The following is a 69,783-nucleotide window of genomic DNA, read 5'->3' on the forward strand; positions in this document are numbered from 1 at the left end:
TGGTTGTCCCACCCGTAAACTCATGGAGCTGTTCACGGCCTAGTCATCAAAGTAAGTAGGGAGGGACGGATTTAAATGAGGATTTGCTCGCCTCTTCGCCATCTACTACGATGCGGTACGTCAACTTGACGGTGTCTACGCGCCAACGTTAACAATTACGGTGCCTTCAAAAGTTCAACTTACCACCGCGTCTTGAAGTCTGAAGTGAGCTTCGTGAGCGAGGGCTGAAGCGCGGAATGATGCAAACCCCACCTTTTCCTTTACGGATCCCTTTTTAAGCCAAGTGACGGCCTCAGGTTGGTCATAGAATGGGAGGGGCACATCCATGGATTGTCGATTAAAGGAACTCCTTGATATAGCATTTTGTGTTGCGTCGATAATGCGACGTAATACCGGCGCACGTTGCTTGCTCGCTTGTGGCGAAGAACGAGACCACAAGGGGGCATGGGTGGCGAGGGGGAGTGGCAAAGTACTCAGTAGCCATAAGTTTTGATTCATATACTCTGAGTGGCATGATAACGCTAAATCCTAATTCAATAGAATGTTCGTTATAATCAATTATTTTATGCCGGAACGTCCCACATAGCCATGACAAAAATGATGGAAAGTCAACTGTCTGAGAAGGCCCGCTGTGGCCAGTAGGTTGAAGTGTACGGCTCGCAGTCAGACACCACTCTCAAGCTATCCGTATGTGTGGAATCGATTGAACACAGCGAAGTAGTATGACCCATGCGGAGTTTGGCGGGAGCCCTGCATCCAGAAGTGCTCGCTCTCCTACAGTCGCCACTGCAGCGGCCCAGCACGTTTCCTGGGTCTGGAACAGTTGCCTCGTCTTATTCCTCATTAAAGTGGGTGGGAAAATCGATCTGCAGGGCGTCAAGGAGGCATTTTCGTCGGCGAAATTTGAAAATACGAAAAAGACAAGATTGAGCGGTCATACAATCGCCGCACACGGGTTAAGGGGGCAGTGATAGACCCTCTTCAATGGATTTTTTTGATGAATGGCTAGTGATGCAAAGCTCAGTGGCTCGTTCAGTAATTGTGTGAAAACGCATGTAGGATTTGATGGAAACCAGAAAGGTTGTCGGGGTCGACTTCACCAGTCGAAGCCATACCATCGTCAAAGAGGATTTCAAAGTTGGAATATCGACCTGGCCTGTATTTCAACTTGCACCGGGTTCTTGGGCAGTGGCGTGTAGAAAAACATCTCACGCTCTTCATTTGGAAGGTCCGGTTGTTACTTGGGTTCCCATTCAGATAGCGGATTAATTTCTAAGAAGCCCAAGAATGTGTCCGTGTATTGATGGGCGGGGAATAGAGATGAATACTTCCATGCACATCGTGAGTTTCTGGAGACCCTTAGCAAGGACTGCGAACAAGTAGGGGTACGTAATGCGAGAATGTATTCATAGTTTTTAGGTCCACAGTTGACATGCAGAAACTTAGGAAAAGTCTAATCAGTCCACTTGTTGACAAGACATTGCAACTAATATTTGAGCTGTAGATACGCGATTGACCTGGATAGTGACAGGAGACAGATTGGAGTGCTAAGACATTGCATGCATCGTAATAAGCGATCCTGTGTACCACCGTTTGTGCACGCGATCGTCTCCGAAGAACGTGAGTGCTGTAGCTTGCGCGAACTAGTCAGTTGGAAGGGTATATAAGGCGATCAATTCTTTTTTGGAGACCGACGCAATCACGGCAATTTGGTTAAGAATTGGGTGGTGACCAGGAAGGTTGAAGAACGCGCCTAGGGTACGCCGCTCGTAGAATAGATCCATCCTGCTTGAGCCAAGGTTGACTATTTTAGGGCAGTCGAACGATCCTAACCAAGTGCATTCCAGGGAGTAACAGAAATACCCAAGCTGTTAGCACGCAAACTCGCCATCATGAGCAGTCTTCGAGTGTACCCGAAGAGCCGCAGATAATGGACCGACTGCCGTATGTCCCGAAGTTACATTGATCGCAATGTGGACGAGAATTCGGGGCTTATGTACGAGTCGTTGACAAACACAGTCCAAGGGAGCGGAATCGAAGTAGGGTTGGGCCTTACCATTGAACTGTGCCACCTGGCAAAGAAACCACGTACTAATGGCGATTAGTATGACCTGAGCAGCGCAAGACGAGGACCAAAGAAACAGGGCGAAAACGGAAGATGGATGCGTAGTCCTGAATTGGGAAGGCGGCATCGTTTATTGCGGGAGAACTCGGTGTCGGTGCGGGTGGACATCAAAACCTGGCTAGATTGTTCATGTCACAGCCTTGTTTCCACCTGAGTTCTGTTGTGAGAGAATCAATGCAACTTTCGAAAAAATGGCAATAACAATGAAGGTAGGCCCATGAAATTGCTTTCCACGACCGCAACGCCTTGGCTTCCGGATGGGTGCTTTATGTCGGAAGCGTGGATGTACACGAACCTTGTCAACTTTCTCAAGTCAGCGGTGGTGGGGGTCTTACTCCACAACAGCTATGCCACTGAAACTTGGATAGGAGTAGATGGAGGAAAAGATTTATCGTGCTCACCGTTACTTGGACTGCCAGGAGGGATCACGAGCGTCCACGGATGTGTCTGAACTTGGTGTGGGCAACCCGGGATTGTTCTGTCCATTGGAAGGACAACAGGGCAATCGTTCGATCGCGGAACAGGCACTCCCTTTATTGGAAGGCGAGGACACCACTCTCCACACAGAGTCACTCGCAGACCGACGTTACTGAATTGCCAGTCTACTGAATTGTGGTAAAAGGCGTAAGCACAGTTCTGTTTATGCTTGTTTCGTAGTTTTTGGTCGAAACATTTTCAAGCATTGTAGGCGCCTTGTAGCGTAATTACAGAAGTTAAGTTTAGTAGTATGACGCTAGTCGAGCTGTTCCAAGACCGAACCAAATCGCGACATCACTGCGAGGATCTGCACACTGACATGCAGGTGTTTGCAACTGTTTCCCCCTATGTGCACATGCATCGCTTCCGCGGTACAACGGTGCTGTGAGGTATATTAGTTAGCAACAGCACGGGCGCCGAAGGACAGGAGCAAGGTTTCAGTGCAGGCATCCCAGGAAAGGGATTGGGGGAGTGGCGGACAAAAATGCGCGTCGAGCTGAGGGGTTGAAGAATGATCAATCTCGCGTGCACAACACTTTTCCGATGGTGAGGGCACTGATCGAACCAACAATTAGTTGATGACCCAGTTGCTCTTGTTAATCGCCACGCGATCCAGCTGGCCCCAATAGGGAACTGTGGGACGAAAAAAGACAAATAATTCATCAGCATCGCATCTGTGTTCAGTGAGATGCAGTCAAAAAGAAAACTTGTACACTTACTGGTACAATGACCTACCAACCGTTCAACCGATGGAATATGAACACTCCAATCAGTCCACCACCCACTTAGCCAAATGTTCAGCTCGTTCCACAATCTCTCCCATAGCGAAAGAAGAGTAGACGTGCTATTCATAGGTCATATGGCAGCCTGAAAGGTCTGAGCTGTGGAACAAGGTCCAGAATCGCTAGATATCAATTGTTAGCGACAGAGTAAGCCATTTCCCAAAGCGGGGGCAAAGAAACGCAATCTCAACTGAGACAGACAAGTAGTCACTATGACGTAAGATCAGGTCCCCTGGGCATCCTTCACGATCCAAGAGATGGGTGTGAACATACCAGCGTCCCCACTCGAAAACCTTGTCCGGAGTCCTCATCATTTTCCGGTTAAACACTGGAAAAGCGGCCAAAAAAACACTCATCAGTCATTTCCATCCAATCCGACAGAATACCAGTCATACTGACTCGCCACGCTGCCCCGCAGTTCCAGGTCGCCCATTGCGCACAAGCATTGCGCATTGCGTAAAAGAGCTATTATTTTTGCGCGTCCATGGAGCTCCTCAGACTGGGTACGAGTCTGGTTGTACTGTCAAGAGGAATTGTTTTCACATAAGGATGGCGGCCATTTTTGGTTACAATATTACCTCAGACGTCTCCCTTCATTTGCTGACCCAGACTCGGAGTCGTTCTGACAAGATAAACAAAACCAATACCCGACAAGAATCATATGGGATCTGTATTCCTGGGACATGAAGGCCATGTACAAGCCAATCAATCACGTTCCAACTGCTCTGACCATCCCGCGAATTCTCGGAGGCCATCAAAAACGGTTTCAGGTTCTCAAAGCCTTCCAAACTTTTGCCCTTTGTCGCCCGAGGAAAGTCCTCAACAATAGTAGGAACTGCGAGAATAGACTGGTAATGTGGCTTAACAGCTGGTGAAACCGCTGCGAAAGTCTTCGAAGTGCAGCCATAAGCGACAATTTCATAGTGGTGGTCTTCTGGGTGCACTTTGTTTTCAGAGCCGCGAGTCTCGCGATGTGTCTCGTGAGTAATGGTCACAACCCCCTCCCCTCCCATCTCCCTGTCTCCGAGCTCGAAAATGATTGATATTACTGGCATCGTGTTATCCGGAACGGTGATCCCGCGAGAAACGCGACAATATTCAGCCTCCTTGCGGTTCTTGAATCGCAAGTTGATGCCTGACGTCGATTTCGGTGAGATGGGCTCGGCTGCGTGACGCATATGAATAGGAATAACAGCATCAATCGACTTCTGATTATCTTTGGCTTGGAGGGCCATGCCACCCAGCAGAGCTACTGCCAGGTTTGGAGCAGACAGCATTTCAGAGTTTTTGGCCAGAGCGAAATGGGAAAAAAAGACATAAGCATTTGAAAATGCTGTTTGCAAATCAGGGATGTCCGCCTTGGCCGTCACCGACTGAGCTTCCAACACCATAGCATCGAATGGCTTCGCAAATAGAGCCTTAAGAAAGTCAACGACAGGGACAGGCCGATGGGAATATGGGTCAGGTGAATGTTTCTTTGGCACAGAGTGGCTTTGTTTGAGGGCGATATCGTGAGCAATGGTCACAAGAAGTCGACCGCAGAGTTTCCCGCGCTCTCCCTTCGCAAGAAGTCCCTTCTCACAAGCCTGAGCTAGGATTTCTGGACCTTGCATTTCTATTCCACGGCCATCCAAAGGGTCGTTCAGACACCTTGCCGCTGCCTCAGCCAGTATAGGTTCAGAGGGCGATCCGGTATGCATGAACTCGCGATGCTCGGGGATGGCATAAACAACACGCATGTGAGACTCAACAAGTTCTGATTCCGTAATCCTCGAGGCTTGAGTTGTTATCCCGATGCGAACCCCCAGAGCAGCAATGCGAGAATGGAATACTTTCGCTTTGTTCCCTTGCGCCATCAGTTTGTCTCCGGCGAACGGTATAACAGATAATCCTCCCCGCTCCAACCAGTTTTTGTGGTGGACATACCATCTATTGCGAATTTAGTATTTTGCCGCAAATGTAGCAGTCGCTTACAGGCTACGTCCGAACCCTACCATTACATCCGTTCGGCCCACGTTTTCAAGGCTGCATTTTTTGTTCTTGCCCTTCAAAGATTGAAATACCTTTTTGGCAAATATGTCGAATGGCAGCTCGGTGAAAGGAGGGAAAAGGCGGAAGCCCTGAGAAATGCGAACTGATGGATGGCTAGCGGGTGAGGGTGTGAATTTCTGGAGATGAGAACTCGTAGATAAAAAAATGAAAAAAAAAAAAAAAAAAAAAAAAAAAAAACAGGGAATTCTGTCAGCTCAGACAGCAATGTGCCAAGATTATGATAGGGCGAGCGACTCCGGGCCGTGTCCTTTTCCTGTGGGACGAGTTCGGTAAGCTGAGTTCGGTAAGCTGGTGAGCTTCATCATATAGAGAGAACCAAGTTGAGGGCGGCTGGACGAGAATATAGTGGACTCTTAATTAGGAACAGACTCGGACCCAGTCGTTCCAGGGGAACGACTGGTGGAAAACATTGCATCCGGGATGATGTAAGCGCTACATGTGACTATACCGACGTCGGTTCAATGTGTATCACTATTTAGACCTACTTCGATGTAAACTCCCGAACGGCATGGCCACCGACTCCATCCCTATCCTATCCGCACCCATATGCTGAGCCAATGGAAGATACAATAAGGAGAAATGTCGCTGACGTCTTTGGGAAGACTCCAATTGAGAGCAGTCGTTGCCCAGATCCATCGGAGGGATTTGCTCTTGACAGCTCTGGCAAAACTTGATATACTGCCATTGCTGTATAATGGCGGAAGGATTCTAGTAGTCATAACACTACTTACTGTCCTTGGCTCTCAGCAAGCAACTGGACTCGGTGCACTTGGTGTAAGATCAGACTGTAATCCTTACTGCCGCTTCTCACTACGGGATCGGCTCCTTTGAGACGAAGGTGGGAGGCCACTAGAATCTAACCAGCAATCATCGTCGTCATTATTTTCGTTTTCCAAATCGTTGATGTCCTCCCATTTATCCATTTCAACAATTTCCCCAGGGGTAAATGTCGCTGAAAGGAGACAGCCAATAAAATGCCACAAAGTAGGAGCTTTATGGGAGAATTTCTTCGCTATCCGCTGGACAGATGGAAATTTAACTTCCTTGTGTGTCATTGATGAAGCTGAGAAATGGAAGCCAGAGGCTATGTCTGTTAGGCAATCGAGCTCATTCGTGAGTTGTTGGCGAGTGTAAAGGAGCACTGAAGCGAGAAACAGGGTAGGATCCAGCGAGTAGAGCATTTAGAGACACTTTTGGAGGCTTTCCCTTTCAATAATGAGACCAACAAGCGTAGGGAGAGACCCCTTGATTTTATGGAGATTTGTGGGGTTGTGACGCAGATCATCGCTAAGGCAAGCATCGAGAAATTCATACAATATCAGACCATTTGCTTCGAAGGAGTTAAGCACAGCCTCTACACGCGCTCTCTTCGGCACTTGAAAGGGTAAAGGAAGTGGGGACTGGTGGACGTTCATCATATCGGACAGTGAGATCAGTTGCGCAATAATATTCTTGTTGAGTGTTGTTTGTTCGATTCAATATGCACAAATAACAGTATACGGCTGTCGTGGGAAAATGTTTTCCACCAGCCGTTCTGACAAGATAAACAAGCATAAACAGAACGGCTGGGTACGAGCCTGAATTAGGAAGGTATTACCACTAAACAATAGTAAATACATGCTTCGAGGTTGTTCCTCCAACACATCAAAGTAAATGATGCATTTGACTTCTGCTCCCCCATCATTACTAGCCATGGCCTTAACAAACATGTCACACGACTTCTGCATTCCGGTGTTGAGCACCTCCAGTTTCGTTTGGGTTTCTCTTTCATCTGGTCGTAGCTCCATCAATTTGAGCTTCCCAAGGAAATTTAGCATGAGGTAGCAACTATTAATGCCTCTAGACATCACCTTACATGCCCCATCCACCACAGAATCCAGGAACACTTTCCTATTCATACCAACTTCGGTATCGGTCCGTCCTTCGTCGAGATATTCAGCCCATTCATATGCTAGCTCTGCTCCTGTTTTATATTTGAACCTGGGTTTCTTGAGAAGTGTGGCGGCCTTTGTGAATAGCACACTCAAAATAATTGCATACTCTGCCTGCAGCCGAAGATCGCTTTTTGCATGATGTCCTTGAAAATAATGGCGAAACTCTGTGTCTGGAGGAGGATAGGCTGGCAGTAAAATTAACATCGATGAGCGCAAATATGGGATTCGCGATGATATATTGCGCACTTTCGAGACCATGGCCAAGCTCCTCACGAATATTGATTGGAATCGCAAATACGGAGAGAGAGGCTTCGGCGACCATTCTGGATTTTCCCATACCCGAAGACTGGATTACTGATAGCGACAAATTATATGGTCTCAGAGATCGTGCCATCTCGGCACTTGATAAGCAGCTTGTGTGTTGCTCCTTGGTAGGGTTCTTCAAATGCTTCTTGAAGACCTGATGCAACCCGTCAGGTGGATGAGGGGCTCAAGATAAACAGGTGCTTACCATGAATACTACGACTGGTTGGAAGCCCGCCACCCACCTGACTAGTAGTGCCTGTTAAGGGCTGCACATCGACTAGTAATGGCATCATATACACTATAATACTGCCACAGAGCGAACATAATTTACCATAATTCAACAACTCGAAGAAAGACTTGTCGTGGTCAGACTCGTACCCAGTCGGAGGAGCTCCGTGGACGCGCAAAATAATAGCTTTTTTACACAATGTAAATAAACGTTCTCACACTGGTACTCGACTGCTTCTGATGCTAGTCACATTCTGTACTCAATACAAAAGATCACATGGTACGGAGTTAAACAAATATCCGATCACCTACTCCGAAACTTAGCCCACGACACTTCACTCCTCTGACTGGGGCAAAATGTAGGTGGCGATGCATCGGAAACACCCAACTCTCACGCTAAGCCTGAATGAGTTGTACATAGAGGTTGCGCAATGTAATTGTTAGTGTTGACACATGCGGTCATTATACCCAACCCAACCCATAGAGACTTGGAAGCACCTTGAGGGTTGTGAAATCAACAACCTGGGCATGTGCGAAAATTAACACTTCATATAATACTTCTATAGCATTCTGTAGTTGGTGCTTTGTAGTGAAGCGGTATGAGCGTGAGCTGAGGCTATGCAGCATTTTTTGGCTGCGGGTGTTTGATTCCCACTCAATGAACCTTTTTTTATGGTCTCAGGAATAATTGTAACAACCTCCCATTTACACTAAGGAGTAAAGAAGGAGAAAAAAAGGTTCACTGAGTGGGAATCGAACACCCACAGCCAAAAAATGCTGCATAGCCTCAGCTCACACTCATACCACTTCACTACAAAGCACCAACTACAGAATGCTATAGAAGTATTATATGGAGTGTTAATTTTTGCACATGCCCAGGTTGTCGATTTCACAACCCTCAAGGTGCTTCCAAGTCTCTATGGGTTGGGTTGGGTATAATGACCACATGTGTCAACACTAACAATTACATTGCACAACCTCTATGTACAACTCATTCAGGCTTAGCGTGAGAGTCGGGTGTTTCCGATGCATTGCCACCTACATTTTGCCCCAGTCGGAGGAGCGAAGTGTCGCAGGCTAAGTTTCGGAGTAGGTGATCGGATATTTGTTTAACTCCGTACCATGTGATCTTTTGTATTGAGTACAGAACATGACTAGCATCGGAAGCAGTCGAGTACCAGTGTGAGAATGTGTCATGGCCGTGCATTCCGGCCCGTTCCCGGCCTGTCCCGATGCCGCCCGAGCCCGTTCCCGCTATGCGAGCGTGAGCGTGAGCCCTGACCCCAGCCCTATCCTCCATGAGGACTCCCTGCTCACTCCCCTGATTGCCCCTAGGCTCCCCTGCACCTGGCCGACTTCCCCACAGCCACACCAACCTTCCCACCCTGAGTCCGCCTCCAGCACCATGCCCATCGCCGACTCCTCTACCCCGCCCACTTGGCCCCTACAGGGCCGCTACCATTCCCGCACCTGACTCTGGCCCAACTCCGAGTCCAGTGCCGCTACAACACCATCACCGCTATCGCGGCCCTACGCTCCTTCTCTTATTTATCTGTTATTGTTTGTTTTGACCCTCGGTCATTGCCGGCCGCTATGCGGCCAACCCCGCTCCTTATTCTTGTTTGCTTCCGGACCCTTCGGCCTTCGGCCCGGGTCCGCTTCCATTCATTCTTTCCTCCTATATATATCCTGTATGATACTTTATTTTACCTTAGCTCTAATATCGATGTGACCACGACCCCTAAGCCCTGACCCCAACAAGGCAACCCCAGTGAGTCTGAAATGAGGGCCAAGAGACAGCTAGGGGGCACAGCACTCCCTTTAGAGTTGCTGAGGCCGAATGCCCTACCCTCGGGCCTTGTTTGAGGCATCGCGGCCATCACGGCCTATAGCGGCCCGCAACGGCGACCCTCGGTGCCGACCCTGGACCAGTGTCTAACACAACGCTAATTTAGCATTGCAGAAGCTTCTCTATTTATTTGTGCTGAGAATGCATTAGATTGTATATAAACCCTCGGGGTAGCTGTAAAAGGCAGATCAGCCTTTACTTCTACCCCGTTAATATACAGCAAATTCAAGCGTATACTTAGACGGACATCTGAGGCCTGAGGCGAATGGGGGAATGGAACGTTACCATCCCCAAACTAGTAAGATAACCTTTCAATGCCCTACCCTCGGGCCTTGTTCGAGGCATCGTGGCCATCGCGGCCAACAGCGGCCCGCATCGGCAACCTTCGGTGCCGACCCCAGACCAGTGTCTAACAGAATGTTTATTTACATTGCGTAAAAAAGCTATTATTTTGCGCATCCATGGAGCTCCTCCGACTGGGTACGAGTCTGTGTTGCGGTATGCTTTAGAAAGCTTGGACAGTAAATTTGTTGTGGCAAAGATAATCACATGTCTCCTTGTCGGGAGCAGTACCAGTGGGTGAATGGGTTGAGAGCAATATATGTAGCAATTTTGGTGCTGTGTGAGTACTGAGTTTTTCTCTGAAAACTTCAGGATTTGCAGCAGGCTAGTCACCTAAATCTCACCCCCCTAAGTAGCCGTGTGAGAGCATGGTACTTTGGGGTGCCTAACAGGTCTCTAGACCATAAAACATTCTAAAACGTTTTCAGAAGCGTCCTAAATGTCCAAAAAAATGTTCTAGAAACGTTTTGAAAACATTAACTGAATTGCACTATCTGAATGTCAACGGAAACATCTGAAATGTCCAAAAACTGTTCTAGAAATGGGGGTGGGCAATCCAGGTTAGTTCCATGCTCTGCTTATGTAAGCCCAAGGCCGTAGTCGAGTGTCACAAAAATGTCTCATGTACTTTCTTGCCACACACAACAAATGGAGAGAAACTGCATTAGTAAACATTGATCAGAATGACCTAAAATATAAATCGGACAGAGGAATTTTTGAGAAAATCAAAAATGGCTTTGTTGTGACCGAGAAAATGAGTGTATTTTGTCCATATCTTCATTTGTAGGAACTTACATGGAAATTCCTCTGTCCATTTTTGTATAAATACACTATCTGCACCATATCCCCGATTTATAGGCTCTAAAGACAATCCTGGAGAGAGAAAGTACAAATGGCGATTTTTATTATGGTTTGTTCCCTGATGTGTCGAGGTAAACACCACCCAGCTGGTCCCTCAACACTTGATCTTGACTCATACTTCTAGAATCTGGCCTATATTTAGCACTGACACAAGTACTAGCTTCCCTACTTGACATATATCTGCTTTCTCATAAGGCTTAGTACATTAGATGGGAATAAAGACTCAGGCACAGTCTGATGCACTCTACCGTGCCCATCTTGCTCACTGGGGTCATCATACATACCCTTCTCCTTGCTCCACCACCTCATAGTGATGGTCGTCATCATTCTCACGCAAGTTCACCATATGCTAGAACTGTCAGGGCCCGGCCTTGGACTCGGAGGCTCCCTGACCTCAACCCCCATCTGACCTGTCCTCACACTATGTGGGGCATGAGATGTATAGTAAAAGGAAGGGAATATATACACTTGCCTATGCGGGGCATGAGATGAGAAGAAGGGTAAAGGTCTCATCTCCCCGCATGGTTGCTATATAAAGGAATGGGTCACATGCCCACAACTATACAGCTCCTAGAGTTGTGTAGTGTGACCCGGAGGGAACATCCAGGTGGCAGTGCCCAGTAAGCGTGGGAACGTTCTGGGCAAGTTGCTCGCCCAGAACTGTGGCTGTGACCCGTGGGAACATTCTGGGCAAGCTGCTTGCTCAGAAAGTTCCCATGCTATCCCATGTGTGCAGATACACAACACAGAAAGGCAACAACAAGGCAACAATGAAGGAATGGAAGGAAGGGATTGGTTGGGGAGTCTGGGGCACCCTAGGGCAGGGTGCTGAACTGTCAGAGATGGGATTATTGTCGGAGTTGGGCAGACTGTCAGAGTTGAACACTGTCAGGAGGCAGATGGAAGACGGATTGGGTTCTGTCTGAGTTGAGGTCGGAGGTGATGCAGAGGTCTGTTGGAGTGTGCGCGCGGATATGCGGGCGGAAATATGCGGCGCATCCGGAAGTGCTGTTCAAGGTTAGCAGAGTGGGATCGCAGCCTCAGCGACTCAGGTGGAGCGCTGTGCCCTGAGCTTGACGTTTGGGGGAGATCCCATATTTACGGATTGACACTCACAGCGGACTTCAAACAAGACTTGCAGGCGGAGCGGACCTGTAGGAGGAGCGCGGACTCTGCAAGCATGGACTCAGAGGGGGGAAGCCCCCTTTGCAGAAGGAGGGACTCAGACCAGACAGGGGGGGGTACTCTAGTTGATTTCAGACTAAGGTCCCTGAAAGTATTTACAGGATATAAATAGGCAGGAGGGAAACACAGAAGGACCGGTCAGTCCGGCACGGTCCGGCGCGGTCCAGTGCGGAAATAAGCGGGGATTGTCAAACTGAATGAAGGACAAGAGCCCGGGAAATGGGAGGCAATGAACTAAACAAAAGCGGATCAAGTGCCAATATTGACAGGTAATAAGAAGTGCATCAGCACATGGATCAAGTGCCAATATTGGCAAGTTAAGCAAATGAATGGATGAACAATATAGGCACTCGGCAAGGAATGAATGGTATGCTGCTGAGTGACAAGATGGCCAGAGAAAAGCGGAGGTCAGTGCACGGCGCCGATACAAGTCCGCAAATAAGCGGGGTTGGTGCGGTGCCGACACAAGTCCGTGAAGGGACATGGAAATTAGCGCAGTGCTGACAAGTCCACAACAGAGGGTGGTCCGTCAGTGCCATCACAAACAAGGGCAGCATGATGGCCAGCAAGGTCGGAGGGGAGTGTTGGCCTGACCACAGGGTGTGGAGGGCAACCAGGAGTGGCAGAGGTCCAGAGGGTGTGGAGGTGGGCAGAGGTACAGATGCGGGTGGAGGTCCGGATGCGGGCAGAAGTCCGGATGCAGGTGGAGGTCTGGATGCAGTGCATGGTTGATAGGGCAGGGGGCCAGACATTGGATTGGGGGCTGGTTAGATTGGGTTTCGGGTCGGCGGATTCGCCTATCGGCATTGATTCACCGCTGACAGAGCCCCAGGATTTGTCGGTCGTGACATGAACCCTGACAAGAACACCATCCCAATCCTCCTGTTCTCCTTCCCCCCAGCCTTCCATTGAATCAAGGATCCCAAATCCCCAGTGACAGATTGGTGGACTAAGGCGTCGAGTCAATGAGCTGCTTATCAAGCTCAAATCACTTTCAGAAAAACGTACCAGGTTTACACAAACCATCAATACCTTTCAGCAACATTGCATTTGGTCCGAAAAGGCCAAAATCATCACCAATGGAAAGCTCAGTGATTCATTGGCTCTACTTTCTATAAAGGATACCCAAATCAATGAAGCAAAGACTAAAAACATGATTTTGGAATCACAGACCAGCATGCTTGAGAAGCAGGTAGTGGGGTACTGTCAGGGCAATAGCCCCGAACCCCGAGTCATATGTAAATTAGATACTGTCAGGGCTCGGTCCTCGATCAGGGACAGCCTGACCTCAGTCCTAGGTGTGTGCGGTGTCCCGGGTGGTTGGGCGCTAGACCCTGTCCTCAGCTCCTCAAACTCACTGAAGGGACTAAGCGGGGATTGAGTTGTCATGTATTACAGAGGGTAACTACAACTTGCCTAAGCGGGGATTGAGTTGAGAAGAAGGGTAAGTTTCCCTATTCCCCGCTTGGCTACTATAAAAAGGAAGTGTACTGTACAGTTCATAACGTGACTCCGGGTAGAAGCCGAGCATGTTCCCGCGACTCGGAAAAGGTGTCACATGGGTTAAGGCGAGTTGCTCGCCTTAACCCACGTGATTTTTCCTGCGGGCTCACATGCGGGCTGAAGTTGTGAGAGGTATGTAGGGATGGGGAGGTCTGGGAAGTGGGGGAAGTCTGGGAAGGTGGTTCTGGGGTGTGGTTGGGTGCCCTGACAGCGGGGTCAGGGGTCGATCCCTGACAGATACATATAGTCACGTGGGTAAGCGGGAACCTCTGGGTAACTGCTTACACACCACCGTAAAATACACATACTTGTATCACCTATGGCTTTGTGTGCTGAGCTACCCAAAGACCTCACACTTTTTTAAGTGTATGAGGTGTGTTTTACAACACAACCCACAACAACTACATAATCTTAACATCTGACTCGGAAGCGCCTATGGCGCCTAAACACGCCCGCAAGGGCAAAGTTGCATCTGCAGCGACACTAAAAAGAAACGAGCGGTTTATTAAGAAACCGCAATCTCCCATCATGGGAGATTCAAACCAAAAGCCATCGTCAGACGACGATGAGGATCAACATGATCCGGCATTAGCAACCACCTCAGGGCTGGTCCCTGAAGGTTTTAGAAACTTATGTGGAGTAAGTGCGGGGCCAAATACCCCCAGAACTCCACGACATACTGATCTAACCCAAGCTGGGGAAGATCCCTCACCTCCTCATGAGGTGATCGACTTGCGTGAAAAACGTGTAAGTGCCGAACGATCAGCCCAAAAAGCTGATCGGATAGAGTCGCAGGAAACTCCAGGGCCCCACTATCCCCTGGAGTCCCCCCTCACGTCCCCAAGTCAAGCCCCAAAGGCAGACAAAGGGAAACAAAGGGAAGAGCCCCCGCATCGGCTATCCGAAAAACTACTGGATTTGTTCCAGGTTCCATCTGAATGGAGGACGGAAAGTGAAGACCAACTTCTTCTCAGGCTAAAAGCCCGAGAAGGTGCAAAGATACACCCTGAGAGCAGGATCTCCCAGAGCGCGGAAGCTCCAAAAGAACTTCCGCTGTTTACACTCCCACACACCATGCCAGACAAGGCAAGGTTGCCAACCTCGGAGGAGGTCTCCAAGATAATGAAGAGGAGGTGAACTGAAATGAGGGAGTTCGCTGAGGAAGCCTTACGCAAAAGTAAGGAAAAACCAGCGAACAGACCCCTCTATGAAAGGGAAGCACCCTCCGCAATGGCCTCGCCTAAACAAAGCGAGCGTGGAGTGTTCACTCCAAGAACCCATTCTGGAACCCCCAGAAGCGGAAATGTCAACTGGGGAGAGTCTCTGCTCGCCCAACCAAACTTCCTCCTGGAAAACCAGGAATCGTGCATAATAAACGCGATAAACTCGATCCAAAAAAAGATTGAGGAAACAAACCATAATAGTACGGCTCGTCTAGAGATAACTCTAGAAAGAATGGCCAACGCAATCGATGCATTGACTGAAAAAATCAGCAAACAAACAAACTTGCTGAAGGAAATAAATTTCTCACAGAAAAGTGAGGAAACAAATAAACACCCCTGGACCACGGTCCAGGACATAAATAGAACTTGTGAAAAATTCACGAAAAGAACCACCAGTGAAAGCACACTGGAATATCATCAGCGACTCGACAGAGACGCTAAGGAGATCCTTCTCCCAAGGATAGGAGAAGACAATGCTGAAAGAAGGCATCGTTCAGAGATTAGGAGGAGAATTGGCACGTACCAAAGGTTCGGCCAAACGTCCACTTATGACGGACCTCTCGAACAGAGAGGTAACTCAATCACACCCTCTCAAAACAATGAGAGAATACAAATACAACTTCAGGCGAATTCGCCTGAAACCAAAGAAATGCTGCAAGGAAGACTTCCCCCAGCAAAAACCCCCCCAAAGGAGAGATCTCCATTGGATAGCGACCCTGCGAAGGCAGGGGAGCAAGAAGAGTACCTGGAGAAATGGTACAAAAAGGCCATAAGAATGGCCGAAGTGAGAATACTCACTCCCTACCCAGAAGGAGTGAAGCCTGAAGCCCTAAAGAATGGGCCGGCATTCCCTGACAAGAAATGGTCAGGGGAGAATGACATGGAATCGTTCTGGCAGTGGTTCACAGAACTACTGGGATTCCTCGCCTCACGAGGATGCAAAGGTCCCCAATTCGATGAAGCCCACCTGGACTGCTTGATTCGTGGATTAGGGGGGCCCGCATTTGACCTCGGAATTAGACTCCGAGATGAAACTCTCCTCAGAGGAGACGAGGGCATGTTCCTCAAAGTTCTCAACATATTGATGAGAACTTTCATTAAAGCCTCTGCCGCGCTGAACGCGACAAAGAAGTACCGCAATGTCAAATACGAAGCGGAAAAAGGCCTAAAACAGTTCTACCTAGAACTGTCCAAAGCAGCGTCCCAGATGGTGACACCGCCAGACCAGGCGTCCTTCAACGCCAGGTTCCTAAACTACATTCCCCTCAAATGGAAGAGGGAAATGATTGCTCATGATAGAATCAGAGCAGACTTCTCCTCAAACGAGGAGATGTTAAAAGCAATATCTCATGTAGACAAGATAATCGATGGGCTGAAGATGTCTTCAGCCTACAAATCAGGTTACTATACCCGAACAACTACCACGGCAACCACGAGCCATGGTAGAGCCCTCCCATCTGTCATATCCATCCCCAGCCATCGACTTCCGGTCCCTCCGATCCCTCCGGTCTAACTCCGCTCCCTCACTAACCTCGGAGCTCCCGTATTCTGCAATCCTCTCGGTACCCCTCGATGGTCACCACCCCCTCATTTCAATTTATTACCTACGCCTCCCTAAGTACGGACCCCCGAGGACTTCCGGACAGCTCCGACGTCCGCTAGCGCACCCCCGCCTCCGCTGGGCAATACACTCGCCTGCCCTGCAGAGCCCACCTTCGGGCCTATCCCTCCTTTCCGTTTCTGGGTTATCGCCTGCCTTTCCGCTAACCCCACGAACCGACTCGTCGGTAATATTCAGTCGGCTAATGTTTAAACCCCATTAGCTCCGCTCCGTTCGGCTCCGCCAATTGCGGACCCGTCTCCGCTGTAACCATATATATATCCCACTTGTACATAGGTTACACCCCAGTAGTAAAATCAACTAGAGTTACCCCCCCTAGGTTCTAATTGCCAGTCAGTAAGTTAGGGCACGGATGTGTCACTAGGCACAGCGCTCTTGGCAGAAGTCGCTGAGGCCGAAGCCCTCTGCTACGGAGACATTCCTTCGTCTCGAATCTGGTCTCTGACACCATCAGGAAAAAAGGCTGAAGAGCTGAAACCCAGATGGAAAGAGGATACATCCTCGAAAAACTCGAGGAAAACTGACCAAAAGTCAATTCCAATTTGCGGCACATGTGGCAAAATAGGGCAAACGGAAGATTGCCCAAGACACAATGTAACAAGCGATGAAAAACCAAGGCACATAGCTGCCATGGAGATTGCGACCTCAACGGATGAAGAGTCGAAAAGCTCATCAGATGAGAAACCAGAGAACAACACTGGTAACTCCGAAGCATCAAGCTTCGAAGTAGAGGACCCATACGAAGGACCTCAATACTCACCCGACTCAGAGGGTGAGGAAGTCAACGTTGGGACCATAAGGATGGGCCCAATGTCAGTTGTCGACCATGATGACATAAATTACAAAATCAAACTGGCTGTAGCACGCCAGCTAGAAAACATGGCAGATGAAAAAGTCGCCGAAGCCTTGGTGGAAGCACCAAGAAAAGACGCCTTGGGGAAATACACCAAAGTACCCAAGGAAAACAAGGACAAAGGGAAGAAGGACCAAAAGTCCATCGAAACCCAGTCCCCCTTGTTTGATGCAAAATTCCGCATCTCAAAAGACGCGGGAAAATACCCCGCAAACAGACCGCTCTCAACGAAGAGAACGCTAACGGCTCACATAAAAATAGCAGGCATAAAAGCCTATGCGCTATTCGATAGTGGAGCCGAAACGGACACCTTATCGCCGGACTTTGTCCGCATGGTCCACATCCCGATTCTCCAATTGGAGAACCCAGTCGTCCTTCAAATGGGGACGAAAGGAACAAGATCACAGATCCTGTTCGGAACAAACGTGGACGTTGAGATCAACGGCCACGTAGAAAAACACTACTTCGATGTAATCAACATCGACAGATACGACGCCATCTTCGGCGCCCCCTGGTTAAACAAAAACCAGGTAAGCTTAGACTTCCGGTCCCACAAAGTGAGAACGGTGAACAAGGGCAACATAGACACCCTTGGAATAAGCGAAGACCGTGTGACAAGATCACACGGATGGAAAACTCGAGCAAGAGCTTGAGAACAACCAAAAAAGAAGCCCCCCTGACAGGGAGGTGGGATTGAAACACACCTCAGGGTAATCAAAAGAAAATACCCTGAAGGTTGGCCCAATCCTAGTCCGGAAGGACTAGAACTTCCAGACGTACCACACCTGGAAGGTCTCTCCATGAACAACCCCGAGTTCGAAACACTCAGGGAGTGGTGGAGAGAAAAATTCGAAACTGTAATGGCGCCAGCGCCATTAGAAATGCCTCCCTTGAGGGAGGTGAACCATCGAATCCCGTTGAAGGATCCGAACAAGAAATTTTGGGGAAACACCCTGAGATGTCCTGCAGCACTGCAGGAAGCACTAGCGACCAAAATAGATCGCTATGTAAAAGCAGGATGGTGGTATCCCATGAACAGCGAGCGAGCATGCCCGCTACTGTGCATCCGCAAAGCAGATGGATCTTTGCGCACGGTAATAGACGCGAGGAATTGTAACTCAAACATGATCCTCGACGTCACACCAATGCCAGACATGCGACTGATCCAAGAATCAGTCGCCAGAGCAACATACCGATCCAAGATCGATATGTCAGACGCGTATGAACAAATACGTGTGGACCCAGACAACGTCCATAGGACGACATTCTCTACGCCCCACGGGATGTACAACTCGAACACGATGCAGCAAGGAGACTGCAATGCTCCCTGCACCTTCCAGCACGCACTGACCTGGGAACTATGAGGAGAAGTAGGTAGACGCCTACACATCTGGTTTGACGATATATTCACCAGCACAAGCTCGGTGGAAAACCACAATAAAGCACTATTGTGGTTGTTCACTCGCCTAAAAGGGGCGAAATTCTACATAAGCCAGAAAAAATTCCAGCCATTTGCCCCAATCCTAGACGTTCTAGGAAGCTGTGTGGACGAACAGGGCATCCATGCTCAAGCGGATAAAATGGAAACAATCCGCAACTGGCAAGAGCCAGTAGACCACACAGGAGTCCTAAGATTCCTGGGAATGGTAGAATATCTATCGATATTCATGCCAAACGTGAGTGGTTACACAGGACCACTGCAAACAATCTGCTCAAACAAGCAGACATTCAGGTGGACACCACTCCACCAGAAATGCTTCGACGAGATCAAACGTCTAGCATGCAGGGCTCTGATCCTGAAGCCCGTCCAGTGGAACCCACCGGAAAGCCTCTCAGAAGAAGAGAGGACCAAACTCCATGTCTGGGTCATAACAGACGCATGCCCAGCAGGCATTGGTGCATTAATTGGACAAGGCAAAAGGTGGCAGACTTGCCGCCTGGCCGCATTCATGTCCAAAAAGTTCACCAACACACAACGTAGGTACTTCGCCTACGAGCTTGAGGCACTGGGTGTCCTCGAAGCACTCATGAGATGGCAAGACGACCTCATGGGAGGCCGTGAATTCACAGTAATCATGGACCACAAAGCTTTGGAATATTTCAAAGTGAAAAACCACAACTCAGGTAGACACCTGAGATGGCAAGCCTTTTTCGCAAGCTTCAATTGCGAAATAAAATACATGGAAGGCCACAAGAACAAAGTGGCAGATGCACTCTCACGATACTATGACTCGTCAATGGACGAGGATCTGCATTTCAACAACTATGTGTCGGCAGACATCCACCTGGACAAAAATGCAGAAGACATTATCCCCGACAGAATCGAGGAATACGAAGAACTGCTACTAAGCAGTACCCTGAGTAAAAACTCAGAGAGAAAGAGACTCGCAGCGATACGCATGAGAAATACCCTAGAGGAAGCTCTAGGGGGGAGCGATAACCTAGAGGAAACTCTAGGGGGGAGCGCCCAAAATCTGGAAGAAATCATAATTCCAGAAGAGAACATTCGAAAACAATTCGAAGAGAAAGACCTCATTGAGGCAATAAAATCTGGATACTCGAAAAGCCAGATCCACCGGGAAATCCTAGAGAACCCGGGAAATTTCAAAAACTTCTCTGTAAAAGATGGGCTGATAACCTGACTTGGAGAAGGAGGAACGACCCAAATAGTAGTCCCAAAAGGGAACTACGAAAGGAAGTCCATTCGAGGAATAATCCTCGAGAACATCCACGAAACACTTGGACACCTAGGATCCAAGAAAACAGTGGAAACCCTCCGTCGACACTTCTGGTGGAAGTCGATGAGGAAGGATACCCACAAGTTCTGTAGGTCTTGCGGAACTTGTCAAATGACAAAGAAAAGCACCAGGAGAAATCCCGGAATGCTTCACCCACTCCCGACCCCAGAGACACCATGGTCGTCAATGGCCATGGACTTCACAGGTCCATTCCCAACAAGCTTGGGATATGATTACCTCTGGGTAATCATTTGTAGGTTGACGTCCAACGTCCACCTAATTCCAATAAAGACAACAACAAATGCACTAGAACTAGCATTCGTATTTCTTCATGAAGTTGTAAGACTCCACGGTTTACCACACTCGATCATATCAGATCAAGACTCAAAATTCATGTCAAAATTTTGGTGCGAATTACACCGAATACTCGGTGTGCAGTTGAAATTCACAACTGCATTCCACCCGCAAGGCGACGGCCAAGTGGAAAGAATGATACAAAAAGTAGCACAAATACTACGTGTGATGGTTAGACCAGACCAACGTGACTGGGCAGCGAAACTGTCGATGGTGGAATTCACGATCAATGCGAGCTCGAACACATCGACAGGATTTGCCCCGTTCGAATTAATCTACGGCCATATGCCAAAGATGTGCCTAACAGCACCACTCTCGGACTACCCGGGAGTAAATGACTTCGCCCAAAAAGCGAAGGAAAACCTCATGGCAGCACATGACACGATAATACACAATCGCGCTGCTCAAACAATCCAGGTGAATAAGAAAAGACGCCCGGACCCGCCTTTGAGAAAAGGCAAGCTTGCATACTTATCCATGGATAAGCTGAACCTACCCAAAGGGAGGGCAGGAAAACTAAAGCCCTTATACATAGGGCCTTACGAAATTCTGGAAACATTTCCAGAGACGTCAAACTATGTCCTCAAGTTGCCACCACAACTTGAACAACACGGAATCCACCCAAGATTCCACGTATCCTGGCTCGTACCTCATGAGCTGAATGACCAGGAAATCTTCCCAAATAGGGAAGTAAACATATTCTACGATTTTGGGGAAGACCCCGATCGCGAAGCAGTAGTTCGCGAAATCCTAAACCACGCGTGGGTTCACAACGAACTTGTCATATCCATCCCCAGCCATCGACTTCCGGTCCCTCCAATCCCTCCGGTCTAACTCCACTCCTCCCTCACTAACCTCGGAGCTCCTGTATTCCGCAATCCTCTCGGTACCCCTCGATGGTCACCACCCCCTCATTTCAATTTATTACCTACGCCTCCCTAAGTACGGAGCCCCGAAGACTTCCGGACAGCTCCGACGTCCGCTAGTGCACTCCTGCCTCCGCTGGGCAATACACTCGCCTGCCCTGCAGAGCCCACCTTCGGGCCTATCCCTCCTTTCCGTTTCTGGGTTATCGCCTGCCTTTCCGCTAACCCCGCGACCCGACTCGTCGGTAATATTCAGTCGGCTAATGTTTAAACCCCGTTAGCTCCACTCCGTTCGGCTCTGCCAATTGCGGACCCGTCTCCGCTGTAACCATATATATATCCCACTTGTACATAGGTTACACCCCAGTAGTAAAATCAACTAGAGTTACCCCCCCTTCGGTTCTGATTGCCAGTCAGTAAGTTAGGGCACGGACGTGTCACTAGGCACAGCGCTCTTGGCAGAAGTTGCTGAGGCCAAAGCCCTCCACTACGGAGACACTCCCTCATCTCGAATCTGGTCTCTGACAGAGTCAATGTTTCCAATGATTCACAGATGTTCTTACAATGAGGATAATAGGAGCCAATGTGTCCAAAACAGGAGAGTATGTGAAGGACACTCTCATTGTTTAAGCATTTGGAGTCAGCTGAGCTGCAAAGACATAAAGCCAGGCAAATCAATTTCCACTGTTGAACCAGACACTGGAGCTTGCTTTGCTCGTTGGACTCTGCACTGTGTCACATGTGGTCAAATTGCAACAATACAGTGGACAAGAAAGGGTACAAGAAAATGAAGGGGCAGAGTCAAGCCCCAGGCAAATGAGAAAGGAGACACAACAAATCGATTTGGCATATGCATTCACAGACTATTGGGCACAAAGACAGATGATCAAGTATTTGTGGGCAGACATTGGCACACCACCTAGGGGAGCATTGACACCATTCAATGCATATGTGACACTATCACATGCAAGAGGGCGAGCAAACATCCACTTGATATGTGACTTCAAAGATTTGTTGTTTACAACGACACCATGCGAAGTGCTAGAGGAGGAAGATAAGCAGTTAGAATGGCTTAACAGGAAAACCAAAGTCGAGTGGGAGCGGAAAAGGAGTGGGGAGTAACAGACAGTGTTGCACAAGACCTAGTCAGACTCGAAGTCATGGGGACCCGGGTCAGACCGGGGTCAGACTGGGGTCTGAGCCAATGGAGTTAAAATGGACTAACGGATTTAACTACATGCATTCTCACCAATACTCCATCCTAGCTCTGTCAATACAGATTGTAGTCTAGCATGAGAACATTTATTTACATTGCATAAGGCTTTGAATATCGGGATTTCCTGTCAAAAAGTCTGACTTGCATGGACTGTGAGAGAGACTTGAGACCATTAAGTCAGACTCACAGACTTCGGTCTTTGGGACCATTTGGGACCAGGTCCGTACAACACTGGTAACAGAAGGGAATTGTTATGTAGTGAAGATCAAAGAAAAAAAAGAGACCATGTGGTAAAGAATGTAAAAGTAAAGCAAGGGGACAAATTCCTGCTACTCTGTAGCGGGTCTTGGAAGCATGGACTGAATGGCTGTGCACAAATATTGGTTATACCCCTTTTTTGCCTCAGCTTGCTGACATACAATTTTAGCTCATCACGCTTACCGACAGCAGCCAGAATGGTGGTAGGCTCATGTAAAAAAGGCTTGTCAATGACACAAAGTGATTACCTGGACTCTAAATTGATTCATAACTCAAGGCGGGTTTGGTAACCTTCGATGTGGATTTGAATCTCCTGTTCATGAGGACTATTTAAATGAGCAAGCCCTGTGTTCGAAGAGCCTCAATCGTGGGGAATGCCTCATCATCATGGTTTATTGGTGAGAATGCACGTGACTTTCACAATCGTTGGTGTCTCTCATCTTCCCACAGCAGCAACTACCGCCCTCCCTGTTTGGGTCCTACACCAATGGGCACAGTACTAGGGTTTGCTTTGGGATTTGGGTAGACAGTCCACCACCGGGGTGAATTTCATCCATGTCCTCCCGCCAGACTGTTGCTGACCTATCCTGGGCTTCAGGTATTGGATCCTTCTCACTTCCATGGACATTCACATCTAAGTGCCATAGTTTTGAAGAACAAGGCCATCATTGTGGTGTACACTGACTTCAATACAATGTCACCAATACAGTGCCCCAAAAAACCGTTGCAATGTTTTGCACTTTTCACTTTATGAGCTTATTGCACCCTGGGAAGGGATCCTAAAATTGCATAAAAATATGAAAATGATGCACTAGTAGCTCATCAATAGCTCCACCAATTTTCTAATAAATGTGTCCATTTTTGGTAAAGTTATTCATTTTACAAAGGACCCATGTCATTGCAATGGTTTTTTGGTGTGCATTTTGGAGAAAGGAAAATCACATTAACTAGTATTTAGTATAGCCACCTTTTGCGCTAAGTAGTGCCTCAATCCTCCTAGGCATACTCTTGATTAAATTCTGGCAGACACTTGGTCCTATCCTCTCCCACTCCTCCTGAAACTGATCCCACAGCTCATGAACACTACTTGGAGGTTCTTCATACTCCCCAAGCATCCTCTTTACATGGTTCCATAATTGTTTGATTGGATTAAGGTCTGGGGACTGGGAGGGCCACTCCATGACCCTGATACCATGGTTATTGAACCAGTTCTGGGCCCTTTTGCTGGTGTGTTTTGGGTCATTGTCCTTCTGGAAGAGGATGTGGGCTGGGTATTTGTCATAATATGAGAGGGTTTGCTGGAAGTCCTCTTCCAGTATTTGGCAGTAGAGCTCTGCATCTATCTTCCCAACAATCTTGCATGCCATTCCAACTCCATCTGATGTCATACATCTCCAAACCATGACAAAACCACCACCAAAATCTTTTTGTTCCTTGCACCAGCCTGTCTGTAAGAGGTTCATCCCCCCATTTCCACACCCATTTCCTCCCATCTGGGCCCAGGTAATTTACCTTAGTCTCACCAGACCAGACCACTCTCTTCCAATCCTCCAGAGTCCACTCTTTGTGGCTGATTGCAAAGTCCATTCTCTCCATTTTATGATGTTTGCTGAGCATGGGCTGCTTGTTCTTCACCACTGCTTTCCAACCAGCCTCCTTTAGTTGCAGACAAACAGCCTCAGTTGAGAGGCTGGTGCTGGTGACTTTTTGAAGAATTTGGGTGACTTGTGCAGCATTGTTGGCTTTACCAGAGTTGATAAGATGTATTGCATGATGGATATTGGTGTCTGAGAGCTTAGATGGGCAACCACCACTGGGCTTAGGAGTGTCGGGATGATGTTTAGACCAAAGATGGGTAACAGTGGAATGGTGGACAGCAGTAATTGATGAGATCTGGTGAGCACTGTGGCCAGAATCAATGAGAGAAAGCACTTGTTCAATTTTCAAAGCAGCCAATTGACACATTTTAGAATTGGGGATTATAGCTTAAAATCCATGTGTATTTATGCTCCAGAAATGTTTATTTGTTTACTAGTGTGTATACCACATGACCTATCAGATGATATTTCCAGTTTTAGTCCATTCTGGCAGCACACCAAAAAACTGTTGCAATGACATGGGTTCCTTGTGAATTGGATAACTTTACCAAAAATGAACATATTGCTTACATAATCGGTAGAGTTATGGACAAGATACTAACACACGTTTCACATATTTATTTAAAAATTTAGAACCCTTTCCCATTGTTTAATAAGCTCTTGAAGTCAAAGGTACAAAACATTGCAATGGTTTTTTGGGGCACTGTAAGAGTAGCGGGTATTGCCGCAGCAGGCAGCATCCATCAGTTATAGACAAATATGTATAGTCGGCCAACACCACAAAGCAGAAAGGAGAAAGAAAGGAAACATGATGTGAGACACAAAAGAGGAAAGTGAATGACGTACAAAGCGTTACACAGAACGACCAAAAAGGAAATAACATCATGTAATTTCAGCGGTTTCAGCATCAGAAATTTACTAATATCGGTATGTCAAGTGACTCTGGTGCAGAGTAATGATGGAGACAAGACCACATTGAATACAGTGCAATAGTACTGATCATAAGAGGGAAATTGGATATGGAGAGTTGTCATATCCTGGAATCCCGACCCCATGCACTCCCACCACACCACACCTTCCTAACAACTTCACCATCCCCTACACCATGCCTCCCCACTCCCCAAGTCACCTCCCTTCCTAACTGTCTCAGCTCCGGCCTGGTTGCGGCACACCAAACCTTGGCCACTCCCATCCCGGAAGCTCGGTCCCAAGTCAGAACATTCGGAGACTCTGGATTGCTCCGATATCCCAACAGACCTCCGACATCCTGTGACACACCCCTAAACCATTTCCCCACCCATTTCATTTATTGAAGTCACCCAACATCCTTTGGATACGTAACTCCACTTCAGAGCTACCCACATCCTTTGGTGACCCCACTCACATCATCATTTATTAGTCACCTTCCATTCATAGCACGACTATCTTCTTCTTACCATTCAGTCGGCTAGCCCCCTCTTACCCATTTCTCGTTCCCATTCATCTTCCAGCCTCTTACTCCACCCCCCCCCTTGACCCAACACCTCAGTTCCCTGTTAAGGATATCGTTCAGGACCTTTCAGTACCTCTCGGTATCATTCGGCACTTTTCGGTGTTCTTCTATTATCATTCAGACTCTGACTAAGTCCTTTCCATTCCCCTTTATAAATACCTGTAGATTAGAACCTGTAGTTTTCCTCAGTTCTAATCTCGACTAAAATGCTACCCCAAGTCCCTCTGTGTCATATCTGTGCATACCCGATCCCGACCCGACTCCCGGACCTCCTTCTTCACCACCCCCGGAGTCCTACCCTACCGCTGTCCGTTCCGATACTCACCTTCGGTCCTGACACCACACCTCCTCTCACCCCCCATGCCACCTCCACTCCTCTGTCCCCCTCCTGTCCTATCTCCGTCCGCTCCGATACTCACCTCGGACTGAACACCACTCCTCTCGCCACCCTCCTCCTACTCCTCCTCCCACTCCTCCGCTCCCTCCTCACAACACCTCCACCCTTCCGTCATCCTCCTACTCTTCTCCTGTCCGCTCTGATACTCACCTTCAGACCTGACAACTCTCCTTTCTGCCACTCCTTCCCTCTTCCCTCTTTCCTCTCTCTTCCCTCTGGTCCTCTTCCACCAACCTCCTGCCAAGTTATGACCTTCCACCGCTGTCCCGTACCTCGTACTTGGACACCGCTCGTACCTTTGCTCCGAGACTCTGTCATAGCTCCTACCTCAGACTTTGACTCCACCTCGGCCTTAGTCCATTGCATTGGTGACCTCATACTACGTAAACACCATTGCCAATATTCCTTGGACTTTCAACCCCACCTCCGTAACCTCTGCAACCTCCGAGCTCCACGGATCATCTTCAGCACTTTTGCTGCTTGTAATGTATCTCTCGCGTTTTCCCCTCATCCCTATTTGGACTGCTGCTTCTTCCCATTCTAGCCAGTTAGTCATCATCCCCACTTCCCCTCATCCTCCTGCCCCTCTGGGCTTCGCCCTCCTTACCTCCTTTCAGATGTACCACCAGTTCAGCCCTATGACCTTTGGTACCGCTCCACTTCTGTCATCCCTTTGTTCCCGTTTGGATGCCTTCGTTCCAATTTGGATCCCCTTTGTTTCCTTGTGCTTTCACCCTCTCCATTATATATATTGGCACTTGTACATACTCATTTTAGTCCTCAGTCTAAAATCGACCTGAAATGCCCCCTAGAGACTTCCTGCTCACCACCTATGAAATTAAGGACCAAATGGACAAACAGCAATGGCACAGCGCTCCGCTTGAGTCGCTGAGGCCAAGGTCCCTCCTTGCTAAGTCTCCGGTTCCCCTCTGGAATTGTCCGCCCTCGCCCAGTTCTAACACTCTGAGTGAATCCCAGTCCTTTTCTACAAGATACCTCAGACATAAGAAATACAAGGACTAACTGAGACGCAACAGAGGCACAGCGCTCCCTCTGAGTCGCTGAGGCCATGTCCTCCTTAGAGCCTCTTGTACCATCCAGCAGAACCAGGCTTCCTGGAGAAGCTTCGGTCCACTACCGGAGCTCTCAGATCCCCTCTAGTTGAGCCCCGCCTGCATTTGGACTCATGCATTTTCCCCTACGATCCAGGTTTTTGACAAGAGTGACACAGGCTGGAAAGCTGGATTGATGACAATCACCCCAAAAGAGGTGACAAAGTAGGTGATCACAAAGACAATTCTCAGTCAAACCGTTCACAGAAAAGCCATGATTTTGGGCATCCACAATTAGTGGATGAGAATACTGTTGGAATTTGTACACATGGTCTTGGGAACTGTAAGGGATGGGTGGTAGAGCAGTGATGCACACTGTATACAATGTAAACAACTGTATTTACATTTGTATGGCTTGGGCTCGGGTAAAGGGTTCTTTACTCTTTACCCTCACCCCTGTCAAATCCAAGCTCGATACAGCCTACGATCTTGACAGCCAGAGGACTGAGGAGTCAGCCAGGTCGGAACCCACACCGACCTTACAGGAACCTTAATATGGACATTCTGGGAGTCGAACCACAGAGCCCTGCATAGGTACTAGAGTGTGTTACCATTACACTAAATGCCCACATTAGGTGGAGGTGGTTTCTAACAAATATGCCAATATGGCAGAAGTTAAAAACGTTTGAGACCAAATCACTGAGGATAAAGTGATAAGAGAAAGTGATGACGGACACCCACCGCATTCATCCACAAAGGAGTCCATAATGGACAAGAGACGTTGGATTGCATGCATACACAGAGAGGATTGAAATAGAATCAAAGCAGAATGGGAGGACCCTAAGAAGCCATTGGCAATAATAGAGGACCCCGATGTATTTTGCATCCACTTCGGCACCGAGAAATTTACAAGACCCCCTACGGGAATTGTGATCAGGTGATGAGTAATGCAAACACGGAAGAATTAAATTGGTCCATGACCAATCCTTCCAACTCTGTTGTGAAGAACCACGACCTTGCGTTAGAATGCATGCCCCAAGAGTTTGAGACTTTTGTCGATCTGGTTCATGATGCGCTCAAGAAGTTTCGACCTCCCAGTAGGTCGATCTTTGAACCCCTTGCACAAAACCTCCAGGGGTTCGATGCCTGGAGGAAGGGCACCAAGTCAGACATTCACCTGTGCCCATCCGCGTCATCCCCAACATTCAAAACAACAGTAGCCAGAGAAATCTTCCCCTTAATTGCGTCCTCTATTCTCATAGTTCGCGCCCATTGGGCGGACCAGCACTCCTCCGGTGCAGCAACTGAGCTCATGGCACTGGATATTCCTCTACCCTATCATGGGGGCAGGGGGACTGTCCAGTACTGGCTGAGCAATATACCAGAACGCCTCGTTGCATTACGTGAGCGGTTCCCTCGTTGTCTGGAAATCACTTCCCAGCTCTTCCCCCCTGGTAACAAGGTTCCCACCGCACGGGAGCTAATCGACTACGCATCACGGTTAGAAACCACGTCTCAGCAGCTCCGTATGATAACTCACATCTACTATTGTGCCGCCGCTCTGAGAGAGATGAGGGAGTTAGGACCGGAGAAGTTTTTTGTGAGTGTCGTCGAAGTCGTCCCCCTTCTTATCTTTACCTAACGATAGGGTTCACATCATAGGAAGGGTGTCTCCACACTTCCAGTGAACGGTAAGCCGTTTGGTCTTACGTAGACCACACTGACGACTTGGCAGTCACTCCTACGCCAGCCCCCTCATCATGACTATATTGATATCGCCACTTGTCCTGCTCTTCGATGCCACTCTCACTAACCCATCGGCTATTCCCTCCATCACCGCCATGTTGTCGTATGCCGTCTTGCGCGGGGGGCTCAGGGAATCGAACGGCCCTCGGAAGGTGCTCGAGAATGCCCTGCTTAATCTCATATTTTCTGTTTCACAGACAGGACAGATTTCGCAACACGACCTTGAGAGATTCCACGCCGCATGGACAAAGATTTTGCCCTGTATACCCGAAACCATCATTAGCCCTCCCGACATGGACCCCAGGGAAATCGGGAATGAAAACACCCCTCTGCATTCCACGGGGCAAGCCTCGGACATGCATCCCTCCATGCCTCAATCCTTTGCAGCTGCCGAAATCTCATTCATTGCCCAAACCCCGACACCCCACTCGACCATCGCTAAACCATCGACCATTCCTTCCGTTCACCCTCAGTTGGCACCCGACGCTCCGGATGACTGGGATGAAACGTTCACTCCCGGTCAAAAGGAGTCTCGACAGAACCCGCCCTTCACCTGGCTGTCTTCATCCGCAAGTCAAAAACGCCGCCGATATGACCGTCAACCAGGGGACAGGGAACGTGCGCGGAAACCAGTCAACTTGGGAACTGGGCACATTCAAGAAGTTTCCGTGACCGAGGAGACGATAACCTCTATATCTTCTCTAGACAAATGTAAGATGTGGCCCCACGTCACTACTATAGACAAAACGCTGGACGTCCCTGAGCTCAATCCAGATACGTGGTCAAAGGTAGGTTCAGTATCCGGTCGAAGCCAAACGAAGCCAACAGCCCCTCCACAGCTCCTCCATCCCGTAGACTTGCATGTCATCTCTCTTGTCAATGAAGGGCGATCTTCCCAGAGGGAGACCTTCTTCTTTCCGTACTGCAGATGTTCTGTGGGTCGTTTCTCATTCCTTGCAACATTAACAACTAACCGCATTGCAGCCCTCCCTACAGAAGTTGAAGCACTACTTGGAATCGCCCCAGCATGATTCCAAGGATTGGAAGCCCGTTTTGATGACAATACAGGGAGCGTTAGCGATGGATGCACGGGAGTTTCAGCGTAAGGTTAACGACGGCACCCCGATCGTCTTGGTGGACCACCCAATGCAGATTCCGTTTCGCGCACTTGGTTTCGATGAACTTCAGCAGTCCGAGGTTCAGTGTATCGGCAAGTTTTTTTTCCATTCTTGTATCCCGTTCACCGACCTACTTTTAGATTCTGACCATTTTCTATCGACCCGTCACCCCCAGATCCTAGAGATGGCCACGAGTAATGCTTTGCACGAGATATGTGACTGGCGGAGATCTAGACCATTGATATTGTCACAGACCTCCACTGGTCACCATCAATCGATAGAGAGGTGTGTTTATTCATCTCCTCAACGACGTGGCTCACATTATTCCAGCCTCCTTAATACTCATGAGGTGGCACTGGCGGATTTTCCTCTGCGTGGCCGAAACTGGCGACATCCGATTGTCGCGGCCGCTGGCTCTATACACCCCCCACACCACGCTCCAAACGGCATGGGCACTAGCCTTTGCTGTGCTAGTGGTTATGCCATATTCTTCATTCCTATCCTAAAAGGAGACCAGTTTATGATGAGCTGTTTCAACGGCACGGACGCGCCCCCCAACCCAAATTTTTCATACCTCTACGAAGCACCGTATCGTTTTACCTCCTTTGTTCTCTCACCTGGCCAAACGGTGTAAGTAATCTCATTGTCAGCTGAGTCCCACTTAATGCCTCTATCCACAGTATCTTTCCCCCTGGCCAAGTCTATGCCTACGCATCGCTTTCTCGGAAAGTAAACAATAAACTTATCCCCGGATGCATCATGCGAAGTTCGAATTTTCTGGCTGCTGGATGCATGAAGCGGTCGTTCTTGATGAGCCGGTTGCGTCGCAACTGTGCCAACCAATCCAAGAGCGAAGAAACTTGGAATTCTGGTGTCACAGTGTCCTTGATGGCCATGGTGTGGAATGCGGTGTGTGCCGTGTCGACTGGGCAGGAACAGCCCATCCACTCCCCGGACCTTGTCAACCTCGCCTCATTGGCAGCTATGGCCACGGAGTTCATTGGGGATCGTGAGCCGCGCTTTTCCGGGGTGGTCAGATCATTGGTGCATTATTGTGCAGACCAAGAACCGGACTCTGTTCCCAATTCTCATGTCAACAACTACCAATTATGTGTATAAATATAAATTGGATCAATGTGACCCTCAAGAACGCTGAGGGGTGACAGGCTAGCCAACAGTGCTACTCCTTTATAGAAATGGGATTCTTCCCATTTAGATTCTTATGGGCCCTGCACAACACCCATTTCATGTAGTATGTTACCTTGCTTGCAAGGTCTCTTGCATGTCCACAATTCGTGGGAATTCTGCAAATATATTGGTGGGAATTCTGCAAATATATTGACCTGTTCTTCGTCATCACATGTTCATGTATCCACGTGTCCTTCCTTACTATAATATTAATATTATTTAGAGCGGAGGTGTCCATCATAAAGTAGTACTAGTGTAACGTGCACACAACCAACGTGACTTCATTTCCATCATCGATCGTTCCATCATCCACATCCGTTCAAGCGCTCTGCAACTGGAACCTCTCCCACCTGATTCTCGTTGCCTCATTCTCCTTCTCTAATCTTTTATCTTCCGCCTCTAGAATTCCGCATGGTGTTTGTCTCAGTAACTTCTCGTCAAACTCTCGCAGAAGCCGTATTGTATCACGCCCTGAGCTCCGCGATAATGCAACATAGGCGTTGAAAGGTGTTAGCCCGCCTGTTGGTGGGGGTGCAAGATCAATCACCACATATCGGATCGTCTGGCCTTGTGCTCGATAGTCTGTGAAGCCATATGCCCCTGTCATAGGTAGCTGCCGTCGCTTCACTGACTTTGTTTTTCCATCCCCCATAGTGATCCGGTAATTCCGCTCCTCTGGAAAAATTGGAACAACACCATTGTCTAAATCCCCTACCCGCTGTTCGCTTGCATGGTCTAGCTTAACCAGCACGCAAACGGGGAGATGGCATAGCTTGATCCTTTCTACGTTGTCCGGTAGCGTTGGCTCGTTCTCGTTCATCATAATCTCGATGATTTCTCCCCTTGAGCCATTTGCGATGTTCTTGTCCGTGTCAACATTTGTAGTGACCATCACTTTGGCTCCCAGTGCAATTTCAACAACGTCCGAAAGCTTTGTCCCATCATTCTTCTTCTCCCGATTCTTGCTGGCTTGAGTTGCATATGCCCACTTCTCTGCAAGTCGTAGTGGCCTTCCTTTAATGGTGTCCTCTGCCATACATGCGAAAAGGGGTATTTTCCCCTGTCGACAGTGCTCCTCGAGTGCTGCCTTATTCCATTCCAGACGTACACCATGGCGTGGTGTGACAAGGCTCGCACGACTCCATGGCGCATTCCTGAAATCGGTAGATGGACATTCCTTTGATGAAAGCACTAACCCCTTTAACAGGTCGACGTGCTGTTGAGTACACATTCCATGACGTGCGTGGCGCAGTAAGTCGATCCATTTTTCATCTGTAACTCGCATCTGCTCTTTAAGGATGACGACCACATCGAATTTTTCATATAGGGCTGATCCCAAAGCTTCTTCGCCACTGTCCCCAGCAACTGAGGGCCAATAGAGCGTCGCGCGTGGGCCGCCCACGACAGGGGGAAACTGATGGAAGTCTCCACACATAATCACATTCAAGCCACCAAATGGCGCATCCTGCCGCTCCCCTTTCACTTCCGACATAATGAGACCAAGAATGGTGGATAGTTTTCCAAGGAGACGCCGTGAAATCATTGAGCATTCGTCAATGATGACATATCGTCGAGTTGACCACCACTTCGATTGCTTCCGAATTTGTTCCATGGTTGGCATTTGTTGGTCACTTCGAGGCAGGTTGACCAAGGTGTGTAGTGTCCGACCTCCGATATGACATGCAGCGATGCCGGTATATGCGCCCTTCGCTAGCATATTCGCTTTTCCATGTGAGTTGAAGAAGGAAGTGAGGGTGCTGATCACAACTGATTTTCCTGTGCCACCTTCACCCAGTAACAACATCAATAACTGTTGGCCTCCCCCTCCTTGCATTGTGTTCAGTGTGTGAGTTGATATGATGTCAAATGCACGCTTCTGATCTGTGCGAAGATGTGATATGTCCAGAACGATAGATGGCCGAAATGGATCCAATGTACTCATGGCTACAACTCCGCTGCTGGTGTTGGCCATTTGACTGAGTGTGAGTGGGTTGACTCCGCTGCAGTCTCCTCCAACATTTGGACTGATGTTCTCAGATATCTCAGTATCTGCCCGTTTCATCGCATCCTTCCACTTCGCGAGTTTCTGAAGGTCGCAACCAGTAATCGATGATGAAACTGTGTCTGCTTGCCATGTACCCATCCCACTGAAAATCTGTGCCAATCTCGCACATTCAACGGCGTGTTCACCATGAAGAACTTCCCGTGTCTTGTTCCTATCTTTCAAGAACCTCTCCAAGCTAGCTTCGGACCAATCTACGTTGTCATCATCCAAGCCTCCATCCTCCATGTCCTCCATCTCATCATCAGTACCCTCCGTATGTGCTCGGCCCCTGGGAACGGTACTATCTGAGCTTTGGCGTGTTGCAGCGTCCTTGCAGTCATAATAAAATTGTGCATTCCCAACTATAGCTGCGGTGCGATCGTCCATTCTTTCTGAATTCAGAAAGTTTTCGTATGCTGATGTCCACGTCTCGCCTTCTCCTTTCAGTGTAGATAAATTCCTCCAAGGCTTGAGCAGACATAGCATTGAGGCATGGTGACTGTCGACGAAATCTGAGTCGTCACCACGAGGGAACCATTTCCCGATGATGTTCGCAATGGTTCGGTGACCAGAAGAACGCACAACTCTGAGTTTTGTTTTGTGGCTTTGATGCGATACTAAGTACTGACTCCTGGAGTTTGCTGGACGACCACGCCTTGTCGTGGTTGTGGAGGTATTGTCTGTAGGTCGATTCACCACTTTATCTTGACAGGTATTGCGCTCGTAGCTGTCCGTGGTGAACTCCAATAGTGACATATCTTCTAGTTCATATCCTCGGTGGGAATAATCCTCAAATTGCGACCTCGCGACCAAACTCCCGTTTGGGCTGACATCGATATTCAGAAGCTCGATGCCTGTCTCATCATCCTTGAATTCCAAACAGTCACCTCATGTTGAACTTCACTGAACACGCTAATTACCTCAATTCCCCTCCCCGGAGGTTCAGCCCTTCTAACATGGGCTTCCATCCCGTCGGTGGTGGACCCATCCACTGATGGGCTACCACCATCATTAGCCCTCGACCTTGCAGCTCTGATGGTGTGTATGTGAGATCATATATCCCCAAAAACTTCGGCAACTCATACCTAGATGCTTTTTTTAGTTCTGGGAATTCCCGTTCAAGATGATGAGAAAATGTTGTCCAGTAAAGCGGCACGTAATGATGGGATTTGAATGAGTCACCCCATCCCATCAAATAGCTGATAACTTGAGGAGCAGACTGTTCAGTGTTGCGGTTGAGCGTCATGAAACAACGGAAAACCAGGAGTCGGTTCCTTTCCCGAATATTATCGATATACTTGTTGTCATCAAGATGATATTGGAGTTTCTGAGCCAACAATGCCGACAGATTTGACATTTTTGATTGTGCCTTCGTCGCATATTTGGTAATGTACCAACAGACATTCTTTGTGTCCTCACCGTTTGTCAGCAACTTGATGTCGTGATTACAACGGAGGTACACGAGAAGATTTGGATTGTAGTTGTTGACAAATCCGTATGACCGCTGAGGGTACCATTCACCGTTAGCTTCTACCTTATCGGTATCGCATAGTTCAAAAGGTGCGCGTCGCTTGCATGTCCACTTCCCCGTTGTCCAATCCTGACGAAGACACTGATACTTTTTGCACGAGTGTATTTGATTGGACCTCATTAGACGTCGTTCAAGGGATTCGAATTTCGCATTGAAGTTGGGTTCATCAGGATGTGGTGGCCGACAGAACGCTGCATCTTTTTCTCGCTCCATCGCTTTGATTGCTTGCTCGTCCATGCCAGGTAAGTGAGCGCGTATATTAGCTTCGATGTATTGTCTCACTGTTTCACGGAATTCGGGTGAGAGGAATTTGGATCGCAGTTCACCAGCGCTTGGTGCATCCTCCAGCCACAAGATCATGTGCAGGTGAAGGGTTCCTCGGTTTTGTGCCTCCACCATCCCGATATACGCCTCGATCCAACCCAAAATACCGCAAGTTCTACGGATACTGTTTGCTTTCACATCAATGCCCAACAATGTTTTGAGCATGGTCTCGATCAAGAAGTGAAAGAATTTAGCAGCAGCAAATGGATCTTTCGCTATTGCACGTTCCCGCTCGATTGAGTTGCTAATCGCTGCATCAAGGGCCTGCATATCGATCTCCTCCCCAACGAACAATTGCGCGAGGGGGTCATGGATGTCGCTTGGGTTGATTGTAAGCCAAATACTTGGTGGGCCTTTGGTAAGTGTTGTACTCCATATCTGACTTCGAATTGCAGCCCGCGATGAGTCAGTCCCCATGATTCGACTAGATGTGGCTCGGATGTGTTTCATCAATTGGGAAACTCGTCTGTTTGATATCCGTTCTCCTCGAGCTTCCTCCTGGCTTGCTTCTTGTAAGTCTGTGACCGTGAGTTGGGAAAGCAAGTTGCCATCTGCTCTGAAATCCCTCCGGCCCATTTGTATGCGTGCTGACGACAGGGCTTGCCTACGCTGCTCGATACCAAATGCGAGGAAGGGGAAAGAATGGTGTGTGCGGAATCGCCGCGAATGGTGGGAAAGGCAATATCGTACGTGCTCATTAAATCTCACATAGACTTGCCGTGCTTCTTCAATTCCACCCTCACCATATGGGAATAATGTAGGAAATGCCAGCGCCCAAAAGTTGTGCATAGGCTGTGATGCAACACTATTGCCTTCGGTGCGCTCTTTTCCTGGTCTGTATCCAAAGTCACTAACAGGACGCCAACCATGTCGAACTGCATATCCTGGCTCTTGCCCTAGATTCAAAAGCCCATACATGAGCAGTTCGGAGGCTGAAGTGGTGGAGATGTCGGTTTCCATACTTCCTAGTTGCTGGATTGAGACCACGTCACCATTATCTTCATTCCTTATGAGACATCGGCAAAATTCAAGGTATGTCAATCTAATCTTACCATGTTGAGTCTCATTCACACCCTCGTCCATATCATTCTCATCATCACTGGTATCTACACCGAAATCAGATTGAAAATTTCGCTTTGCTCACCAAGAAACAACTTACATGGACCAGGAACATATGAATCATGCTCCCTGCCGAGAATATCTGCTGCGGTTTCTTGACGGATGGATGCAATGATCTCCACTGGTACATCATCCTCGGGTAAGCTCCCAAGGATCTGTTCGTCGATAACATAGTCTGAAAACAACTTGTTGTTTTGAACCAACCATGTGAGTGCCTCCAGAACCACTCGACGTCGAACTCGGAATGTCGACTTGAGCCAATTTGCAGGAAGTTGTCCAACCCCGACATAGGTTATGGCGAGAACCGACGCGAGAATTGATGCTGGCCGTGGCATTTTTGCCCCTTTCAGCATCTCAATGACATCGTCGGTGTTCATCGGGAAGCTGGTAACGTTCCCTCGTAAACCAGACTGCTCACGCGTTGGATCCCCAGTAGAACCAGCCTTAGGATGGAGCTTATAAATGAAGCATCGTGGGTAAACCGGTGCGATCAGGAGTTGTTCTGGCACCGTAAGTCTACTCAAGACTTCAGGAACTGGTCCAATCCACATTTTGTTCGACAGCGTGAAGGGGGGAAGTTTGTTTGACGACAAATGCTGAAGGCACTCGCTGCAGAGGTATGCATGTGTTCCTTCGCTACCAGTATCATCCAAAATTCCTTCGGGGTCCAGTAGCATCCCATCGATAAGTACATGTGCAGGGTGAGGATTCTGTATGGGACGTAGGTGATGCGAATGAGGAATATCGGCTATGCTGATGGTCTTCGATTCTGCTAGCCAATGAAGTCGCGCGCATGATGCACACACAACTTCAGCGACAGCATCAGATGAAAGTGCATCCAGGAACTCGATGCGACGGTCACGAATCTCCTTTGCACTAGGAAGTTGCATGAACAAGGGCACTGACACTACTTCGGCTGTGTTGGGAGTCGCGCTGGGTGTCGGATATCGTTCATCACCTAATTTTGTCTTCTTTGTACCACTTCCTCCAACAGATGACTCGGTTCGTTTTCGCTTATTCATGGGTGTCAACATCATGTTGGCTGTATTGTGAGTTGCACTGGGTGTCGGGTATCGTTCGTTGCCTAATTTCGCCTCTGTGCTGCCCCCTCCAACAGCCGTCTCTGTCCGTTTTCGCTTATCCATGTCGTTTCTAGAGAGTTTCCTCTCTCTCAGTAACTCAAGCTCCGTCTTTTTGTCAACTTCGAGGCATCGCAAATAGTCCACTAACTTCAAACGATTCCTGCATGCCGCACTGCTAAGTGTTATGTTCAGCTCACGGCACTTAGTCCTGATCTCTTCCATGTTCAGAGGAGAGAGCCAATCCTTCATGACGAGAAGCTGTTAAGGTGGTGTGGGGATATGTTTTGCTAACGTGTATGTTTTAACGCGCGCAGCCCCAAACAGGTATTCTAGTACCAAATAAGTGTGCTCATGGATAATCTCATAATGTCAAGCGAAACAGGCACAACCAAAGAATTCTCTGTCGAAATGTAAGTTCTTTCCATCAGAACATTGGTTCATTTTTCACACCTATCAAATAAGATCTCGACACTCCGCCCATTGTACACCCACACGGGCCCGACTGACCGACCTGAAAGCTGAAAGTAAGTTTCATTTATTCAAACTCCACTGTGTATTCTTTGATAATCAGTGAAGGTGCACTGAGTAGTGCTTAGAGACCGTCACGTCGCACATCTACGGTGAAATGTAACAGGTCGGATTTGTCTCGAGTTGAAGATAAGTATTTTCCATCAAAACCTCGCACTCCATTCTTCGCTAACAATTGTACAAGATCCCAGGTCACTTTGACCAGTGCCTGGACACTATCGCATTTCACCTTGACAGGGATGTGCTCAAGCCCATTTCCGATAACCCACAAAGTGAGATTAATGCATCGAGTTTGCAATCTAATAAACTAATATTTGTCACCCATGTCAGAATGACGAGATCTTGAACATGGCTATGTCTACTACGAGGACTAGAGCACGTAAAATGCAGACATTTAATGGACTGAGTTCAGTATTGCCAACATAAGTGCACTACTTCGACATGGTGAAGCGGTGCCGAATTGTGCCCATATTCAAATGCTCTAGGTCCCCGGTCTTGGCCCTGACATAAATATGTTTGGCATCGGATTGGTCTTGAGAGGCTAGGCTGACAGGAGGTGATTACCTGCTTGACCGAGGTGTGCCCGGACATTGCTAATCAGGTTTGAAAAAAAACCACTTTGTCAGGGAAGACTCATGAATTACACCAGTTTTTAAATGACACAACAGCCGCTAGGGACTGTGCCGGCCGTTTTATTTCACTGATGGCGCTTACATGCGGTGGTCGATGTGAAACTGTACGATGCCGACTTAGTGAGTGGTTTTCTCTGTCATACACACCATATGTGAGTTGTGATGAAAATGTGTCCAAATTCATAGATTTAAAAGTAGGCAGCATCTCCCCACCGACTTTCCTCCCCACAACACCCTTCCGTGCACTCACACAACCCATGCCCACTCTACCATCCAATGACGAGCTCCGCAGTCGTATCGATGGCATCTACTTGGGCGACCCAGATGTGATTTCTCAGCTCAAATGGTCATATTCCAAAGGTGGCCGATGCCATGTGCTCACTCACAAATCGACGCCAGCTGCACACAACCCTCCCCCCGCTTTGTTGCACGGTTGTTTCAAAGTTGTCCGAAGCCCTTTTTACTTCTCTCCTGATGGTGGATTCAAAGCTAAAGCTGCGAGTGTGAACTTTGGCGGAAGAACTACAGAGGAAGAAGCCATGGGCAAGGCCAATTCCTGGGCTCGACTGGAACGTGTTGGAGATGAAGATATCCTTGGATATGAAGATTTCCCAGTGTACGTTAAGAATCTGAAGGCACTGGAAGGGCAGGTACGCGAAGGACAAACTTCGGTTTACTCCATTGTCACGGACGAGGGTACCCTTGGCACTGAAATAAAAATCATCCACCGGATGTTTGAGGTAATGTCATTTTCTTATATTTCTGCGGTCTTCAACTTGTTCACTTGAGCATCATAGTCGGCTTTGGCCAGTAAGTAGTCTGAAGTTTCGCTCCTCTGTATTCTTCCATATTTATGACACTAGGCACTTCGCATACGCCAACACCCTCCACTCTCGATGGGGGAAAGGGTATGAACTTTGCAATCCTGGCACATAATGTTTTCATATCCGGATATCTGGTTTATTTGTTACATAGGCAGCGCGTCGACTCCTGGTTCCGAACCATCAGGGAGTAAGCAACCAGTTGTGGCTGAAGATAGTGCCGACATAGTGAAGTCCGGTGCTCCACAACTGGGCCAGAAAAGTATGTACACGAATTGAAAGACTTGATATAATCTGATAAACATTCACAATATTAGGAAAAAGAGCGTGTACACCCCCGGCTCAGACAATTGGATCTACGACAGCTGGGCCATGCATTCTTGTTCCTCGCACTCCCGAGCCAACAGTGAAAAGTAAGTTTACAGTGAAACTATCTAATTCACTTTATATTAACAAAACCCTCCAGCTACCGGTGGGGTTGATCAGGAGAGTGACGACGTTGATGTCGGCAAGGATGACCCTGGTGTGTTCCTACAGTTAAGATATAAGTATCAATGGACTGACTAGCTTTCTGTATAGACGATGCATTCCTCGGGGATGAATTTGGCCTGCAACACTGGCCAGTGTCCAAGTCGAATATAGGCATTCGTGATCGCATGGTAGCAAGTGGACACTGGTATACGAATCCCCTCAAGGCCTATCGTGAGGGTATTGAGGGTGTGATCCCCCCTCTGAATACGAGTCTGTGCTACGGGGGGCAACTGTGCAACTCTCCTTCACTCTAACATGCCACCTGATTGGAGGACGTGCCACATTTTCGGCGCAAGTTGGTGAAATTATTGTATTGAAGGAAGCTGAGATCATCACTGCTGGCCGTGCAGAGAACGGGTCACCTTCAAAGCGTGCATTCTCAGGACCATCATTCTCCCCGGCAAAGCGCCAGCGCCGCCACTAGAAAAGAACGTCAACTCTCACCATGCTTTTGACTCTGCGCTACACACTCTTTCTGCTAAATGCGCACCATTTGATATTTATTGCTCCACACACAAAACATAACTCTCATTCTTAAACGTTTATTAGAAAAAATTTATCTCAATCCTCATTTTACTCAGTATCGATAGTGTCAATCAAAATAACTTATGTTGTGGAGGCAGTTTACGTTGTCAGGAAGCGGATGCAAAAAAGTCGGGTCTCAAGCAAGGTCAGGGCTGCGTAGCAGGCATTTCTAGTCCACAATTCGTGGGAATTCTGCAAATATATTGGTGGGAATTCTGCAAATGTATTGACCTCTTCTCTGCATGTGTCCTTTCTTACAACTCTCGCGATAAGATCTTTCTGGCTCATTTTTCCCACTACTTCGTAGCGGGTTCTGCACATTTAGGCCCCACAAGTGCTGTTTACAGGATCCTTTGTAACCTAGGGTCCTCTTTTCCCAATATGACAATCACTTCCGCTGTAGTACCACTGCGATAAGACAAATCACTTGACCCCTCGTATAACTATGTTAGCTCAGACTTCAGACACCCAGTCGGCTCTCTGTGAGTACGAGTTTGACTAACACTACACATTCCTCATTATTCCAATCTCAGTTTGAAATGCGACTCTTCCTGCACACTGTGGCTTCAACTAACTCCATTTGCATCGCTTCCGATTCAACCTCTAAACCGTGGTCATACTCATTGTTGAGTGTGCCTTGGACCTCGATCGATCCACCATCACTAATTACACATACCTCCGTGATTCATATCAACAGCGCAATGCCCTGCATTCTTATAAAGCTAGTGGAATAGAGAGCGTTGGGAAAGCTAACTGGTGTTGGGTAATAACTAATGTAGTGTGCTCATCACTGAGAGAAAAAATTCCATGAGAAAATCCTCCGTGAAGTAGGATTAAAGTCCCACTGAGAAGCAGGATTTTGTCTAAATTTTCTATGTTAGAACAATCCTGCTGCCATACATGATTGTGACCAGAATCATGTCAAAAAGTCCTGCTAAATAACAGGGAATAATCCATTTATCATGTAATTATCCATGATGATATCATAGGGAATCATGCTCTAGTGCAGGTCAAATCTTGTCTAATGATGGCTTATGTCTGACTGGAGGCAGGATTATATATTGACTAGTCGACACGATGGTATGGGACAATATGACTGGAAAAACATAATGAAACGACAATCGAAAGTGAGGGGTCATAAAGTTGTCACAGTGTCAAGGACTTGAACAGCGAAAAAGGTTTGAAGCGAACAACAGGGGTCGAGAGTGCCGTGAGTGTTGTTGGAGAAAAGCATAGAGGCAGGGGTTTGGTGTGACATATTATACTGTGGTTGAGTTAAATTTAGTGCCTAGCACCGTTACTACAGTGTAGGCCGGTTATTTGCAGCACCTCAGTAGCAAAAAATCCTACTGGTCAACTTGGCCTCAGGTTTAAATCCTACTATAAAAACAGCATATGAAGCATTATTTTACAAGTTTTCGAAATTTTGACAAGGCAGACAAATTTTTGGGAGGAGAAATTTCCTTATTTGGAAGGTGGAGGTAATGAGAAAATGTATTTTTTAATCAGTGCACGGTTTCTAGAAATATGAACCATGCATGAGAAAAATGTGGGGGAATGGGAGAGGCTTGCACCGACGAAAACTGTTGATCAAACATCAATTTCTGAAAAGAGCCATTTTGATTCGTCTGTGAGACTTATACTTCTGAACAGCATACTCAGCCTGTACACCAGTGAGACCTTTTCTATGTAGCAAGCAGCATTGAGTATTGCATCAATGAGCAGTTGGAATTCACAAGATCTTACTCATAAGCATCCATATAACGCCAAGTCTTTCGGAAAAAACGACGGATTGTCACAAGATCACAGGAATCCAAGCACTGTGGAACAAGAGCCTTTGCAGTTTTGAATGTTCCATCCGTAGCAGCTCTATAGCCTGATACAGTGTTAATGTTAGAAATGCAATAAAGAAGAACTGGTTCAACTCACGATACTTTGTGTATCCCCAATACATTTCTATCAGGTTGAGCTCACAATGGAACTTTGGCAAGAATAAACAAACATGGCCCTGTTCTTCCACACAAATCTGGAGAAGCGGCTTCTCGCTCTTGAAGTCAGATTGCAGAGAAAGGACCCGTGTCATACAACACCAATCTGAAGCTGGGATTGGTTCTTCCAACGCATCCGGAAGGATATCATCCACCTCTCCACCCAAAGCTTCTGCTGTGGCAAGGCGTGCCTCTGCATCTCTGGCAGCTTGGGACTTTCGACACTGATCACACGTCCCAACTGGCTTGCCATTCCGAGATTCGGCAACAAGTTTCTTCCATACACTACTGCGCTCCTGCAACACCGCACGCATCCCTTTCGGTTTTCCCTGGAGTTCAGCAGGAATGGAGGGGTCATTCTCTGGATAAACCATGAGCTGGACTTGACCACGAGTATCTGCTTCATTTGGTAATGGGGGAGGATTATCAAGCGGGATGATGGTTGGATGCATTTTTCTCTGTTTTCCACCAGGATTCACATTCATGCCATTCACATTCAGCACATCCGGCGCAAATGCTTCATGACTTGAAGAGCAGTCAAACATCCATACACCAACACAGTCTGGATATTTAAACTCAAATATATCAATTGCATCCTTCAACTGCACGTAAAATATTAATTTTGCACTTATGGTGATATTTTGTTACATACCTGATTGACAAGTTGCTGCCCATCCCACCATGCATCATGACCTTTGCCTGGATATACAATGACCCTTGCATCGGACTTAACCTGGGTAGCAGCTGGACGTGCTCTATTCTGCATCTCTTCCTCTTCCGTTAGGACCAATCGGCCCTGTTCAGTAATAAAATCTGAAACATGTATAGCGCGGCCATTCCCTTTCTTTTTGAGTGGTTGCTGCCCATCCTTCACCCAAACGTGACGATGATATTCATTAGTGTGGAAAATGCTCTCATCCTGGAACACGGGTATATGCTCCTTATCGGAAAAGACAGCTGGCAACGGCTCCATTTCATCTCCATCATACTCACGAAAAAATCTGACATGATCAGTATGCACTCTCCGGATATATATGTATGCACAAACGTACCTTCCCAACCCATTTTCTGCTGACATACATTCGATATACCTCTTCCGTGATGCCAGAACATCAGGTTGCTCATGACCATCCATGTATGTCCCCTTCTTTGACTCTACACTTCGGTACCCCAACTTCCACAGCCACTGTCGGGCAGTCCGCTCACTGATTGACTTGTAAGCGCCACTGGGGAATAGCGAGGGCAGCAGCGCATCATTGACATGCTGCATCAAATGTTGAGTGGTTATCTGATTGAATATCTGGGGTGAGCGTCGCAAACACTCATGCCAATCTCTCATACCTTGCCCAACTTCTGCTCAGCCAAATGCTGCCGAACCCCCATTATTACGGCTTCATTATGAAGAAGACTTTTTGCACCTCCTTTCTTTGTTCGGTGACTCTCAGGAAGCCTTCGGAACTGAGTGATGTAGTGAATGGTTTCTCGGATCTTGCGTGCAAATGCTGGACCTTTACCCATGCAATGTGCAACAGCAAGACTTGCCGCTTGTGTGGGTTTCTTATGTCTCCATCCTGAGGCTGATTCTCTCTTTCGGTGCAATTCCACATATCCAGCTACTGCAGTAAGGATCATGATCTCTTTTAGCGTTGCTGGTGAAGATATGCGTGACGCTTGTTTCAGCAGTCTGCGGACTGTGATTAAAATGTCTTCTTCAGGCTCCTCCTCAGTCAGGAAACCCTCAATAGACTCGCAAATACTTTTCGATTGATGTCGGATGGACGGAGCTGACGGAGTGTCCAGTGTGCCGGAGTCAGCAGTCTCATCAGGTCTGTCTCCCTCACTCATGTCTTCCACCTGCGAATGTGATATGCCACCTCAGGTCATATCCAATAACATATATACACTGCCAGTTACACACCACCTCAGTCCCACATTCACCCCCCAAACCCATAGCCGCTATGCTGCATATCAACTGGTTCAGTTTATCCTCAAACTCAGCTACAGCACTCTCTCGGGTTCGATGAGCTCCATTATCCATGCTCTTTGTGGGGATCTTAGCCACTGTATGCAAGCGGAACTGATGTAAAACCTACTGGCTGTGTCAGGAAATTTGTGAGGACATCAGCGTTGCAAGTGGTGGCCGCTGTTGCCAATTCCCTCTGTTATGGAAATGGGATTTTCCCATTTTTAGCCTCTTATGGGCTCTACGCAGTACAATATCACGTGACATGTAAATAATAACAACCTAACCAACTATTATCACCCAAAACACCCGATGTCCATGTTATTGTAAACACCACTGTTACAACATCTGTTACATTAATTGTAACATCTTCTCAATGTCACGGCCCCCTCCTGCACCCAAACGCTATAGAAATGGGCCAATTAGGCCCCATTTTTATAACACCCTCTGCTTTGCTCTTAATCGATGTTGATTCCGATGTGAATCCCCTGTGTATGGCTTTCGGAGCTTTGTCTGGAAAAAATGGGCATTTATTGGTGATGGAATTGACGGCCTCGACTGACAGAAATACTTGCTGCTTGAATTCTCTTCTCAATGTTGCCTCGACAATTTGGCTTTGGCTTATTAAAAATGCTGTAAATTTTCTCCAGGCTTTCTATATGGTCTCTTCCTTCACCCTCTTCAAATTCCTCAGCAGAACCAGATGCTTCGGACCAGATCTCAGTTGAGGTGCTGTTGGAAGTTTCGGAGCTGGAAGTGGGGATGTCACTGAATTCAGATGCAGAGTCGGCCTCAGAAACTGAGCATTTTACACGCTTGCCAAATCGCCTGGAGCCCTTTGACCATTGTTCTTGTGCTTGGCACTTGCAGGCATTTAAGGCAGGCATTTTGAGTTTGCGTTGCGATGCTCGGGAGCACGTGATTTTCACCCAAGAATCGCACAAGCTTGCTAAATTGCCGTTAGATTGCATGTAATCTTCACGAAAGATGCTATAATAATATACTCTACAATCTCCTTGTGTTCCTTCACCACTTGGATGCCATTTAAGCGCACTTTCCTAATTAGGAAGTGTAGGCGGACATTTGTTTTCTCGGAAATTTTTTATTACACCAAATCAGATAAAAACAGTCTGATACGTTGATAGAGAGATCAAAAATGATGCTTTCCTGCTAACTTTCATGCAGTCTAGGCCAGAGTTGCGAGCTGTGAAAGGAAAGTTCTTCGGAAGCAAAGTGAGACGTCAAAAATAACCGGCCTACACTGTAGTGAGAGAGAAGCACATGGTGAGATGTTAAGCATGCACATGTTGGATTACGAGTCATGTTACCATTCTGGCAACATGTCCCATGCACAGCGCTAGCATGCAACATCCCACACATGCATCACCACTTTCCCAATTGGTGAGTGTGCCAATCATGGCCTTGCTGTATTATAAAAGATGCCATAGTTGAACGTAATAATAATCAGCCTTAGTACTTACCTGTCATATCCATACAATCCCAACCTCTGCTCCGGGCTCCCGGAACTCCGAACTCCGACTTCCGGAGCCCTACTTCCCTTCCGTCACCTTCTCCTTGCCGACTCCCAAGAGGTTATCCCACCTCCGGCTCCATCACCACCTTCGGTCCGACTCCGGAACATTCCGGGTCCGACCCCAACCTCGACACCTTCCAGACGAGTATGCAAAACCTATGCTCCCGACTCCAGACCTCCGCTCCGGTATCCCGTTCGCATCTCGTCTCCGGAACCTCCGGTCTTAGCTCCGACCTCGGACTTTGACCCCACCTCCGCTTATACCCATTGTATTGGTTAGCTCATTCCATTTAATTACCTTTGCCAATATTCCGGAGTTTAACCTCCGAGTTCGGACTTTCCGGACTTACTCCGGACCTTGCAACTATTGCATTGTCCATTTCAATTCCGCTATTCTCCCTCATTCCTATTTGGGCTGCTGCTTCTTTTCTATTCAGTCAGCTAGCCATTCCCGACTCCCATCCTCCTTCCTTCCTTCTTGGGCCTTGGCCCTTCATTCCTCCTTTGGGAAACACCATTGAGTCAAACACTTGACCCTCGGTGTTGTTCCCCTTTCCATCTCCCTTTGTCTCCTTTTGTCCTACCCTTGTTCCTTTTGATTCCGGACCCCTCCTTATATACAATGTACCTAGTAACTTGTAACCTCAGTCCGAAATCGACATGAATTCCCCAAGAGACTTTCCCTCTGCTAGATCCGAAATTAGGGACCCCTAGGACAACCAGCAATGGCACAGCGCTCCGCCTGAGTCGCTGAGGCCAAGGTCCTTCCACGCTAAGTCTCCGATTCCACTCCGGAGTCGTCCGAATCCGCCCATTCTAACATTACCTTAGTCCCTCATTATCATGTGAGTGCAGCTGCCGATCGCCAGTCTACTCATAACAACAGTATGTGGTAAAGATGGGTGGCCACATTGCGATTTCTTGCTGATGCCCTAGTACTGGTGACAAGTTTTGAGGTTGAAGTGACAAGTTGGGTTATCTGACCTGAAGGTCATCAGAAATGAAGGAAATTTAGGCATGTGCAAATGGATTCCTGAAGTTAAGGTGTTAAGCATTCAATGATTTGATGATCCGCATGGTCCGGTCCTGGGCCCAACTATCTTTACTGCATACCCGCTACCCACCCCGAAATTTTTTTCCTTTCCACACTTTCCCCATCCACCCCTGAAGAGGAGCCCAAAGTCCTAGGCAATGGACCACCATGCGCAGAGGAGGGAGGGGAGGGGGTTTTGAGGTTTAGCCACTTCGGGGTGAAGTGGCATTAGAGGGAGGGTGGGGAGCAGGGTGTAGACCCTGCCGGATCCCCTGGGACTCTCCCACTAACGCCGCTACCTCGGCGCTACCACACCCCCGACCCTGCATACCCGGAGGTCAAGTGCTGCACAACCACCCTCCATACCCGAAGCGGGCGCAGCCCCGAGGCCGGACGCGATCATGGGGATGACACGACTGCAGCCATTGGGGCATCATGGGTTGGATGATGAGGGATGCAGGCTGGAGGTCGCCAAGTTGCGAGCAAATGATGGAGGGTGCTGAAGGACCCAAATTTTTTTCAGGCAAGTCTTAGGGGAGCACTGCATATGTGGCAATGGACGACTAGTTTAATTTTTTTTTAACTTAACTCTTATTTTTTCGCTGCCTTTCTTAACTTAGAATAGTTTTACATTTCCACCACCACATCATTTCCCACTCCCGCTCCCACCCGCTTTATTTTTGTTTTTGCTTTTGTTCTAACCACCTGAGGGACAGGTTACTTGGGGACTAGGGCCACTTCAGGGCGAAGTGGCTTAGAGGGAGGGTGATGTCAGGGCACATACCCTGACTTAGCCTGGACCCAGACCCACATCCGGACCCGCTCCACTTCCCGTGCATGCTTCCCGCACCGCATGATCCATGCGCCACATGCTCCGGTCCCCGGATCCTACCTTCATGTGACTTCCGGGTGGCCCCGGAAGTTTTCGCCATATTGGGGCCACTGTGGGAAAGTGAGAAGTTAACCTTCTTCTCACTTTCTTACCCACAGTAGGCAAGTGTAGCCTACTTTCTATTTATCTATACACTTTCTTACCCACAGTAGTTATTGCCCTGGACAGGGCTGTTCATAGGTTAGGCTGTGGGCAATAGAGAGGGGTCATGGGGACCCGGGGTCCATCCCCTGACAGCCAACTGTTAGGTGGCTCCCTCAAGGAGCCCCCATTATACCCACTGCTGGTACGCTCCTCGGAGTGCCAAGTTACCACTAGCATGTCACCACACCCGCTGCCGGTATGCTCCTCGGAGCGCCAAGTTACCGTTAGTACACCCAGCCTCAGATCTCCTCCTGCTCTCCCTTCAACGGCTATGCAGCCACCTCCATCCATGAGCAAGAACGGCTCAGGTTGGGTTCCCTGGAACCCATTCCTGTAACACACGAGCTCATACAAGCTGTTAGAATGTGCGGATTCGGACGACTCCGGAATGGAATCGGAGACTTAGCATGGAAGGACCTCGGCCTCAGCGACTCAGGCGGAGCGCTGTGCCATTGCTGGTTGTCCTAGGGGTCCCTAATTTCGGATCTAGCAGAGGGAAAGTCTCTTGGGGGGGAATTCATGTCGATTTCGGACTGAGGTTACAAGTTACTAGGTACATTGTATATAAGGAGGGGTCCGGAATCAAAAGGAACAAGGGTAGGACAAAAGGAGACAAAGGGAGATGGAAAGAGGAACAACACCGAGGGTCAAGTGTTTGACTCAATGGTGTTTCCCAAAGGAGGAATGAAGGGCCAAGGCCCAAGGAGGAAGGAAGGAGGAAGGGAGTCGGGAATGGCTAGCTGACTGAATAGAAGGAAGCAGCAGCCCAAATAGGAGTGAGGGAGAATAGCGGAATTGAAATGGACAATGCAATAGTTGCAAGGTCCGGAGTAAGTCCGGAAAGTCCGAACTCGGAGGTTAAACTCCGGAATATTGGCAAAGGTAATTAAATGGAATGAGCTAACCAATACAATGGGTATAAGCGGAGGTGGGGTCAAAGTCCGAGGTCGGAGCTAAGACCGGAGGTTCCAGAGACGAGACGTGAACGGGATACCGGAGCGGAGGTCCGGAGTCGGGAGCATAGGTTTTGCGTACTTGTCTGGAAGGTGTCGAGGTTGGGGTCGGACCCGGAATGTTCCGGAGTTGGACCGAAGGTGGTGGCCGAGCCGGAGGTGGGATAACCTCTTGGGAGTCGGCAAGGAGAAGGTGACGGAAGGGAAGTAGGGCTCTGGAAGTCGGAGTTCGGAGTTCCGGGAGCCCGGAGCGGAGGTCGGGATTGTATGGATATGACACAAGCGGACCAATGGAATGGAAGTCCACTCAGCATAAACAGCATCCAGCCACTCAAACACATCCTTACATGTGTTATACCTGACGCCCTCATCCCTATAACTCCACAAAGCCTCGCGACATGGGATCCCAATGACAGCGTTGACATATTCACATGCAGAAGTCCACCATCACATGCGATCACCCAAAACAACAGCGGCCTTGAGATTGTCGGCAAGGATGCCTATCGCGTTGTGAGCTTTCTCTATCGCCTCATCGCATTCAGGTGTCTCCCAGTAGTCATCCCCACCCTTGGGCAGAATCTTGTCAGAGGGCAGATCCCTACCATCAAGCCAGTACATGGTGAGTTTCCATGGCTGCACATGCACGAGTGAGTGTCTGGAGGGTGCAAATACACAGGTAGAGTGCTGTCAGCATGTGGGGGACGTGGAAGAAGTGTGTGGAGGGTCCAGAAGTTGTGATTGTGAGCCTGGGGAGCCATGAACATGAAAGAAATAAGCAGATTGAGTACAAGCACACATCTCTAGGTGTTACGGGGATGGGGGAAATTCCCCATTCCTCGATCCGTTCTTATAGTGGGATGAGTGAGGTCATATCTGGTCTGTACCATAACAGGATATGTAATCGATGAGTGATCCCAGTCTTGCCTGGGGGTGGACGATCGAATTCCCATCGATCGTGATTGGTGATGTAGTGAGCTATTAAGGGATTGATGGTAGGTAGTCGGAGATGCCAGGACGGACGGGTCAGCCATGGGTACTTGGCGCTCCTCAATGGAGCGTACCGTGTGTGAGGTCGCGACTTGTGAGATGGGTGAGAACTTCATATAGTTGCCATCGGGTACTTGGCGTTCGCAGTGCGAACGTACCGGTAGCGGGTTGATGTCATAAGCGTGCAATGAGGACTGACTAGTAGGGCCTTCGGTGACTTGGCATTCCCAAAGGGAACGTACCGTTGGCGGGGAAACATGATGACTGGTGAAGGAGGGAACAGACGGTGGATGGGCGGCGACTTGGCGTTCGTGTAGCGAACGTGCCGGCATCACGGGAAGGTGGGCCTCAAAGTATTCACGATCTCCATGATCGTGAGGTGACGTCGTATGTTGAGTACTGGGGGGAGAGCGGAGTGATGAAGACCCATAGGGTACAGATTCAATAGGACAATACACATGTTGAGAGTCTTCGACTCTCGACCTCGAGTTCTCGCGGCGAGGGCCGTTAGAGAACTCAATATAACCAGACTTATAAGACATATTGAGAGTTGTACAGTCACATGGGTTCAGTTGAGTCACAGGGAGGGTTGTTACAGAAGACGGTACACGAGACAGTTGTAGAGCAGTTGTTAGTTAGCGGGAACCGCCTTCGGCGGTTTCTGTACAAGACGCGTGACTATCTACAAATGGTAAGGTCATGGGAAATCCCACGAAACACAAACAACCTCAGCCAGCACCAAACCCCAATGGGGAAAGCTTTGCACGAGGGGGGGAAAGGGTAGAACGGGTAAGGAGGATAGGGTATCGGGATAGAGGATGGAAGGGAGAAAGAGGGGAGGAGCGATAGAGAGGGGAAGTCTTTGACCATGCAACGGATATGGTCGTTGGAGACTCCATATCCGTAACACTAGGTGTGCATGGGCATGTGAATTTCGATTGAGAATGGCCTAATCAACACAAGTGCGCATCTGAGAGTTGCACGCATGTGGATTGCATGTGGGAAAGGTTCCTAGAGCGTACAAACGTGTCTAGAAAGAAGCGCACCAGTTGGGTGTGAGAATAAGCCAAATAAGTATATGCGTGTGCAAGAATCGCACAAATTCTAAGCCGATTAAGCCTAAAAAAGTGTAAGGTCGGTGTGGGTTCCGACCTGGGTGACTCCTCAGTCCTCTGGCTGTCAAGATCGTAGGCTGTATCAAGCTTAGATTTGACAGGGGTGAGGGTAAAGAGTAAAGAACCCTTTTCCTGAGCCCAAGCCATACAAATGTAAATACAGTTGTTTACATTGTATACAAAGAATAAAGAAAGTGCGCTTTGCGCACATCACCACTCTACCACCCATCCCTTACACAGACACCATCTGCCACTGCTGGGCCAAGGCCAGAATCCTGCCCTTGTGCACACAACTGCAGAAAATGGCAATACCTTTGTCAATGCTTGTCAATTCAGAGGACCCATCACCATCAGGCAGAGTGGAAGGAAAGTCACAGTGGGACAAGGACATACCGATGCCGGAATCAATGGACCCAATCACTATTGCCAATGTTCACATAGAGGAAGGCCTGAACAGTCTCCAGTCAGTCTTCAGCAAGAGAAACAGAATGAGCATAGCCAAGCTGGTAGACAATCCATCAGAGATCATTCATGCTGCAGATGTCTCCGATGATGATATTTTCAACGCCATGTCCAAGGCATGGGAGAACAGGGAAAAGGACAACATTGCAGAAGGAACCCATGATGCCAACAACTCCGATGATGACATGCCTGCTGTCTCATGTAAGGATGCCATTCAGGCAGCACTCCTGCTGAAGACTTACACCAAACAAGTGAATTCTTCCTTTGCATGGAAGATGGAGTCCATGTTGGCTCAGTTTGGACATGAGACCCACTATGAAGCCCAATCATTGCTCCACAGCAGCACACTTGGTTCTTACTTCAAAAAGATTGAATAGAGTGATAGAGAGGTGACATTGATAGACATGGTGGTAGAGGTGATTGACGATAAAGATTTATGTAAACATAGCATGTGCCCGTGAGAAATTTGAGGTAGCCCATACCCGTCATTACCCACACCTAAATCCGGGAACACAAGGTATGGGTTATCACGGTTTCAACTGTAGTACCATATTACTGTGTTCCCGTGATGAGTAAGAGGTGCTAATTCCCCGACTTCAAAGGCAAAGTCAAATCTAGTACAGCCTTCCTAGAGAACATGTCTCCCCTTCCGCCCTTCTCTCTCTTCTGCATCGTTTAATCTCTTCAAATGCCACTTTGTGAGCGTTGCGAATGCCATTGCAGGCAATAATGCGACGATGTTGACGCTAAACGCAAGCAGATATTGAGGTGGGCCGGTGTAAAGATAGGAAGTCCAAATGTTTGTCTGACGAGAATCAAGGGAGTACACAGTGAATGGATTAGAGGAAAGTAGGAGCTGGCGAGTAAGGTGTGACATACTGAATTACATATCGAGTTCAGAAATGCGAATGCAGCCGCACGTTTCTCAGGTGGTTGATCAATTGTTTGCTGGGATTTGGGAAGTCACAACCAGCGTGAGCGTCAGAAGGTTCACTGTGAATGCTGTAGAGGATATAAACGCACAAAGATCCAGCTCCATGTGACAGACATTGAGGCAAAGATGGAGGCAGGAAGAAGTAGCATCGCGAAATATCTTGGTGCAACCGCTGTCGTTGACAAAATAATAGCGTGCGCTAGGGCCGCTACAATGAGCGGGCAGATAATATGATTGAAGCTAGATCAAACGGAGTATTCCAGGTCGGTCTCTGAAAGGAAGGAAGAGAAAGAATAGTAATAAGGGCTTACCGTGTTTGTGTCTTATCCGAGTGAATGCCATTAAGCAGCATAAAAAAACAGCACAGAATGTACGGAGGTGCTGTTAAGAGGAGTGTCATGTTCCTGGGATAACCCAGGGTCTGCACAATCGCTAAAAGGGTAAGTGCTACGGTCAGTTCTGTAAGGCAGGTCATATTGGAATGAGACGGACAAGGGAAGAAGTTCGTAATGGCAGAAGTGATATCTGTCGAGGGGATCAGGCTAACAATTCCACGCCGACCATCGATAAATGAGTGTCTTACAAATTCCCATCATGACGCCAAGGAACATCCACACCTTGCCATCCACAAGCACCATCTGCAGCGCCTCCCATATACTTATTCTACCCTTGATCTTTCCTCTCATATTCAAGCCTACCGCCGCAGCTTCGTCAGGACTTCGAAGGGCGGCATCACGCTGGAGGCGCCATATTGCGAATTCATGTTGCTCTGGGTTGAGGTGCGAAGATGTGGAGGATGATGGAAGGTCCGGGAGGATGAGCATGCTTATCAAGGCGACTGACACCGTTACAACTCCCTCGGCTATGATAAATATCGAACAGACGGAACATGTGTGACGGTGGGAATGGTGAGGAATGGTGAGGCTCATGCTTACTGAGGAACAACCATCGCCATCCTGCGATACCGAACGTTCCGTCCAGTCTAAGTAGGCCAACTGCTATCAGATTCCCAAATGCATTACCTATTTGGGCACCACTTTGGAGAAATGCAGTGCGGAGTGCAAGCTCTTTTTTGGTGTACCACGATGAGATATAATACTATGCAACGAATACCACACGACCAGCCCCAGTAAATTAAAGTGAGAGACATGGTCTGATGAAAGGCTTACTAAGGCGCCGGGAAAGAATGCGCTTTCAGCGAAACCCAAGAGGAGCCGACATAGCAGTAAACCGGTGAAATTCCGTGTGAGCCCAGTACACGCGGACAGAAAGCCCCAAACGACCATACAGCCACATAAAAAATATGCGGGTCGAGCGATGCGTGAAAGAATTATATTCGAGGGGACTTGCATGGATACTTTGTTGGGAATCATCGCTCTGGGTGAGAAGCCCGGACAGGTTCGAAGTAGAGGCACCTACTGTACCCAATGTAGAGAATAGAAATGCTTGTGGAGATGGCACGAATCAGTCACCGCACATGCACTATCAAGGAAAAAGCGTACCAAGTGTCGTACTGTTTTTCTGTCAGCCCTAGGTCATTTTCGAGATTTGCAAGTCTTGCAGAAGCTATATTATTCTAGTCGAAGGAGATCCGTTAACCATGTTATACTGAAACTTCAGGAGTGCCCGAGTGGTATAGAATATCACGCACTCTATCAAGGAAGTTTAGAATGTAAATAAGAACTAAAAGGGGCATGAGTTGCATATCGATCTTTCTCACGACATCGCGCTCGAAAGAAGATAGACGCCGCTGGGACCATGATCCAAACGGCGATAGGGGGAGTTCAGAAACAGGTTGAAGGAAAGGTGTCGTCTCGGTATATGATGTTTCTGTTGAGTCGCCTTGAGAAGGGGTGCTTTTTGTTTGGAATTGAAATTTGGCCAGATTCAAAGGCACGCCCATGAAATGGACGAGCAAATCAGCCCATTCCACACAAATGGAGCAGCGCGTTGAGTACCCACTGATCAGATAAATCCATGAGGGATCCAAAATGCCCAAATTATCAGATACAAGGGTGGTAACGGAGGCCAAAGTTGTAGCGTGAGGTGCCTGGGGCTTCCAAATGTGATGCAATACGCTTCTAGCCACACGCTAGATTAAGCTGAGTAATCGTTATGAACGCACACGTCCTAATTAACGCACGATTTCTAGAAAACTTCTGTGCGTTCCTTTGCCGACCAGCTTGACAGGTCAATTCAATTCGTTTGGCCAAGCGTGACTTGGGTTATGTAATGCAATTCCATGAGCGGTCCATCGTAGGCAGGTCACCAGGGTCCATCGCACCTCTGGATTGCCGGGACAAGATGGCGATGGTTCCGTGTGTGTTCCGGGCTTAGGCAGGACTCCAGTAGGCAGGAATCCCAGGAGGGCTTCAGCCTCTATGATACATGAAAATCAAGTCGGAAATAACATAATTCCGTTCGATTTTAGTGGGCCTGTCCTCCTGCGTCCGGGTGGGGCTCGAGTCACACTTTACAGGTGATGGTTCTGTCGATTCACTCATGGTCGCATGACTAAGCAGGAGCGCTGGTCTCTAATGCAGCGTACAGCGAGTTATATAAATATAGGGATTCTCAAGACGGTAGAATGATGAGGGTCAGTTGGTAGTGTCGAGGATGCATGCCATATAGAAAAATAATAAGGGACAGAGGCTGCGGGCCGCTACCGCCCCCCATGGGGATTCGGTGGGGAGCGCAACATAGCGGCGAAGGGATTGGTGTATCAACCATCACTACATACCTTAGCGGTGGGGGAAGAAAGCCCAGGATGAAGAATGGATGTGGATACGCGTGATAATGAGGATGACGGATGGTTGGGATTATAACGGTGCACGGACAGAAGGCGGTAATTTAAAAGAGATCAAAAGGATGCAAAAAAGATAAAAAGAAACACGGACAGGAGAAAGAAGGCCGTACTTTAACACCGATGCAGTTTTGGCTCTTGAGAGAATGGCCTTTCGTCCCCGGATTCTCATGGTGTGATTATATGCGGTTCCATCTTGGTTGTTTTGGTCATTTCTGGCGAACTCAGCAAAGGCTGAGCCCGATCCAACCGAGTGATGGTCAGCATCTGCACGCCCATGTTCAATTCTCCCAACTTAAAAAGCCCACCCTTACACAGATCTGGTAAAGCGTCCCTGCTTGCTATAGAATATGCCTTCCTTCCTGCCCTTCTTTCTCTTCTTCGTCGTTTAATCTCTTCATCTTATGAGCGTCGTGGATGCGATCGCGAGCAACAGCGCAGTTATATTAGTGCTAAAAGCGAGCAGGAGTCTAAATGTGGCTCTGATGAGAACTTGGGGGAGCACCCGCCAGTGAATGAATTGGGGAGAGGTAAGAGCTGGTGAACGGAATGTGACGCACTGACATATTTATTGAGTTCAAGAAATGTAACTGCAGCTGCACATTTCTCGAGTGGTAGATCGATTGTTTGAGCGCTGGAACTGGGGCAGTCACAACCAGTGTGAACGTCATAAGATTCACTGGAGATGCTGTGGAGATTTACACGCGCAAACATCCAGTTCCATATGACGGTCATCGATGCGGAGACAGATGCAGAAAGAAGCAAGCATCGCAGTCGCTGACAAAATAAGGGTGTGCGCTAGGACCGCTACAATGAGTGGGCAGATCAGATGGTTGAAACAAGATTAAATGGAGCACTTGACATCAGTCTCCGATGGAACAAGGATTATGGACCTATCGCTTTTGCGTTCAGTCTGAGTGAATACCATAATGATACGGCACAGAATATATGGAGGTGCCATTAAGGGTGCCATGTTCCTAGCATAACTAAACTAAAGTCTGCACAACCGCTCAAAGGGCAGGTTACAGTCAGTGCTGTATAGCAGGTCATGCTGGAGATTTGTGATGGCAGCAACAATATCTGTCGAAGGAAAGGATCAAGAGGGGTAAGACTAAATTCCACGCCAATCGTCAATAAATGGCTTCTCACAGATACCCATCATGACCCCAACAAACATCCACGCCTTGTCATCCGCAGGCACCATCTGAAGCGACTTCCAATGTTTATTCTATCCCCAGTCTCGTCCCTCACGTTTAAGCCTACTACAGCAGCTTCATCCTCAGCACCTTGCTGAAGGCGCCAATTACAAGGTCACGTCGCTCTGGATCGAGGTGCGAAGATATGGGGGATGAAGGAAGGCACAGAAGGATGAGCATGCTTATAAAGGCTACTGACACCGTTACAACTCACTCAATTAAGATAACAATGATACCCGAACGTGTATGTGATAGTGAGGATAATAAATTTTCAAACTTACTAAGAAACAACCGTCGCCATCCTATGATGCCAAACATTCCATCCAATCTGAGCCGGCCGATTGCTATCAGGCTCCCGAACACGTCACCTATTTGGGCACCACCATGGAGAAATGCTCTGCGGAGTGCAAGATCTTCTTTGGTATACCATGATGAGATGTAATACTGTACGATAAAGATCACGCAGCCCAGCAAGTTGGAGTTAGAGACATGGTCTGATGAAAAGGAATGCGCTTTCCACGAAACCCAAGAGGAGCCGACAGAGTAGACCGGTACAATTGCGTGAGGCCAGCGCAGGCAGACAAAAGGTCCCAGACGACCATGCAACCACATAAAAAATGTGCGGGTCGAGTGTTACGCGAAAAGATTACATTCGAGGGTACTTGCACGGATACCTTGTTGAGAATTGTTGCTTGGGTGAGAATGCTGAACAGGCCAGAAATAGAGGTACCAACGTAGAGCCTGAGAATAAACATGCTCGTGGGGTTGGTACGAGTCAGTCGCCGCCAGCAGCGCGCATGCACAATTAGAGCAAGGACTTACCAGGTGTCGTACTGTTTTCCTGTCAGCCCCAGGTCACTTTCGAGGTTTCCAAGTCTTGCAGAAGCTATATTACTTTGGTGGGAAGAGGGAGTTCATTGAACATGTTATACCTTTGACAACTTCGGGAGTGCGCAAGTGGTACAGAAGATCACACACTCGACCAAGGATATTTGAAACACAAATGAGAGCTGTAAGGGGTATGAATCGCATATCGATCCTTTTTTCACGACAGCTCGAAAGAAGATAGACGCCACTGAGACATGGTTCGAATGGCGACGTAGAGAGATCAAGAACGGGTTGGTGGAGAGGTGTTGTCTCTGCAGTTGATGTTTCTGTTTGTTCGTCCCAAGATACTCTTTTTTGTTTGTGGTTGAAATCTGGTAGTAGGCCAGATCCAAAGGCAGATCCACGAAGTGGGTGAGCAAATCAGCCCAATTCAGAATGCATACGCAAATTGGCCAGAATGGAGCGGCAAGTTGAGTGCTCACTAACAGGAGGAATCCAAATAATGAGGTACATCCAAATCGGGGGCGGTAACGCAGATCAAAATTACAGCGTGAAATGGGGCTCAATAAGGTACTGACTACACGCCAAATCACGCCAATTGCAAGTAGCTGTCGCGAAAACACGCGTCCTGATCGATTAACCAGTTTCCAGAAAACTTGATCTCGTTTAGAAGCCTTCGATACATTTCTGCTGGTGGAGAGGAGATGGAGTTGTTCATCTTAGGCTCCTCGTGCATGGAAGCGCCAAGGGCACTGCGGAATAAATTACCAGCGTAAACACTACTAGTGTCACTTGTGTTGACGTCACTTGTTTCCCTAAAACCGGATCACCTTAAACATCGTAATACCCGGTATGTCCATAACAATTAAAGGACAGATCCATCAACTGGTATTGTAAACAGGTACAGTCGTGTCAATTAAGAATGGAAGTAGGCAGCAGTATACGGATTGTTTCAAGAATCGTGTTCAAGACCAAATTACGTGCTCAAACCGCTATGAATCATCTCCCCACACCTGGTGCAATACACTTCCCTGTCAATGAGGCAGCACAGCATCCCGACGGGGAAGAAGACGATCGCACTAAGTAAGCCCACTATTCCCCAGTATGTCGGCCCCGGAATATGGTGCCCCTCTTGAAGACAAATCATCGCAGGGTGATCCGGAGGAAGGTGCGTGGAAACCACATCACCCGTTTCAGGGTTCTGGAAGTGATAAAGGGTCTGAGTCGGATAGGGGGATACGGCTTGGTATCGGGGTTGGGCTTTTGCGCTAGGGTGTGGAGGTCCCGGTGGAGAGGGGTAACGCAACGCTGCTCGCTCATTGTATGGGAAGAGCAAAGAGGTCTGCTTAGGGGTAGTGGATACATGCTGAGGAGAGGTGGATGAGACATTCAAAGCGCCAGTGTCCCCGATCTCTCGTGAAGAAGGGCCCGCAGTGGGTTGCGACGAAAGGATGTTGGATGGCCCTGAAATGGTTAATGCCATGAGCACACCCCAACGCGTGAGGCCCAGTCTACCCACCTCTCGAAGGAATCTCTTCGTTCGTAGCAAGTTGGTATGAAGGAGGTGGTCCAGTGGGCGCAGGAGGTGTAACTGACGTGTCGAGTGGATTCCCTTTGGCCATGATTAACCAAAACGTGTGGGAAATCGAGAGTCGAGAGTCGAAAGTGGAAGAGATTCTGCTGAGCAATCAGCTAGAGTGTTAGGCAGGTGACCAGCCTCTCTTTAGCGGAAAGAGATAGGAGTGCTGCGGTCGCAGTGCACAGTAAACAGATTGTAAAAAGCGATGAAGGGCCGGCACTACCCCTGTAAGTCAAGGAAACTGTCTCGATCCCTTGTAAATATGACAACCTACCAGTTTGATCATTGATGTGCGCTCTTTGGAGCGCGGCAAGCCACTGGCACTGATGATCAACTCGGCCAACTCCTCCGCTTGAGCACGTGCCTCGAACCCGAAGTAACCCCAGGAAGGTTGGCCAACGGCCTCTAGTCGAGACGGATGCCAAAGGAGGGCAATTTGGTGCCCTTCAACGCGTCAGCAGACAAATCAAGTACGTGGCTCTTTTATTGGAAGCTACCAGTGCTCTTAGTTACTCTGTCTTGCAGACACGAATGGGGCACATCACAAAGCAGCGAGCGTCTTCCGTCCGCCAACCAGCGAAATAGCCAACGCGAATGGCGTGCGGAGACCGAGTTCAGGGAGTAACGCGACATGTATGCTTTGCTCTATCGTCTATTATTATTCAGCAATCTGAGCGCCCACGCTGCAGCCATTATTTCTCAACAGCCCTCATTGCCGGGATCACACAAACGTTCATTCTCTGAGGCTCATCTGAATCGCCCAAAGAAGAAGCCTCGACTTGACCGTCAACCTTCCGCTTTCGTGACAGGCTCATCCCGTCCAGTTCCACTTGCAGCTTCAACCTCGTCTAAGCCATCCGTGTCCAATACAGCTACACCAGGGAAATCCCCTGGTGTCTCAGCATTAGGTAAGTCCTCGAATGGCATAGAAGATTTGCGTACACATTCCAACGGTTCGGCAACCAGCTTCCATTATCACCGATTCGGACTCCGAGATCGAGATTCTGGAACCACTAAATCGATTCCCTTCAGGGAAATCTATTCCACAGAAGAGACCTAGCACAGGCCCTGAAATCATTGAGATATCGTCGTCCGACTCGGAACCGCCTTCCAAGAGCACGAAACAGCCGATAATTCGTAAAAAGCGGCCCCCGAAAGTCAAAGAAAATGAAACCCCCCATAAAACGCCAAAGAAGAGTGTGCCTCCGATTGCCCCCGTAGCAACGAAACAAGCCCGGCCATCGTCCAGCCTCGCAACCCCAAATACTTCCGGTTCTACCACAGCCAAACCGGTGCTATCACATTCCGCCACCGCACCACCTCCTGTTGGACGCACGGTGGCTACTCCCATGAGCCAAGCTGAAGAAGGCTTGAGCCGGGTCCGCCAGTTAATTTCGGACTTCATCAGTGTCCGTTCTGTAAATGTTCCAGATACTAGTGACACTGTATCACCGAAGGTGCCTAACAGCACACCTCATGGGAATCCCTTGCCGTTCCCTGCGAGTTCCCGAGCTGACAAGGGAAAGCAAAGAGATCCTGGCGAGAATGTGGGTGATTGTGATAGAGGCAATACATCCCACCTGAACTGGTTCGTTCCCAGACCGGTTTTATTGAGCGTTCCGGCCTAAGGAAAGTAGCAGAGAGGGAAGTTATCGTGAGTTTCTCATATTTTGTGTCCTGAATAGTGTCTAAGGTGAACCTGCAGGACGTTGACGCGCAATCCCTCGAAACGAGGAAAAAAAGAAAGAGAAAGAGAAAGAAATTTCCCATACTCGTCCTCCGCGAAGTAAGTAACTTCCCCGTTCAAATGCCTGCTAGAAGATGCTCAATGCTTGAGTCAGGGAAAGCTCCCCTCAACGTCAGTTGGCTTGAAGAAACCCCTCTTCATTGAACCATCCGTAGGCTATATTCCCTCACTTCATTCCGCACTTAAACGACTCTGGTGCTAGGCTTCGTCTGAACTCTCGTCTCACACCTCCGAACCAATTGTCAGGAACCCCTCAAATCATAAAAATGATTTTGCCACCGAGCGACTTGTAACTAAGACAAAGAAAAAGGATCAGCAGCAATCAGCCATTGATCAAGTATTTACTTCTTGTAGGGATTTCTCTAGTTTTGGGTGGGCTAATGTGTTATTAACAGCTCCAGGCAGTTCAATCCCCTCCACCCATTTTGCACTCAAAATCTTTATCACTTGCGTCAAATGAAAAAGAGCCTTCTGCCATTGTACCCACTCTCATAGGTCAAAGTATCTCAGGTAATAAGACGTCGCCATCCGTCAAGTTGGCAGGCAAGTGGCAGTTCGCTCCGTCTTTACTTCACTCTGACATTTTTAAAAATTCAGAGGGGGAAACCGGCAACTCGAATTCCAGTGCCAAGCCGAAGTCTTTTGCCAAGTCCACTGGAAACGGGCAGGACTCAGGTGAAGCAGAAGATATCTGTGATCTGAGCCCGTGATCTGAATTTTTGGATAGCATCTACCTTTCCTAGTGCATGGCGTTCCGCGGCAACATCGAATTCAAGCCCTGCGCCATCTTCAGGGACAGATGCGACCGGTATGATTGATGGGTTGCCTTCGCCTCTTCCTATAAACTCAATGTCTTCATATAGAAGATCTCGTTGGTGCTTTCGCGAGTCAAGAGGAAGACACGGGTCTTGGCACACCTTTAAGTAGTGACCAGCCTCCAACCGCCGCTGCACCATCCTCAGGGACAGATGCGGCCGGTATAGTTGGTGGGTCGCCCCCGCCCCTTCCTATGAATTGTTCTCAAAGTCTTTATATAGAAAACCCCCTCGGTGCTTCTGCGAGTCGAGACGAAGACGTGGCTTTTGGTGCATCTTCAAGTAGCGGCCCCACTTTCCAAGGCATGCATATTCAATAGATTCTTAATGTTTGCTGATGTTATGGCCCAGGACCTGCCCGCAAGTCCGTTACTTCATCCAATGATCCCAACGTTAATCAAGTGCGTTGAAATGCTCCGAGAGAATGCGGGTTGTGCATGACTGTGTTAATTAGCCCCCCATTGGGAAAAGGAAGATGGCGTCCATTGATGCTGGGTCCTCTGCTACAAAGGACGTCCTTCAGACTTCACCCCCGAAGCCGGAGCTGCCATCGACTGGTGTGCAGAATAAGCAGGCTTGCAAGGTTTTGATAGACACAAAATGCTCGGGTGAGCAAGACGAAGAGGAGGTATCTGTCTTCGCGAAACCTCTATCAAGTTCAGCGTGTGCGATATCCCCCACAGTGTCATCAAGCATGGAACTACCAAATCCGCAACATCTGCAAAACCGTAAGGGATGTTTCTCCCGCTCTGACTTATGCTAAGCTTATACATTCATAAGTCCCGACGTCATCCCAGAAGGAAACCCCAGCTAGTGCCCGTTCATCACTTATTGTCACAAATCACATTTCGTCGGGAATAAAAGAGACACCGCCGGGCTCTGTCGGGTCCACGCGAATTACTCGACAACTTTCTCCAGATCCTACCACGACGTCGGACAACATAGTAGCATCTGCGGCGGGTGTTTCATCATCTGAAATTGTTTCTAAAGAATTTCCCTCATCGAACGAGAAGCCTCTTGTTAATGGGACTGGGACTGGTGTGCTTGATTCGTGTCCAGCTCCTTTCGCTTGATTAAATCGAGGTTTTAGTCCTACTTGCACCCTCTGGGCGTTGTCCTCCACATGTCCCCACCCCCCAACCCTGGAGCAATACGGTATGTCGTTGACATGAGTTAGCAGAGCATCCCTGACTTTATCTGCAGGTCAAGCTGAAGACACCAGATATGCCGAGTTTTTCCAGTGAAAACGCTTCACTGGTTGAGCCACCGAAGATCCCTAAGCGGTCTGAAACGCCCCAGAATTCAACAAATCCGGACCTCGACTCCGTAAGTGGTGGTTGCAACCCTAAGTTTGTTGTCCGTCACTAACATCAGTAACTAGACTCCCCTCTTGCGCCTAAAAAGCTTGAACTCGCACTTGAGGATTCCCCTTGAACCATCCGCGGCCGTTGCATCTTCATCCGGTCTCCACTCACTCAGGCTAAATGAATTGTCCTCCACCGCATCAACATTGGGTGTGCACCGGCCTGGGCCCGTGTCTCCGACGTCTTCTGTTCCGCGAGCTCGCAAGTCAACATCAAAGGCTTTGATGAAAATCTTGGCTTCACCTACTTCTCTCGTGTCTCGGTCACAATTTACACATAGGGCATCGCCCTCTTTTGGGCAAGCAGACACAGAACGTGAGAAGGAAAGGGAAGAAGGCTGGCAACGACGGCTGGATCTGATACGCCATTCGCAGCGTTTTGTGCCCGATCATCCACATATTGCATGGTGGTTGGTGGGTCAAGATGAGAAGCTTCATTATAAGTGGAAGATCGCCTTTGAAGATATGATGGCATTGGCGTGCGATTTTGAAGATCCTAGAGCACCCCCAGTTAAGATCTTCAACGAAGTGGATCCACATGTGGAGCCTCATCCAAAGTTCGAATTTCTTTGGACGAATAAAGTCATCCTTGGCCAAGATGTGCCCAAGTCGTCACGCGAAAATCTCAAAGGTTGTGGTTGCTTTGGTAAATGTGATCCGCAATCCAGGAGCTGCTTCTGCGTCAAACGTCAGATGAAGAACTGCCCGGAACTGAAGTCCCAACCTGGCTTTGCGTATGACCTGGATGAGACCTTGAAATGGGTCGATTATCCGGTGGTTTTCGAGTGTAATGATGAGTGCGACTGCGACCCAGATTGTCCAAATAGGGCATGTATTTCATTTACCCGTCCAAAATACAAGAATCTGATTTTCCATAAAGGTCGTCCAACGGGGCCGAAGGGCCCGCATAAGCATCAAGAAGACGAAGAATAAGGGCTGGGGTTAGTTTCTTTCGATTCCCTCCTCATAATTCAGCCTCGAACCGATAATCGTAGGGGTATTTGCTCAAGAACACATTAAGGAGCATCAATTCATTGGCATCTACTCTGGGGAACTGATCACGGAGAATGAGGCCGAGGCGCGTGGAATGTATGTGAAAAATTGTAGTCGTCTGTTGTCTCTCCATCTGAAGCCCGCTCCTGCAGCATGTATGGTGACCTTGGGCGCACGTATCTCTTTGATCTGGACTTTGAGAGTGTCCACATGATTAAAGAAAGACTTGCCAAGGAAGCGAGCGAGGCAGCGGAGCGAGCAACACGCAGTAATCATAAGGTGAAGAAGCAACGTGCTGCCGGATCGCCGAGCAGAACTCCACTTCAAGAAGATTCCGGGAGCAGTTCCGGGACAAGAGTCAACAGTGAATATACGGTAGACGCCTTCTACGTTGGAAATGTGAGTGATTGTGAATTCGATTTCCGGCTCATTTTTTCTAAATCCAGACTCTCCCATCGCAGCATACTCGATACCTGGCACGTATATTCTCGCTTCTCTTCACCTTGACCTATGCTGATTGCGTGCCCGACCAGAATCACTCGTGTAGCCCCAATTGTTTCCCCGTTCCGGTCTTCATCCAGGAATCTGACTTAGTCAAGCCTCTCATTTGTCTCTTCACTATTCAGGAAGTGTATCCTCACGAAGAACTTACGTTCTCGTATTTTGGGGAAGCGACAAGGGTGAGCAGAGTCATTGCCCTTGCTAATTTTCCCCTTACATTAAGTCACATGTTAGGCTCTCCAGTCTGGTGACGAAGACCAGCGATCGGGGAGAGTCTTTGTGAAATGTGAATGCGGCGAAGACCAATGCATCGGAATAATGTTTGGGTAGGTATCAGTCTGTGAAATGCTTGTGTTCTAAGACTCCCCAAATTATGTGCGCTTATGCATGTACGAAGATGGTGACTCCGGACACTTTAATTATATAATGTACATGTAGTCGCAAGTATTTTGATAATCATAGACTTTTGGGCCATGAGAACCTGACGCAAGCCCCGGTGGCAGGAAAAAGACCCGAAGCCATCAGAAGCTGGCTATCGGGCCTCAAACTGCACCACTGCGCAAAGTCAGTTTGAGACTGAGAAAATTTAGCGCAATGGACTGACTTCGTTTTGTCCGCTTCTTGTACATGATGCGGTGCCCACATTCTCTGCAACGAATGGGCTCTCGCGGCCGAATCTCCGTTCGTGCGCCACAATCTGCACAAGGTGTCAAAAGCTCCATGAGATTCATCTCCGATGTTGCACATGATGATAAATCACTCACCGGCACAGAGATACTCTAAATCCGCGATTCTTGGTGGATTGATGACATTCCCACCGACATCAGCGTTGTTGTTGTAAGCTGGCGTCTGACTCATGGTTCTTGCTAATCGAGAAAGGCTTTTGGCTCCGACTGCTTCAGGAAGGTCGTCACGTGCAATCACCTCCACTCGACACAGAATTGCGACATCGGATGGACCCTTCAAATACATTTCAGCTTAACTGTCTCGCTAGGCCACCTATATACCCCCCTCCCCTATCTTTTCTTATATAGAGCTCCCTCTGCAACGGTTCCAGTGTGCTATCGTCAAAGGGCTAAACAACACTCGACTTGTAGATTCACTTCTTACTTCTCTGGAATCCGTGGTCAAGACAAAGATCATGTTAATGGCTGCCACTACACTTCCAGCCCCAGAGGCTGCTGCTCGTGCACTCTCTGTCGTACTGGGCTGGACTTACTTCTTCGCTTGGAGTTTCTCCTTCTACCCTCAGGTGAGGCAGTCTTTGCTCTTCGGGGTTCACGTTGCGGTAAAACTGACGTCGGAGATTCTATCTCCGGCACTGTTAGATCCTCCTCAACTATCGCCGGAAATTCGTCGGGGGTCTTTCCATAGACTTTGCTACCCTCAATGTGATGGGCCACAGTGAGTGTCGCGTAATGCTTCTAAGTCAAGGTGATTGACACCTCGTTATAGCATGTTATGCCATTTATTCCTCCGCGTTTCTCTTCAGCCCAGGAGTACGTGAGGAGTATCGCAGGCGACACGATGGACACAATCCAAGTGTTCAGCTCAACGATGTTGCATTTGCACTACACGTAAGTATCCCTGGATCATGCTTCGAAGTGTGGGGTTGACATTTGTCGGATTACGCCATAGGCAGCCACTCTTGCGTCCGTTACACTCATCCAAACATGGATCTATCCAAGAGAAATCGGACAACGTCTATCCACTGCCAACCGTTTCGTTGTCGCCATCGCTCTTTTTATGTTCACAACCCATGTCTTCTCCATCACTCTGGGCACAGAGCCGATCATTGATTTCTTATATATTCTGTCCTACTTTAAACTATATGTCTCAGTGGCGAAGTATGTCCCTCAGGTGAGTTTTCCGGCAACATGGAGCATAAGCATAAAAACTGATGAGCGGCATTGGAAGGTTTGGGACAACTACCGACGCAAATCCACAATAGGTTGGTCCATTGGCAATATCCTATTGGACTTAACTGGAGGATCGTTATCCCTGTGAGCAGCAGCCCATGTTTGGCCCCTCGCGGTGTTGTGCCCCTATTCATGCTACACATTCTTCACCTCAGCATCCAGCTCTTCATTGATGCAAGTACGGATCATGATTGGGCGGCTGTTACTGGGAACCCTGTGAAATTGTATGTTCCCTTCCGAACACACGCATCAATCGATCTAATGCATGCTCCCTTTTTTATCCACAGTGGTCTCTCGATCCTCACCATCATCTTCGACACGGTATTCGTAATACAGCACTACGCACTATATACAACCCGAAAGGATTTCGCCATGGAAGATAAGGAAGGGCTCACGAAGTCCGATCTTGAAGCCCAGGCTGCAGCGAACATGAATGAGAGAACGCGTCTGTTATCGAGCTAAGGTGCAGGCTAATATGTATAATTTAGCTATATACCTGTTCACGACCTAGTTATGATGATATACAAGCCTATTTTTTTACATGCATGCAGACCATCCTCAACCAATGGTGGTCGCCATAGGCGTCGGAATGTCGTTGCCCTACACATTAAAACGTTGCAACGGAGACGAGAGCAGTCTACCCCGAAGGAGTGAGCTCCGAATAGACTCTCGACCGAGAAGAGAAGTTAATGCTAACCAGAAGGGGAATTCCTCATCGATAATAGCCGGATAGATAAGATGTCGGAGAGATAAAAGATACCGGTGAATGCCTTGTTATATTATATAATCACACTCCTACCAAGATAACTTCTCCTCTTTCAGTCCAACGCCTAAACGCTCAGGGTCACTCATATGAATAGCATGCAGCCTGCATCCAAGTTTTAATATTAAGAGGAGATCTAATCGCATGAAACAGTAAGATTAAACGGCTTATCTCTTGCTTATCATCGTAGTTAGTGTGTCAACAAGAACGTGCTAGTTCGCTGGACCTTTGAATGGACTTCATGTCGCATGGGTACATTAAACGGTTTTTGGGGATGGGATGTTTATGTGCTTCAAGCGCTAGGCAACTGGAATGATTGCCGGTAGTGATGGGGATATGTCCACGGGGCTGTGAGTCGTATCGTATCATATCTAAGCATTGCACCTGCGGGAGTGTGGAACATATTGGAAAGCGTCATGCGTCATTCGGCTTTTCTTATCCCGCCGTCTGCTGGATCCTGAAATTAGCAGCTCGAACAGGCCGGGAGTCACCCAGAAGAACGAAGCCGAGCGACCACGAGACGCGTACTTTCCAATAAACTTGCTCAGTGACTCCGAGTCAACGATCAACCCCAAAAATAATATCTCTTATCTATTGCGTGATTGTACCAACAGGTGGCGTCAACAGGGCGGTAATTAAGAGTGGTAGACCCGCTGACGCGAATCTGAGTGGTCAAATAGGCTTTCCCTTCATGCGAGTTCTTCTATGTCGGGAACCACCGCGTGATCACGCACGCGGAATTGGTACGCCCATGGACGATAAATGTATTTCCTACAGCATTGCACAACGTTGAACTGACAAATTCAGATAAGTGTCACCGTTGAACCCAGTAGACTGGAAACCAACCACACCACTGATGGATTCGCCAAAACGCAACTATATTAAGCATCTGGTAGCGTTAACTTAATTTTAAGGCAATTATCAAATCAAGATGGACTTATATAGCTGGTGCATGTGAGAGTGTATCGCGCAAAGACACGCATACATAATTGAGTCCCCACGCTTGTAATGGCCAATTATCAAGACCGACCTCAGACAGGGGAAGAGGGATAAATGCTGGATGACAAAGCGCTGAAAGATATACCCACCCAGTCTGAAAGGACTGTTCAAAAGTTTAAAGGGAAGATATCGAGTAATATAATCATGGTTTAGATCGCTCAAAATGTTTGCAGCTTGTTGTGAGTGAGTGAAGATTGGGCTGCATCCATCTCACCGACTCCAGTGAGGTGGCTGCTTACAACATCGTCCCAGATCTCAGACGGAGCTGCATGTATAACGACATGCAACGTACATTGAGGTTGTGAAAATCCACCGGCTAGATACTGCGGGATGTGCATAGGAGCAGGAGGATAGGCAAGGTGCATAGTTGGTCTAGTGAATGGCCTGGAGGGAGTGGGGGTGGGGGTGGGCGAGGGCGACCAGGTCTTCCATGTTTGGTATCGGTTGCACCATAAGTGTCAATTCTCAATTAATTAATTAATTAAAGGATCCGCACGCATGGAATCGTTTGGCCTTACTAGAGCTGTGCAAGTACTAATCGTTTGTATAGATATATGCGTTGTCCCTCCTAGAAGACGAAGGCGAGTAGGCACATCGCACGCTGTATCAGGAGGCCCGGTGAAGGGAATATCCAACGGAAAGACGAATGTGCGCCACTCGCATATTATTACTGCACTGCACACACGCACCGACCATTCCAACTCCAACTATGCATACCCTCGACATTATAGATCATACACCGCTCTCACTCATTGGGCTAGTGTCCCTGGCCGCAGGCTTTTACTATATTGCTTGATTCAAATTGGCATCGCAATTACGGATACCCATTTGTCATAAGGCGATGTTCCTTTCCAAGAGATCAGCCCCGAGCGTCAAGGACACATCCCAACTAGATGCGCCACGGCCAAAACAGGAGGTCTCACAAGGAGGTTCGTGTGTCCGCACGATGAACACGTGTTTTCCCCAATCCAACTGGAAGAAGAATCGAAGTTTCGAATGACCAACATGCACATATATATATATACGCCAACACCACTGAACAGATCCTCGCGCGTTGTGACACCAGTCGATCGAATAGCTGATTGGACCATTAACTGACTGGCTTCTGATCATTTCCGCATAGTTTATGCGTAACGGCAGTCCCATTTCAAGTCTGTAAAATGAATCGCTGAGAGGCCCCAAGATGGAGGTGTCTCAGGAATTCTGAACTCGCCTAGATGCTGCGCTGCGGACCAACATGAATAACATGAATGGTATACCGAACCGGTCGTTGGGCGGAAGAGGATAAAGGGGCTAGGGGGGTCCGAGGCCAGATCGAAATGCAGATATTAAATGCAACGTGCATACATGCGTGTTTTTCTTTTTTTCTTTTGCACATCCGTGCTCTTCTCATGCACAGAGTTGGAATAACGATGTAAATGGCTAGAGAGTAGCAGCCGATCTACCTCATTGCGGCAGTGGGTACCGTCACCGCCGGATGGACGCAGCTAACTGTTACTGGGGGTTGAAGGGGAGGGGGAGTTCTGCATGTGGAAGAGAGAAGAATCCTGTGCGCAATTGAGACGAGGAGTCGGAGACCGAGTTCGCGATGCTGTAACATACTCATGAAGGAGATGATTATGAATATTCATTGTACCTTGTGCAGGGGTGCGGGGTGGTACCACAACGTCCGGTACGTGCTACCGTATTGAAACAATGCAGTATCATGGATTGAGAGGCTGCAGTTCTTGCCTATTTTACCCTAGTTTTCTGGTCGAACTCCTGGCAATAA

At 48.3% G+C, this 69,783-nt stretch overlaps 11 protein-coding genes and 1 non-coding gene across 12 annotated transcripts in view; 4 read left to right on the forward strand and 8 right to left on the reverse strand.

Annotated features, from left to right (window-relative positions):
• The window catches only part of EI90DRAFT_664354 (uncharacterized protein), a 968-nt gene extending 358 nt beyond the window's left edge, over positions 1-610 (reverse strand). The window contains exons 1-4 of the mRNA XM_039067927.1: positions 253-610; positions 184-199; positions 92-135; positions 1-39 (exon numbers count right to left, since the gene is read on the reverse strand). The exon at positions 1-39 is cut by the window's left edge and continues 25 nt beyond it. Coding sequence (XP_038908020.1) covers positions 1-39; positions 92-135; positions 184-199; positions 253-498 — 345 coding nt within the window. The 5' untranslated portion in view covers positions 499-610. The remainder of the gene's footprint in view (positions 40-91; positions 136-183; positions 200-252) is intronic.
• Positions 611-2,861: 2,251 nt separating this feature from the next.
• EI90DRAFT_664468 (uncharacterized protein) lies at positions 2,862-3,548 on the reverse strand. The gene has a single exon (XM_039067929.1). It carries the CDS (start codon positions 3,452-3,454, stop codon positions 2,948-2,950), a length of 507 nt encoding a protein of 168 aa, XP_038908021.1. The 5' UTR covers positions 3,455-3,548; the 3' UTR covers positions 2,862-2,947.
• Positions 3,549-3,815: 267 nt separating this feature from the next.
• Positions 3,816-5,559, reverse strand: EI90DRAFT_664391 (uncharacterized protein). The gene is made up of 2 exons (XM_039067928.1): positions 5,359-5,559; positions 3,816-5,313 (listed from the first exon to the last, which is right to left on the reverse strand). Exons 1-2 carry the CDS (start codon positions 5,379-5,381, stop codon positions 3,978-3,980), a joined length of 1,359 nt encoding a protein of 452 aa, XP_038908022.1. The 5' UTR covers positions 5,382-5,559; the 3' UTR covers positions 3,816-3,977.
• A 593-nt stretch (positions 5,560-6,152) lies between these two features.
• On the reverse strand, positions 6,153-6,872 carry EI90DRAFT_3093581 (uncharacterized protein). The gene is made up of 2 exons (XM_039062483.1): positions 6,626-6,872; positions 6,153-6,577 (listed from the first exon to the last, which is right to left on the reverse strand). The coding sequence occupies exons 1-2, from the start codon at positions 6,852-6,854 to the stop codon at positions 6,231-6,233; spliced, it is 576 nt and encodes a 191-aa protein (XP_038908023.1). The 5' UTR covers positions 6,855-6,872; the 3' UTR covers positions 6,153-6,230.
• A 15,243-nt stretch (positions 6,873-22,115) lies between these two features.
• Positions 22,116-22,421, forward strand: EI90DRAFT_2951567 (uncharacterized protein; the record flags this gene model as incomplete). Its single annotated transcript, XM_039055409.1, has 1 exon — positions 22,116-22,421. The coding sequence occupies one exon, from the start codon at positions 22,116-22,118 to the stop codon at positions 22,419-22,421; it is 306 nt and encodes a 101-aa protein (XP_038908024.1).
• Positions 22,422-27,868: 5,447 nt separating this feature from the next.
• Positions 27,869-27,940, reverse strand: EI90DRAFT_t295. The gene has a single exon. It is a non-coding gene; the product is annotated as a tRNA-Gly (tRNA).
• A 330-nt stretch (positions 27,941-28,270) lies between these two features.
• On the forward strand, positions 28,271-31,326 carry EI90DRAFT_3093584 (uncharacterized protein). Its single transcript, XM_039062484.1, has 8 exons — positions 28,271-28,912; positions 28,975-29,003; positions 29,048-29,846; positions 29,898-29,993; positions 30,043-30,268; positions 30,317-30,461; positions 30,507-30,806; positions 30,857-31,326. The coding sequence occupies exons 1-8, from the start codon at positions 28,289-28,291 to the stop codon at positions 31,293-31,295; spliced, it is 2,658 nt and encodes an 885-aa protein (XP_038908025.1). The 5' UTR covers positions 28,271-28,288; the 3' UTR covers positions 31,296-31,326.
• Positions 31,327-33,406: 2,080 nt separating this feature from the next.
• Positions 33,407-34,376, reverse strand: EI90DRAFT_3023008 (uncharacterized protein; the record flags this gene model as incomplete). Its single annotated transcript, XM_039057842.1, has 3 exons — positions 33,407-33,519; positions 33,555-34,275; positions 34,329-34,376. The coding sequence occupies 3 exons, from the start codon at positions 34,374-34,376 to the stop codon at positions 33,407-33,409; spliced, it is 882 nt and encodes a 293-aa protein (XP_038908026.1).
• A 4,505-nt stretch (positions 34,377-38,881) lies between these two features.
• Positions 38,882-40,400, forward strand: EI90DRAFT_3023010 (uncharacterized protein; the record flags this gene model as incomplete). Its single annotated transcript, XM_039057843.1, has 8 exons — positions 38,882-39,274; positions 39,422-39,434; positions 39,488-39,532; positions 39,600-39,707; positions 39,763-39,858; positions 39,912-39,968; positions 40,025-40,162; positions 40,249-40,400. 8 exons carry the CDS (start codon positions 38,882-38,884, stop codon positions 40,398-40,400), a joined length of 1,002 nt encoding a protein of 333 aa, XP_038908027.1.
• Positions 40,401-48,955: 8,555 nt separating this feature from the next.
• EI90DRAFT_3137392 (uncharacterized protein) lies at positions 48,956-50,537 on the reverse strand (the record flags this gene model as incomplete). The annotated part of the gene is made up of 3 exons (XM_039064848.1): positions 48,956-49,223; positions 49,460-49,641; positions 50,238-50,537. 3 exons carry the CDS (start codon positions 50,535-50,537, stop codon positions 48,956-48,958), a joined length of 750 nt encoding a protein of 249 aa, XP_038908028.1.
• Positions 50,538-51,412: 875 nt separating this feature from the next.
• Positions 51,413-51,949, forward strand: EI90DRAFT_3186623 (uncharacterized protein; the record flags this gene model as incomplete). The annotated part of the gene is made up of 1 exon (XM_039066381.1): positions 51,413-51,949. The coding sequence occupies one exon, from the start codon at positions 51,413-51,415 to the stop codon at positions 51,947-51,949; it is 537 nt and encodes a 178-aa protein (XP_038908029.1).
• A 3,779-nt stretch (positions 51,950-55,728) lies between these two features.
• On the reverse strand, positions 55,729-56,195 carry EI90DRAFT_3093601 (uncharacterized protein; the record flags this gene model as incomplete). The annotated part of the gene is made up of 3 exons (XM_039062485.1): positions 56,172-56,195; positions 55,870-56,116; positions 55,729-55,801 (listed from the first exon to the last, which is right to left on the reverse strand). Coding segments are annotated over exons 2-3 (157 nt in total), but the record flags the coding sequence as incomplete, so codon positions are not given.
• Between the last annotated feature and the right edge of the window lie 13,588 nt (positions 56,196-69,783).

Source organism: Cantharellus anzutake, assembly GCF_015039405.1.
Source record: "Cantharellus anzutake strain C23 chromosome Unknown EI90scaffold_188, whole genome shotgun sequence".
NCBI lineage: Eukaryota > Fungi > Basidiomycota > Agaricomycetes > Cantharellales > Hydnaceae > Cantharellus > Cantharellus anzutake.

What these genes read in the sequence shown, in the direction of transcription:
- EI90DRAFT_664468 (XM_039067929.1), bottom strand. Translation starts at nt 3,454, where the DNA reads ATGAATAGCACGTCTACTCTTCTTTCGCTATGGGAGAGATTGTGGAAC.
- EI90DRAFT_664391 (XM_039067928.1), bottom strand. Translation starts at nt 5,381, where the DNA reads ATGGTAGGGTTCGGACGTAGCCT. An exon ending in GTAGGGTTCGGACGTAGCCT is followed by an intron (nt 5,314 to 5,358) that starts GTAAGCGACTGC and finishes AATTCGCAATAG; the next exon opens with ATGGTATGTCCACCACAAAA.
- EI90DRAFT_3093581 (XM_039062483.1), bottom strand. Translation starts at nt 6,854, where the DNA reads ATGATGAACGTCCACCAGTCCCCACTTCCTTTACCCTTTCAAGTGCCG. An exon ending in AAGGGAAAGCCTCCAAAAGT is followed by an intron (nt 6,578 to 6,625) that starts GTCTCTAAATGC and finishes TTCTCGCTTCAG; the next exon opens with TGCTCCTTTACACTCGCCAA.
- EI90DRAFT_3093584 (XM_039062484.1), top strand. Translation starts at nt 28,289, where the DNA reads ATGACCAATCCTTCCAACTCTGTTGTGAAGAACCACGACCTTGCGTTA. An exon ending in CTCCACACTTCCAGTGAACG is followed by an intron (nt 29,004 to 29,047) that starts GTAAGCCGTTTG and finishes ACGACTTGGCAG; the next exon opens with TCACTCCTACGCCAGCCCCC. An exon ending in GTCCGAGGTTCAGTGTATCG is followed by an intron (nt 30,269 to 30,316) that starts GCAAGTTTTTTT and finishes ACCTACTTTTAG; the next exon opens with ATTCTGACCATTTTCTATCG.